At 31.8% G+C, this 72,089-nt stretch overlaps 3 long non-coding RNA genes across 3 annotated transcripts; all 3 read right to left on the reverse strand.

Moving 5' to 3' along the window:
* Positions 1-5,084: 5,084 nt before the first annotated feature.
* On the reverse strand, positions 5,085-5,725 carry LOC108906868. Its single transcript, XR_001964307.1, has 2 exons — positions 5,471-5,725; positions 5,085-5,319 (listed from the first exon to the last, which is right to left on the reverse strand). It is a non-coding gene; the product is annotated as an uncharacterized LOC108906868 (long non-coding RNA).
* Positions 5,726-8,714: 2,989 nt separating this feature from the next.
* LOC108906866 lies at positions 8,715-34,194 on the reverse strand. Its single transcript, XR_001964305.1, has 3 exons — positions 33,946-34,194; positions 9,030-9,287; positions 8,715-8,877 (listed from the first exon to the last, which is right to left on the reverse strand). It is a non-coding gene; the product is annotated as an uncharacterized LOC108906866 (long non-coding RNA).
* Positions 17,036-18,583, reverse strand: LOC108906867. The gene is made up of 2 exons (XR_001964306.1): positions 18,501-18,583; positions 17,036-17,440 (listed from the first exon to the last, which is right to left on the reverse strand). It is a non-coding gene; the product is annotated as an uncharacterized LOC108906867 (long non-coding RNA).
* Positions 34,195-72,089: the final 37,895 nt, after the last annotated feature.

Genomic DNA, 72,089 nt, shown 5'->3' on the forward strand with positions numbered 1-72,089 from the left:
TTAGGAACACTACCGGAATCTACATCTTCGCATTAGAATTTTTTGTTTGCTGGCGTTATTATCATGAAAAAGAGACACATATGAAATCACCGAAGCGCGATTCTGATAAGTGTAAAAATATAAATATGCTGTTTGAACACAATATTATGTAAACGGATGATTAATAAGAATTTACTTCGAAATTCAAAATACTATTTCGCTTCTGCATGTACACTCATAAAAATATACAGGGTGTCCGCAAATTTCACCGACAACGTTTGACTGCATATTCACGGCGATAAATAAATACGATCTACGAAAAGAGAGTTAAATAAAAACTTTTTGGTTTTTGAGCTACAGACCTTCAGAGTTGTCAAAAATAAAACTAATTTAATTAATAACTTGATAACCCTTTTGCCGATCGAGTTAAAATATGGTACAATTATTGGACTATTATGGCGTATTATTACTTAAAGCTTTAGTCAGATGGATATACTGTGTGATAGATTTCTCCGGTTACCTCTCCCTTTTAGCGGTCAAAACTTTTACAGTGGTCGTATTATTTTAGAACGAGCAGCAACATTGAAAAGGTCGTTTTATTAAAAAAAAAATATTGTCGCTTGAGAAAATCATTTAAAGAAAATCATTCTTGAGAAAAATGGCATTATTTGCAGGTCTATATGTTTCGGTTTGCGTTGCAGTGTCACGGATTTAAAACTTTGAGTTCAGTAGGCGATGAAAACGAGATGTCGATTGTTGTGGCTATCAGGAAATGTCATTATTGTCGTGTTTCTTTAGGATTCTCATCACTCCACACATGCAAATTATGAAGTGTCCGCAGTGTATCAAGACAATTAAATCTATGTAAAACTAATGTTTACAAAACTTTAAAAAAACAACTCCTGTTCAAGAACTTGAAAATTTAGATCCTAACGAACGTTTACAATTGTACCGCTGTACGAATCTTGTTTTACTAGGAATGGAGTTGTAATTTTCATAATTTGCATGTGTGAAGTGATGAGAATCCTAAAGAAACACGGCAATAATGACATTACCCGATAACCACAGCAATTAACATTTTGTTTTCATCGCCTACTGAACTCAAAGTTTTAAATCCGTGACACTGCTACGCAAACCGAAACCTGCAAGTGATGCCATTTTTCTCAAGAATGGCGATTTTCTCAAGGGACCTTTTTTTTTAAATAAAATGACCTTTTCAATGATGCTGCCCGTTTTAAAAAAAAAACGACCACTGTAAAAGTATTGACCGCTAAAACGGAGAGGTCACCGGAGAAAACTATCACCAAGTATATCGATTTGACTAAAGCTTTAAGAAATAATACGCCATAATAGTGCAAATATATGTACCAAATTTTAACGCGATCGGTAATATGGTTATGAAGTTATTAATTAAATTAGTTTTATTTTTGACAACTTTGAAGGTTTGTAAACATAAAAACCAAAAAGTTTATATTTAACTTTTTTTCGCAGATCGTATTTATTTATCGTTGTGAATATGCAGTCAAACGTTGTCGGTGAAATTTGCGGACACCCTGTATAACGGTTAGTTGTATCTAATTTGTTTGTTCTTTACGGGTATATGATTCTTAAAGACAAATAAAAAGACAAATTGATAATTTTCTATTTGAATGAAAATATTAATATGATTACAGAAAATATGTTGCATCATAGTACTAATAATACCAAAGAGCAAGGCTAAGTAGAGGATAAAATACCTATATAAAATGACCACTTACCCGATAAACCTTAGTGTTGAGACAATGCTTCCGTGGCATATTGGAAGGAGTTAAAACATATTACTACGTGCTTTTCCAAGTTTTCTTTAGTGAAATGGCGACGTTTATCACTTAATACTAACTTGTGTAGGGAAAATGACCGTTCAACGTCTACTGTTGACAACGGACAGTATAAGAAATTGTTGTGGCATGAACTATATATTAATATATTTGCTGGTAACTCCTGATATGTACCAGATAAAACTTTCAAAATGGTGTATCCTGGATTTTTTTCCAACACTACATTTTTTCTTTTATCGTACTACTGACTGGCGTATATTATTGGCATCGTTTTTTTTGTACATCATCCATTATATCAAATTGTTCATTTAGGGACTGTCCATGTGATTCCAATTTAGGGAATTACGAAACTTGGGGTTCTTTAGTTTGTTTAATGGAATACAGTCTTCAACGTTGGACATGGTTCTTCAAAACCACATTTAAAATAATTCCCGTCTGTTTCTTTTCTCTTTTGGCATTTTACTTCACTTTTCCCCCTAACTAATAGTTGTTAATGTAACTTATGTTACTATTTATAAACAGTTATTTAAATACACACGGCGAATACAATTTACTGCAGATGCAAAAAAGAAAGGTATCGATGCGACACCAACTACTACAAGGTACCTTAAATAAATGAACAGTTCAAAACGCGAGTCAGCTGTGAAGGCCATCGACCCCTGCGACGGCTCTCTTAGACTCTGCACGTGCACTAAGCCATTACACTAAAAATGCCCCACACGATTATATGTTATTAATGTGGCTACCAATTCCATAATTAAGATTTATTATTTGTTAAAATATTAATTTTATAATTTGTTAAAATATTTAGTAGAACTTGAATTTTCAATACAGTTTCCTCATGCAGAAAATTTGATTTTCAAGTTGTACTAATTTCGTTTAATCCGGGACTTCACCGAATTGAGCTAAGCCTGGAAAGGCAATGCTGTTTGCAAATCAGACGAACACGGACGGCGCAACAGGCCTGGCTCATTTTGCGCATAAGCATCATCACAGAACGGCGACATGATGTCTCGGCTTTAGAATTCATCACAAGAAAGACGTAGTGCAAATCGTAACTACTAATCCCAATTTGTTTTGAACTTTGACAGTGTAAACTAACTTAATATCCATGTTAAAATAATGTATTGATACGCAGTGACAAAATAAGTGTATTTAATTTCAGTACAGAATAGGTTGTTCATCATAACTTTAACAGTAAGTATACGCTATGTATTTTGTTAGATTTGCAAATATAGAAAAATTATAAAAAAAATCTTTTTATAGACCTTTCAATAAGCAGTTTCTAAAATATGGATACCTACGAGCAAAAACTTTTCTCACAAAACATGTCAGTTAAAAATTTGGTTGTCTGGAGACTTTTTGGCATCAAGCAATAACCTCTTTTTAATTCACGTTTTGCTTAGGATACATTATTTTGGTAAATTTCACGTATTATTAGATATAGGGTTAGTAAAAAACCCTCGTTAGCCAACTGGAGGCAATAAAAGTACGAAAGAAGAAAACGTAAACATATAAATGTTTTTTACTCATTTGTGAAGGTATTAAACTAATTCAGACAAATTTATAAAAAAATCTTATCAAAGTTAAACGATGGTCGATATCAGAAATAAAATTCCTAATTGTTACTGTTGCAGGGAACAACTACTCTATTGGCTGCATGCCCCGGCTAGCATTGAATAATACTACCAATATCGAGTAGATACCTAGTGATACCTAATTATCGAAAATAAAAACTAAAAGTGCCTAACTGTAATTAATTAAACAAACACATACCTGATGAAATTGTTAAATAATGTAATCATTCAAAGACCAACACATAAAAAAACAGCTACTATACAGGGTGTTCTGAAAATCCGTCAGGAAACGCCGGGAGCTGGTTCTACGGATTAAAATAATAGGAGTGTGTAATGAAAATTTTTCTCGAATTGTGAGGGAAGCGACGTTCCGCGCAGAGCGGCTGTGTATCTATGTACGCTTCCCCTCTTCCCCCACTACTCGCGCTCGGCCGTTTACACTGATGTTCAAATGCATGTTTCATCCATTTCGCTGCATTTTAAACTTGAAATATACGTTTTATAGTATTTTACTTCTAGTTTTGAAAACCGTATTAGAATTAAAATCCGACCATTTTTAACTCAAGCAGACTCCTGGCAAAAGAATGCATAAAAGATTTGAAATTGCATTTGCGCAAAAACTAATGGTCCGACAGCACCTACCTTTTGCACGCTTAAAGTTGATATAATTATCTACTTCTGTGCTGTTAATCTTCATAAATGACAAAGTTTTGAATTTTTTTCCGGACTTTCTCCGGTTCTAATCAACCGATCGAATCGTTTTATATCTCATATTCTTCGAAATTTAATTTCCTACAACTTTTCTATTTACGAAATTGAGATTGCTCTAGTAGTTTTGGTTTTATAAACAAAAAACTAAAAAGAAACGCATTTTTTGCACTAAAATGTTAATAACAAATTAATTAATGAGAGTTGCGAGTCGAAAACACATCAGAGTATATCTACGGACTGTCTTCTAAATGATGGCATAGGTGGTTTGCTGTAAGTATTTTTGTCACACAAAAAACCTATATTGACTAACCTGTATATAAAGTAAGTGTGGAGGGAACCCATGATTATTTTTTTAAATTCGTAACATGGCGTATCCATTACCATTCTTCATTGCTGAGTTACATTTGCTGATGATAAAATTTAATGAAAATTTGAAAATAATTGACAGACTCAAGATGGCGGCTTAAAATAGGTTAATTAAACTAATTTTAGGAACATCCTATTTACTGATTCAAAAATATATCAATTTATAGCAAGTAAAAACATTCGATGTACACTTTACTTTATTGAATAAATCAACAAATTGAACTTGGTGATAACCAATATGGTTATCATAAGGAGGTAACAAATATATTAACAAACAAGATTTTTTTTATTACCTGTTAAAATCGTATTTAAATTAAATTAAATAATTCAGACTAATTAATGTAATTACTGTTCTTCAGAAGATGTTAGCTGTGAGATTGTCAAAAGAAAGAATTCAACCATTTGAATTTCAGTAAGGTGAATTTTTGCTAGAATCTGAATTTTGAATCTCAATGAAATTGTTAAAATATCTTCGTCAAATTCGTTCGTATTTAGTTTAAAAATCCACTTTATTTCGTTTACACAAAATAAAAGGTAGATACTAATCCAACTTCAAATAGAGTCAAATTCGTATTATTACTTTTAAGAAAAATGCATTCAAATCAATAGTAACATTAATTTAATTAATTTTGCCTTGGAGTTATAAACTTTATTTTTAGTTCTTATGCAAATTGGTGTTCATACCAAATTTATTCATAAAATTACATAGATCACATACAAAAACAAACATAAAATTCTATATTATACAAATAAAATTATTTAGTTGCATACATATTTAGGTATCAAATAAAACATTTAACTGGCAGATATAGACCACCATGGCCAAAATAAACTGATTAACATTGAGAATTGTGCCACTGTCGCCAAATCTGAAAAAAAAACATTTCGTCTATTATTTATACTACAAGTTAAAATCATCTTTACTAAATCCTGTTCTCAACTTTGCGACTACCAGAATCTTTGTGTCCAAAGTTTATTACGAAATATCGTTTAATATAAATAGCAGAATGATTGTCTTACCTCATAATTATATTATTATACAAAAACAACAGTTAACTTCTGTTGGTTCTGTTGATTTGAACGGTGGGGGAGCAGGATGCTGATGATGTCGATGATGATGGCGGTGGTGGTGACCTGACGGGCCGAATTGTTGATGTCGTTGGTGGCAATGTGCTTCGTGGTGGTGAGGCCACCCGTGATGATGTTGTCCTCCGCCGAGATGATGATGGGATCATCTTAAGTTACTCTTCCTCTATTTGATAAACAGCTACTAAATTAATTTGTCAAAAATCACCTGTACTTATATTTATCAATTGTTTATTATCACCGGATATCTTATCAATAAAATAAATGTATATTAAAAATATATTTTCATGGTGTCATGTCTTTTTCTCTAAATTGCATACATATTTACAATTATATAGGAAAATGCGAGAAAAAATACGTCATCTTTGCGTATTTTTGCACTTTTTAATTTTTCCTACAAATGCACAACTTTTCCCTGCGTAAACTTATATTTTCATTGCATATGTATATTATTTTCGAGTGATTTTTACTAATATCTAATCTACGTCAAACAACAACCACACCTCGAAAGTTTTGGGCTTAATTATTCTTCTGGACTATTATTTATTTATTACAATTGTATTTACCAAGTAGCATTAGTTACACACTGAAAAAAAGTATTTGGATCAAATGAGCCCATAGTTTTAAAGGGAATTATTTGCCCTAAATGTTATTTTATTCTATTCAAATGTAATACTTTCGTCAAACTATGTGAAGTATTTGCTGTAATCTATCATTTTTCTTAGAACTTATATTATTTGTAAATATATATAATTTAATTCAAATCTTTTATAGTTTTGAACTTTTATCTCGGACTTTAGCTACAATATCTCTGACAGTTCATCATACATAGCAATAGCAAACATAAGTATTTGATTCAAAAGTATCAGTTGTAGGAATTATTCAAGATAAATGCAGCATATTATAATCAAACTTATGTTTTCTTGAAAGAAAATTGTAGAAGGTTACAGAATGACGTAGGTGGGAAGTAGCACCATAGATGGAGCCACTTACGCTCTTACGCCACATACATATCTCCTAGTGTATATTTGACACTAAAGCAGCTAGATCGTTCCAACGACATAATGATGAGGACCATCAATAAGTCCCAAACCGACCTATGTCTTAGGAACGATCCTAGGTGTTGTGAGTTTGAAACAAAATATTGTTTATTACTGAGAAATATTTATCCAAATATGTTCTTAAAATAAGTATGCACAATCATTTGACCGAGACTATTCAATTTTGTATTAAACAAACTATACATTAATATACGATACAATACATGTTTCTATAAAATCTATGTAGATCATAAAATTAAGAATAGAATTCGTTTAACCGTAAGTATAAAATATTTATTTTAAATGCTGTCTATTTTTAAAGTAAGAAATTATATTTTTGGATAGAAATTTAAAGTATTTAAATAAATAAATAATTTTCTTGAAAGAAGCAAATATGTTCTTGCGTATATATAAACGTGCGATACCTTAAATTCAAATGTTGTATATTTGAAGCAAGATTTTTTTTTGAACTTATTTAAAGAATTCTAAAAATTGATAATAGGAATATAAAACATTAACAGAAAAAATATGTCTCTGATAAATTTTATCAGTTGCTAAACAATACTTTTTAATGTTTATAGCTTATATTTAATCAGTACCTACATCTTGTTTTTCCAAGTCGATATCATAATTTCTGGAGGTTGTTATTTGGACCATTTCAGACTTAAAAGCTCAATGAATAAAGAGTCTGAATCCACTGGTTTTTATATTACCACCTGTTCAAGTTTTAAAAAATAACGTCTCAAGAAAAATGTTTTACTTATTGACAAAACTCAAAATTGTGATTTAATCAAGGCAAAAATGTCCATAAAAAATGAGTAAGTAGTTCCCGAGTTAATTTTTTTAAATTTAAGTTGAGGGTATGTACGTAATAAGTTCCCTAAATCTGAATATGTTAATTTGCAATAGTTTTTTCTAATAAAAGCAGGGTAGGTATACCAAAAACGAACCAAAAAATTTGAAAAATGTATAGTCACAAAAATAATGGCTGAAGTAATCGGCCGGCGTAAGCCATTCAATTTCCTGTCACAATACTTTACACAGCAAATAGTTGAAGTTCCGAAAAAGTTGTACTTTTTTAGAAATATTTTGCAAAGTGCTTCCTCGAAAACTTAATTGTACCATTTATACCTGGCATGGTTCACAATACGCCATATTTAGTAATAACTTATGACCTAGGGCAACAACGCGCTTTTCTTCAGTAGAAAATGTGCAGATTTTATTGATTTTTATTCTACTTTAAAGGACCCCGCAGGGTCCTTACGGAAATTGGCTTTGGGTCAAATTCGCTAAAACTTTGGGAAAACATAGAGAGTAGAACGAAAGTTCACATGGGTACAAAGTTCAAAAGTCCATAAATTTCGAGATATTTTCCCGTCATTTTGCCATTTTTAAGTGAATTTTTACCTCCTGTAGTGTTAATCAACCTTTGCCATAAAATATTTCAGTCTGAAAGCTGATTTGACCTTCATAGGGCTCCTAGGGATCAATCCAACCCAAGATCAAGTAAAATTTCTTGCTCTTTCAATTTCTAGATATAACAAATGGGATTTCTTGACCTCCAAATGACCTCTGGGTCAAAACTAAGGTCATTATCGTACGGTCCCTTTAAAACCTTACAACTTTTGTTCTGGAAGTTTTTCAGTTGGAGGTCATCATTCAAAGTTACTCGGGGTAATGGATCAAAATGGGACATCATATACATATAATGGATGTATTTTTTAACCTGAAACTTTCAAATATCTCGAGAAATAAGCATCCTACGAAAAAATTTCAAAAATCAAAATTTAATCATTCTGCGGGGGAAATATACTGAATGAGTAAATGTATGTATTGAATGTATGAATGTTGGGCGCCAAATGTGTGATATTATTTTAAAAATGTTGAATTTTGAGTCAGTTAATATGTAACAATGTAACAAACCAATATCAATGTAATAATGTATGTTTAAAGAATATTTCCAATTAATTTTGTAATTTTACTTAAAACTTCGCCCTATTCAGTTTACTTAAAATAAAAAAGATTAATACCCTTTCAAATAGTGCAAATTTGTATTATTATTTTCAAAAAAAATGGTCTTTATACTAAATTTATTAGACAAACATAAAATTGTATATTATACAAATAAAAGTTATTCATTTACACATATATGTTTTTATTTTATTTAACATTTTTTTTTGGCAGATAAAGACTTCTTCAGTAGATCGCAAAATTTATTTCCACCGCCACTATGGCCTAAATAAACAGATTCTTAATATTTCTTGCAAACGGGTACTAGGATAACATCGAGGATCGCCAAATCTGAGAAAAAAAACATTTCGTTTATTATTTATACTACAAGTTCAAATAATCTTTTTTAAATTTTGTTTTCTATTTTGCGGTTACCAAAATCTTTGTATCCAAAATCTACTATGAAATATCGTTTAATATAAATAGCAGAATTATTGCCTTACCTTATAATTATATTATTACACAAAAACAACAGTCAACTTCTGTTGGTCGACGAGGACGTTGTCCTGGCATGAATGGTGGGGGAGGAGGAGGGTGATGATGTCGGTGGTAATGGTGATGACGTGGCCCAAATTGTGGTGGTGGTGGACCGAAATGATGGTGTCCTCCCTGGTGATGATGTCCCCCGTGGTGGTGGGGTCCTCCGTGATGATGATGTCCTCCGCCGAAATGATGATGGGTCATCTTAAGTTACTCTTCCTCTGTTTTGATAAACTGCTACTAAATTAAATGATGTCATAAATCACCTGTACTTATACTAGTAAATTGTTTATTATCACCGGATATCTTATCAATGAAATAAATGATTATATTAAAAATATATTTTCATGGGAAATTAGTCATAATACGATTATTAGAAATATAATGTATCGATTACCTACTTAATTTGTATTTACCAAGTAGCATTAGCTGCATATGAAATAATTTAAAGACAATTCTGAAAACTGAAAATAGGTATATAATTTTAACAGACAAAATATATGTATTGCTAATAAATTTTATCACATGCTAAACAATATATTTTATGTTTATTAATACAGATCGTTTTCTAAATTGATTGATTGATCACAATTTCTAGGGGGTTATTTATATCATTTAAGACTAAAAAGCCTTAATGGCCACTGGTTTTCAAGTTACAAGCTGTTGAAGTTTTGAAAAAATAAAATATTTATTCAAATGTCTCAATAAATATGTTTATCCACGACTATTGTATAATGTACCCATTATACGTCTGTTTGCTCGACCTTAATGATACCCATTAATCACGGCAGTGATTAATGAGTCATTAATCACTACTGTCAGATGCTTCCTTAATTTAGCTATAATATTATATTGTTCTGCTACAAACAATCCGTTTTTAAAATTTTATCGTGTAAACCACTAAATATTTTCAATTCAGTGCTGTACATATAAAAAAAAAAATTAAAAAAGTGAATTTTCCTAGACCGGATTCGAACCCGGGACCCGCGGTTGGAAGGGAAAGAGCATCTACACTGAGACATCAGCGACTTCATTTGTGCGAGTCGTATATCTGTTTCTTAACATACCATGTTTTTCGAAACATTTCAAAAAAAACTTCAACAAAAATATTTAGTAGTCGTGGATAAAGTATAGTATTCTACTCCCGTATAATGGGTATTATTCACTCGGTGATTTAGGCAACTCGCCTGCGGCTCGTGGCCGTAAACTTTACCTCGTGAATTATACCCATCATTATACGCTCGTTGAATAATATACTATTAATAATATCGACAAAATACTTATCATTTAATCAAGGCAAATTTTTTGCTTAAATTTGAAATAGGTTAGTTTATAACAGAAAATAAGTTCATAAATTTTGAATTATATGCAGTATGTATCAAAAATAAACCAAAAAATTTCGATAATGTATATAAATCATAAAAATAACGGCTCAAGTAATGGGAACAGGTCATACAATTTTTTAAAATACTTTACTGAATATATAGAGGGCGTTAAAGTTAAAAAAATAATATATTCGAAATGTGCTTTCTCGAGAAACATGTGCCATTTATTATCTAGAGTAACATCTCGCATTTTTCAGTAGATTTTTGATTATTTTTCTGTTTTAGATTTTTGCGGTATATGAACAAAAAACATATAAATATTTACTTACTTATATCTCATAAAAAATTAGAGTAACTGGAAAATGGGAAACATTATGAGAAAATGGTAAGAATTTTCTTTTCTTCCAAATATACTGAAAAATTCAAGGGCGTAGAAACTAATTTTTTTTCGGAGATTCCCTGAACTGTATTTCCCCAACTAAACATTTTAGAACAAAAAATGTGTATGTCTAAAGCTTTGGTTTGTTAGAACTGTGCGTCGCAGACGACATACGCTCTTAGCAGAATCTGTAGCGTTCAACTTTATCGGTTTTGAAGGAAGAGTGTTTTGTTAGATTTAGTGTTTCTGATTGTATGCTGGTAAATGCAGACGAAAATATTTATTATTACTGCGGCAAAAATTATTTTTATCATGACATGGCTAAAAATTTTTTGGTGACAATACTTATTGAAGAAGAACATGAAAAAGATCTTTTGAATTTAATTAGTCGTTGTCAAAATAAAAGTGAAGATCAATGTTTTCTAATAGACATTTGGAAGGAATGGTATACAATGGGGGATGTTCTCGTACGAGATCGATTAATTTCTCGTCTTCCTCTGATGAAAACTTGTTTGCCATTTTAAAATTCGTTAAAAATAAACGCTTAAAGCTATGGTTTGTTAGAGCTGTAGGCGACGCAAAGCAGACAGTCAGTTGTGCGCGTCGGACTTACGCTGAAATCTAGAACACAAGAAGATGCGTAGCCGGTTTGTTAGATTTTGCTCAGGTGGACTCACGGTAGGCAGAAAATTTTGTGCGTCGTCAGTTCAGTCGAAATCAAATTTGATTTGATTTCAACGCAGTCGTTCAGTTGAGCTCACAGCATACAGTGCTAAAAAAGCGTTTATTTTTAACGAATTTTAAAATGGCTACAAAGTTTTCACCAGAGGAAGACGAGAAATTAATCGATCTCGTACGAGAACATCCCCCATTGTATACCGTCCCTTTTAAACGTCTGTTAGAAAACAATCGATCTTCACTTTTATTTTGACGACAACTAATTAAATTTAAAAGATCTTTTTCATGTTCTTTTTCAATAAGTATTGTCAGCAAAAAATATTCAGTCATGAAAAAAAAAAAAAAATTGCCAAAATAATAATTATTATTTTCGTCTGCACTTATCAGCATACATTCACAAGCAGTAAATCTAACAAAACACCCTCCTTCAAAATCCATAAAGTTGAAACCTACAGATTCTGCTAACTGCGTATGTCGCCTGCGACGCACAGTTCTAACAAATCAAAGCTTTGTTCCTAATTTTTGTGAGTTCTATGTACACTTGTTTGGTTCTCCATTTTTGTTACACCTTATACATATTTTTCAATAGAACATAATCTAAAAAATCGTTACACAAAAATGTTATAATTCTCTAGTGAATAGGATCAGGGAATAGCTACAAACAAAAAATTAAACTTCTGTTCTAAAAAATATATGTATAATGTATATCTTATCGTATAATTTGAGGACTACATTTATAATATGAATTTATTAAATTTTAGAAGCAAAACTATTTATTTCAACATGATGTTTTAGTGATACGTATAAGCTTTAGTAAATATTCTATTATCCCCTTCGTTTTTTTTTTAGTTGGTGAAAGTACTGGCAGTATAAACAAAAAAGTTTATTTACGGTTTCTCGTTAGAATGTAAGCTATAACATTACAAAACTGTTAAACTATGTATATGCAATTTTATCTAATTAAACGCGGATTAAAAATATCAAAAAGGGAACCTATACCTAATTCAATTAAAGAAAATACATTTTCTATCTTTTCCAATTATATGATTATTTTTTAAGTCTTTCTTCCATAAAAAAAAATAATTAAGGTTACAAAGTTGCAAAGTTAAATTAATTAATGTAATTTATTTACACGTACGACTATTAGATACAGATCTAATTCCAAGTAGGAATTTATCGAAGAAAAAATTACATGCCAAGTTTTATCGGTGTACCCAATAAACTGTTATTACTTATCAAAGATATAGACATATTACCTATTCTAAAAATAATATATAATATTTTTGTCAGTTTATGTGGACCAGATATACAGGGTGTACCAGAATAACGTGTACAACGGAGGACCACAGATTCGTGGGCTCAAAATAGGCAGATTTAGGCTAATTCACCTATATCCGAAATCGCTTCGTTTGGCCGCTAGATGGCCTCAAAATTCGTGAAAATATTTTGAATTTTGTAAATAACTCGAAACGTATTAATCGATTTTGATTATTTTTGGGGTGTGGACTTTTGATTTTGGTATTATACAGAGTGTTTTTTAAAACCCGCAACTCGTACAAAATTGATGTATGGTGATAATATCCGTTCATAACTTTTTCCTCTTTCGGGCAATAATGACAACAATTTTTTATCTGATAGGTGATACGATTTGGAAGTTTTTGGGCCTCTTGTAGAATTTTCATTAAATGAACGGTTTGGGTACAAAAAATATTTTTTAAATATCTACATTATCATGCCACCCATATTATAATAGTTAACAGTGTTAGTAGGCACTGATTTTGTAGGTTGACTGTAATTTCAGTCTGATCTTTAACTCATTGCACCTGACAATTCTTAGTGAGTGTTTACGACGAGATATACCACCTGTTACTTCATTTTTCAATATGACAGGTACATACGACGAATTAGAATTATTTACAACGTGCCTAATTTTATACAAAAAAAAACACAATAAAATACAACGCATTGATAGCATTATTATTGACCCTGTTGTGGTTTATGCATGATGGAGCTCCACCACATTTCACTGTCAATGTCCGGCAGTATCTGAACCAAAGATTCCCTCGTCGATGGATCGGTGGAGGGGATAATGTTCCTGTTAACTGGCCTGTTCGTTCACCAGACTTAACACCTTGTGACTATTATCTTTGGGGTACTTTGAAAACAGCAGTGTATGCTTTCACATCTAACACTGAAGAAGAGTTGTGGGAGACATATCCAAGTTGCCATAAATGTTTTAAAAAATTGCCCTCAAAAACTGCAAAGGGTGTCCTTTAACATTCTTCGCCGAATTAATCTTTTTTTGTTGTTGTTATTGTTTGTTGTGGTTATTTTGAATAGTTTTTATAATAAGTTGTACTAAATCTAATAACATCAACTTTGTTACTTTTATCTCCAGCATTTTTTATTGTATTTGATTATTTTTACTAATTATCTCAATAAATTTAGGCATGTTGTAAATAATTCGTCGTAACTGTGTGTGTATCCATATCGAAGTGACATGTGGTATATCTTATCGTAGTAAACACTCTTTAAGAATTGGCAGGTACAATAACTTAAAGATCAAACTGAAATCAGTCAACTTACAAAATCAGTCCTCCTAGCACTGTTAAGTATTGTAATATTGGTGGGAAGATAATGAGACATTTGAAAAATATTTTTTTGTACCCAAACCGTTCATTTAATCAAAATTCTACAAGAGGCCCAAAAACTTCTAAATGGTATCAGCTACCAAATAAAATATAGTTGTCATTATTGCCCGAAAGATGAAAATATGAATGGATATTGTTACCATACATCTATTTTGTAGGAGTTGTAAGTTTTACTCTGTATAACAAAAAATGTGTAGTCCAGACCCCAAAAATAATCGAAATCGAATAATATGTATTCGAGTTATTTACAAAATTCAAAAAAATTTCACGAACATTGAGGGCATCTAGCGGCCAAACGAAGCGATTTCGGATATAGGTGAATTAGCCTAAATCTGTCTATTTTGAGTCCATGAATCTGTGGTCTTCCGTTGCACACATTATTATGGGACACCCTGTATAAATAATTTATTTTTGGTATAAATTAATTTTAAGTGATTAATGTTTTCTATTTAGATAGAGATTTTTTTAGCAAAAAGGACAGTGCAAATTTTTTAGCATGGGAAGAGTTTTGTCTGTCTTGATTTCTCAAGAATAATATTAATTACCTACATAACAAAATAGTGAAGCAAATACAAAGACTAGTTATGTATTTTAATGTTTTCTGACTAATTAATAACTATTTATCATACGACACTATGTTTTATGTAAATATTTTTTAAATACATTTTAGTTGTAACAGTTTTTTTATATTTAAACGTGTAGTACACTATAGCTCACGATTTACTATCAATTTTGATATAAAATCTGACAATATTTATAAGCAATATGTGCTAAAATCTGTCCATTGAAATTCGAATATCTTATATTTGTTCATTTCTATAATATGTATTTTGATCTCTATCTTTCACATTTAAAACATCCTTTTTAATACTTACTCTCTTTTAACCACCTAAAACTAAGTTACCAGCAACGATGTTTTGATGGTAATTTTCTTAATTTGTAATTGTTGTTATCAGGGCTATGAAATACCAAACTTTATGTTTTTGATTAAATATACACTGCACCTGTGTAAAATTTTAAGTCATTCTTCTGAATTAATTTTAGATAGTGTAACAGACACTAAACAGTTTTTACTTAAATATACTTACATATTTTTTTACGAATTTGTAAATACAGGCTGTTACAATTTCGCTTCTCACTACAGGGATCTGGGAAACGGTAAGAAATGCGAAGTAGCTTAAATGGGAGCAACGTTGCATAACCAGGGGATCAACATTATGCCTCTAAAAAATCGAGGCTAACATGATAAGTTTTATAACGTATGATGGTAATAGTTCAAATAACTTTAGATAAATTTGGAACTAATACATTGAAGATGAATTTTTCGAGACAAAACGTCTGAATCTGGTTCGGGCTGAGGCAGTATGGGGGGTCATGAAGGCTTGCAAAAAATGTAATAAAACTTGCAGGGTCGTATTTAAAAAAATTAAATTGATGATGGTCCTGGAGAGACGAAACGTTACATATAAAAATTGATTATGCCGTTCGAAAGAGGGCAAAAAATTGCCATGAGAAAGTGTTCTTTTTTCAATATCACCCGAAACAAGGCTGAATTGAAACAAAAACGGATTTCCAAAATTTCGTTTTTTTTTCAAATATTTGGAAAACTAATCATGTTAGCCTTGATTTTTTAGACGCATAATGTTGGTTCCTTGATTATGCAACTTTGAAGTAGTCATTTAAGCTACTTCGTGTCTCTTACCGTTTCCAAGATCCCTGTAATGAGAATCGAATTTGTAACAGCCTGTATATTTAAAATTGTTCTACTTTTAGGCAAAAATAAGTTAAAAGCAATGCCTTCTTTCTCTTGGTGGGACTGTATTTTTTTATATTAAGATATATTTTCTTCGCAAGGTGTAAAACCCGGTTATATACAAAACTCCTGCGGTAAAAAAAAGTTTAGAATATATTGTAATCAATACGTACTACCTTCCATTTTAAAATTACTTTCCTCATATATAATGCTGTTATTAAAATACTTTTACTTGAATTAAAATAAACTTTCACAAAAATAGCACTATCTGCTTTTATGACGTTATTTGTTTGAATAATACTATTATTTTCTAAATATGTTTATAAAGTATAAACTTAGTTAATGAATGCGTCAATAAAATGTAGCATGAAGGTATGTATATTGTAATTAACTATTACGGATTGAGCAAAAAATTAATTATATTTTAATATCGGTTTATACAATTCTAGATATTTTGAAAAATCTTCTAAATAAATAAAGATACCTGTACATAATATGTATTTTTCATGTTTTACTCCATATCCTCCTATAAAAATGTTAATGTATTTAAAGATATCTTATCTGTAAAGATAATACGTATCTACGAATATCTACTTACGTACTTACTTACAAATAATTTTTACTTTGAAGTATGGAGAGGTACTTTTAAATACAATTATTGTTAATGTTATCTTTCAATTAAATCTTCTCATGAAATTTTTACGACTTATAAAGAAGATATAAAGTTATTTTTGGTTACTTTTGTTCAATATTTTTACACTTTCTGTCTACTAAGGTTTTGAGGTGAAACATAAGCTAGTTTGACTTTTTATAGAAGATGTTTGGTCAAACTACAAGTCTTTAAGGTGCATAACACAACTGACAGAAATGTTGTACATAATTCTTTAATTCATTAAAAAATAAAGTCACTATTTTAACAACTGCCATCTAAAAAGACAATTTAATAGTTTAGCAATAATTACTATATAGTTAAAACTTTTATAATTAATTATATTGGAACCAGTACATCTTAACAACACACATTTGTTAAAATATCTGGCAGAACGCGTTAAACTTGAAAGTATTTGTAATAAAAAAAGATAGGAGCGGTATGTTACAGAAAAAAGCAGAATTTCAATTAAATCATTTCAGTTTTTTTGTGAGTAAAAAATTCTTATCTAGAAAATGCAGCATATTCAGACACGTTTTCTTAGAATTTTATTTTATGACGTACAATACGTCATTAAAGTTTGGCCGAGTTAGTTATACACAAATACATGCATTACAACGAGACTAGAACGTACCTAATTAAGTGCCTAAATCCTTTATTGGAAAACAACACGATAAAGGAAATATATAACAGTATATGCAGCTACATCGTTTGGATAACACGGATGTTAATGTTGACGAAGGGGGACCTTCAATAGATGTCACAGTGTTGGGTAGTTCTGTAAATGGCGGAGGTATTTCGTCATAAGATGGAGCAGCTTCAGTAAATGGCGGAGGAGCATCTCCAAAAACTGTTGGTATATAGAGCTGTGTGCATCGAGGTCCTTCTAAAGTTTGTTGGATTGATGTCTCCATGTGTATTCTTTCACAACGTACTTATCTAGTATTCAAGTAATAAAATTGAAAATAATTATTCGTCTCTTCGAGTGTTTTAGCTCTTACTTTAAAGATTTGTTTTCCTTTCTTGACAATAATTTTTTTTCAATGCGGTATTATTGTAATTTCTGCCAAAATGATATTATCAGGGTGCTGCATTTGAAACATACATTTCTTTTTTATAGCTCTATTATAGAAATATTGTTCTAAACATTGAAAAAAAAATCTCACCTTTCAGCTATTAATTTTAATTTTTAGTACTCGCTATCTGACTTTAAAATGTTCCTATTCCACTTAAACCTACGGTCCTTTTTTTAAATTAACTATATCCCAGCTGCATTTCACGTTATTTTATTGTCCATAGGCGATAATTTGGTATCGGAAAATCTTTGTTCTTTGAAAGTGCCCGTAGGATTTATGTGACTTGAACGGTTTCACTGCTAAAAAAAATCTTGGTATTTTAATTAAATTTTTATAAATTTTTGCATTTTGCAAAAACGTTATTAACAATTTTGTAGGAAATTAAATTTGCTATAAAAAAGGTCCTTAGTGTCTAAGCTGTAAAGTTATTAGTTCACGAGATAAATAGAATCAGATGTGTGAAAACTTAAAATATCCTTGTCTTTATCTTTATAGAATTTCTTATAAAAATGTCAATTACATTTTTGCTGTAGTTATTTATGAGAAAAATGCAAGAATCGATAAAAATTTTAAAAATCACGATTTTTTAGCAGTGAAATCGTTAAAGTCACATAGATCCTACTATGGGCACTTTCAAAGAAGAAATGTTCCCCTATAATTATCACCTACGGGCAGTAGAATAAAGTGAAATGCAGCTGAGATATAGATAACTTAAAAAAAAACATCGTAGGTTTTCGTATTAAATGGATAGGAAAATTTTAAAATCAAATGAATGCTAAAAATTAAAATTAAGAGCAGAAATTTGGTAAGATATTTTTTCCCAATGTTTAGAACAATATTTCGTCAATGGAGCGAAAAGAAAGAAATGTACGTTTCAAATGAAGCATAGGGTATATGTTTAGCAGTTCAGTAAAAACCCTTACCTATTCCTTATATTGAAGCACTACCGAGCTTTTGTGGTATGTCATTGACTATTATGTGTATTATTTTGACAATATAAATCGTGAACACTCATTTATAAATTATTATCTGGTCGTCACTCTTTACGTAAGTTCATTACATCAATAATAATTACTATATTTACATTAGGTATTCTAGATAATTTTAAGTACGTAGTGACAAGTGAAACATGTTTTTAGTAATGTTGAATTAAACAAAAATGTATATGTCTATAAATAGTCATATGTAGACAACTTTAAGTTATTTGATAATAACATCTATTATACGAGTACATACTTTTTTTTTACAAATACACGTGTTCATATTCTTGCTGTTTTTATTACAAAAACAAATATAAAAGATAATAATGACATTTTATGGATAGATACAAGACCATTTTTAATTAGAGCTGCAATCGGCAGCATAATCAACTTATTATCTCCGTATTAAGAATTAATTTTATAATATATACTAAGCGGTTTGAACTTGACTTAATATTTGAAAGTATTAACACAATTTGCAGGTAGAACTGTTACATTTTATAATAATCATAATTAGATGTCACATGATTTTCTGGTAAATATGTACCTAAGTTTATCTATTTTTTGAGTATTTTTCCACGGAGAAAAGAATAATAATAATTAAACCTCTGGACAAACATATGAGTCAGGAATTGGTTTTTCTTAATCAAAAATGTCTCAGTGCAAGGAACAGATAGGTAAAAAATAAAAATATTGTTGTATTAGTTATGTGGTTAACATTTCGACTACCTACCCCTCGTTTGCAAATTAAAAATTTATAAGTACATTAATAATATAATATACAGGGTGTAATAAAACTAAGGTTACAAACTTTGCCAGCAGATTAGTAGGGGTACTTCGTATAAAATTATTGTCTAAAGTGCTTCCTTGTATGGATTTTGAAAAGCTGAAAAATTTTTTTTTCAAATATTTTGAAAACGGTAGAAGGGAATAATCCCAAAGGACTCCGCACAAACCTTATGGGTTTGAGTTCCCGGTCAATTCGTCGATCAAAAGTGTTCATAGGCCCAAAGTCTGGAAATAAATAGTTTTCGGGATATTGAGGACACAAAGTCTCAAAAAATTGAATATTTCCATTAACCAGAAAATGGAAACGAGCACTTTTGAAAATTATTATTATCCATTCTTGTTTATTTATGGGATTTGGATCAATTTGAGAATTCATAATATGTATCTGGAATGAAAATCAGTACACCACCCCCGAGACACCCCCAAAATAAGGGTTGAAAAACAAATATTTATATCTCAGGTTATTACGAGATTACCCACGCGTTTTTTTTTTCATTAATCATTCTATACGGCTAAGAGCAGCATATGAGTAGAAATCCTCAAGGCACTTTCAGTCCAAAATATCCCTAAAATAGGGGTAGAAAAACTAAAACATTTATATCTCAGGTTGTTATGAGATTATCCACCTATTTTTTTCCATGAATTATTCTGTACGGCTAAGAGCATGTGTTGAAAAATCGTGCGTGGGAAATTATTTGAATCATTTCCACCCTGAAATACCCCCAAAATAAGGGATATATACACGGTAATTTGTAGGGTCGAGTTTCGGAATAGGGATGCATAGTAGTGGAATATGACTAATCACGTAACAACCTGAGATATAAAGTTTTAGTTTTCAATCCCTATTTTGGGGGTGTTTCGGGGTGGAAATGACTCAGGGATATTTCTACACATGCCCTTAGCTCTATAGAATGATTTATAAAAAAACAGGTGAATAATTTCGTAAAAACCTGATATAAATATTTTAGTTTTTCTACCCCTATTTGGAGGGTGTTTCAGGGTGGAAATAGCTCGAAGATTTTCCTACACATGTTCTTAGCCGCATAAAATGATTCATAAAAAAAAGTGAATATTGTAACAACCTGAGAGACAAATATTTTAGTTTTTCAACCCTTATGTGTGTAGTCGTACTGATCTCCATTCCAGAATATTATGAATACTTAAATCGATCTAACTCCGATAAATAATAAAAAATGGATAATAATTATTTTCAAAAGCGCTCGTTTCCATGTTCAGGTTTATCGAAATATTCAATTATTTGAGACCTTGATATCTCGAAAAATGTTAATTTCTGGACTTTGGGCCTATGAACACTTTTGATCAGGAGGGTGCCAAGTACAATATATCAAAAATTCAGATGAATCGACCGGGAACCATAAGGTCTGTGCGGGGTTCATTTGTACGAATACTACATACCCCTCATAACTTGAAGCCTTCAATGATTAAGAGTGTAATCCAGGTGCGGAGATATAGAGAAACCGGAGTTAAATATTTCTATGCCACTGACTTTAAAAAAAATTTTGGTGAATTTCTAAATTGCCTGTTCCCCTTAGAGCAAAAAGTGTAACTTTATTTTTTCGGGCGAGCATTCGTTCTCCAGTTATTTGATGTACGATGAAAAGACCAGATTTTCTTCAAAATATTTCCAAGAAAAAGGTTATGTTTTATTCGTAGATTATAACATTTATGGTATTAACAGAATATCACATAATAAATTGAATCAGACACGCTAACACAAACTAATACTGTTTTGTCGACAAATGTTGTTCATCGTTCATGTACCATAAATTAGCTCGTGTCTCTAATGGTACATCTTCCAGAAGTTGGGGTAACGTATCTACTAAGAAGTTATAATACACATCTCCAGTAAGACGCTGTGGAAAATGTAAGGAACAATTAGATAATCTCCTATAATACCTACCCACACATTTATCCTATCCTATTACATGAGTGCATTGATAGATCCATTATTGAATATTTCTTGGGTATGTACGGGGACTTTTTTGGAGCTTCCAAGATGTACTGGGATATATCTAGAATATAATGGATGTACCAATGATGTACTGGAATGTACTAAGAATATATTCGAATTTACAAAGATTTACTACTCGATTAAGCGCATGCGCACTGAGGCAATTTCTTGCCACATTCTTTAAAGATGAACTCCTGAAAAAATAGTTTCCTCCAGATATCTCTGAAGTTGTTCATGATAAGTAAATTAAATTTTGTATTACTGTTACATTGCGACTTTCATATGCTAATCACTCAATATTTTATGTTAAAAATATAAGCATTCTAAAAAAATTTACAATATTAATAAAAAAAGTATTAAGTTTTTAGGGAAATACTTGAATAAAAAATACATATCTATTTATTAAAATGAAAAATGAAATATGAAAAACATAATTTAATTATGTTGATTTAACATTGTTTTCGTCTTGATGATATCATGGGAAACAACTACTATACGAGCTACAGATCTGTCTAGCATTGAATTACATCCACAATATCCACTAAACAATTAAGATCATTCGTGAACAAAATATAGGCTGGTTATTAGATCGTATCAGTATAGCATAGATGAGACAACCGACCAACGATTTAGCATTTGTATCTCTATTTTGAGTGTGAGTAGCCACATAATTTGCATTTGCAGCATGTCAATACGATTCAATGTCTAATGGGATAAAGCATTGGCTTTTGTTCATTGGCAGAGAGCGACCTACTCACCTGTAGGTACTATGGAAGCATGAGTAGCGTCGTCCTATAGGCGCTACACCTACCCAACCGAGCAGAAAGGCGCCAAAATTTTCACCACACTTTCGAAGACTTCCCACCAAGTCGCCCCGATTGCCGCCAAATGCCCAGCGCCGCCGGTATCAGACGTAGATGACGGCGCATACCCTTCAATGCCGAGAAACCACCAACAGAGCAGGACGGCACGAAAATCTTCGCCACACTTTTTAAAATCAGCTCAGTAAATCCAAAACTCATACCCCAAAACACTAACATAAATAATTTTCCCCAACTCTTTAGAAAAGGCCACCATCTACAAAGGAATTAAAGGATGGCCCAAAATAAAAAATGAGATCGAGGACCATGATGTTCAATAACCAGTGTTGGAACCTGGCCAATACACATGTACTGACAAATATACATATGCATTTATTTATAAGCAATTAGTCGTTTACGTTTATTATTCTACATAAATTACTCAATAAACCTCACAATTTTTAAAAAATTCAAATTGAGTTATTTTTACACTACTGTTACACCACCCAGGCCTTGATCGTTGATGATCCTTAGAGATACACAGTTCCTAAAGCTGCAATACATACAGCTCCTAAAGCTTCCACAAACTAGCCCTAGGAGGCAAATGAAATTAATTGAGCTCCTAAAACTCTAAGGAGGCTCACACACTCATATACTTTATGCCAGTACCACATTGTAGTGATAAAAATACACAAGAGTATCATATTCGACAGTGCTCCATAAAAGAGTGCAAACATTACATAACAAAACAAAACACACTCATAAATTAAAAACATATCATAAGTATCAGTGCATCTTTAGGTACACAAATAAGCGTAGACCATTATTACGATCTCGTCATCAATGGAGGAAGACTGACAGCTTCCCAAGCATTCGTTGAAAGAAGAAAGAGGAGATGTCCGAGCATCCTGGAAATCTTGCAGACGAGCAGACGACTAACCTCCCAACACCACAGGCAAAGATGTGGTCCTCAGGAACCGTTGCTCAATCCGATTCTGACATGAGGGTGGAATATGATAAGAGACTGTGGATAGGTCAATTCAAACAACCAATTAAAATCCGTGGCAGTATGGTATGTTTTATAATAAAAACGGATAACTTTTGAAAATAAAGTTATATGGCTTTTATCTCAATTTTTTGGTATAACCATATGGGTAACTAAATAAGAGGGTTTTATGCTGTGTCTTCTGTCGGCAGCAGCGGCAGAGTACGCCATCTCTAGCTGATGCAGCAAACGACACACTCGGAAACCACTGACCATAAAATAATCAAGGAAACTGCATGGGAAAACACAATTAATGGCGGTAAATTTAAATGTAATAAAATATACTAAGAATAAAAAGTATTTTATAAGTAGGTAATAATAGATCACAAGACAGCTACTAATGGTTTAAGTTAATAATTAAAATTAAGGTGAACCATTAACAGCTGTTCCACGACCCATTACTTATGAAACACTTTAATTATCACTTGGTTAAATCAAAAGTATAGGGAGAGTCTTGTAATTATTATTTTTTAAAGAAACCATTAAAAACTGCAAATTTTAAAGAAATTTAAAGAATATTTACCTGCCGTTATATAAACTGCATTGCACAGATAGGTACTTGCCAAAAATTATGGTTAGATACATTTGTTTCGAACTAATTGGTTCTTATCAGTACGATGTAACGTACTACACTTATAGCAGATAACAATTTTAAATATGTGCATTTTGTTTTTTTAAAAGGTGGATATGAAAATCATCTGAAATTGAAGTTTAGCAGCTCTGATAATTCTATAATTTTAACAAATTGTTTTGCTGAATGTTGGATACTATCCGAGAATATATTATTACAATTAATAGGTGAATTTGTAGTTAATCCTAAAAATAATGTCTGCACAGCATTTCTGTTGAGACTAATTCCTATTACTGTTTTTTAAAAATTTTAACTCCAAATAGTCTTCACAGAAATAATGATCTGTGTTTGTGGGAATAAAGTCTGATTTACATAATTTTCGAACTGATTATATTCACAGTAATTGTCTGTCTTTTGTAATTCTGTAATAGAACGTATAACATTCATATAGTAGGAAATGCTTTTGCAATTTGGAGCACAACATTCACGTTTAGTTCTACCAGGTAAACTCATTTTGTATAAAAAAAACGAATAAAAAAACAGTAAGGCAGTTCAGACGATTGATTCCATAAATCCCTTATTACATTAATCTAAAACGAAACAAATTTATTAATGCACAAAATGTGATAACGTTTCCGTTGATTGAAGGTTTGGAAATACAAGGCTCTTTTCGCGAGTGAAGTCGTATGTTGTATTATGTGTAGTGTGAGTGAATGAAGACAGATAGAAATAGTAACTACAAGTCAGATATTCACCAATATTCAGTCGCGAAAAAAAACCTACAGATTCGATCTGTGGTTCCGGATTTCTGTTTAACAATTTCTATAACGGGCAATGTTTTACTGCAACAACGCGAGATGGCCTCAGTGAATGCATGCTCCGTCCGCCCTATCCAATAAAATTCTCTTATTTATTTACTCATATATGTGAGACAATAAGCCTGATTCATTAGACTCAAAGGCCTTTTTAACTAATTTCTATTTTGTTATTATTATTTTTAATACATTAAACGTGTCTTCATATTTCACTGCGTTGTGGAGTAAATCATTTGGTAAAACGATACATTGGTTACAAACTAGCTTGAGTCAGTTTTTGTTATTGTTATCGAGTGTTTATTATTTAGAAGTCTGAAGGGTTCTAGCATATTATCGTAGGACAATGTTATTGAAAGTATCGAGTAACTATTTCCTTAATACATAGCATACCCAAATATAAACTATCTAAAAGTCTTTCACCTCAGTTGTTTTCATTAAGTAATCGTCGAGGAATTATGCTCTATTAATAATTTAACTAATGAGACAGATTAAGGAGGCTCCAAACACGAGTAAAATAATGAAAATAGAATATGTAAGTAACGTGAATCTTGTCGTTTGGGTGTTCAGAGCATTACAGGTGTTACTATAGTGTCCTAAAAAGAGACAAGCCTCCAGATAATCTTTCAGGATTGAGTTAAAAAAAATTGCCGATAAAAGTTCTAGGATATCAAGAAGCCAATATGCTGATGACCTTGGGTTTAATCTTGACTTTCAGTTTCAAGATCAAACCAAGATCAACTTTAAAATATTAATTGGGGCACAATTTTTGAATGTCAGCGATCGATAGAGCGCCAAATTTTATAACTGAATATGTGAACAGAAAATCTTTCCTGTATGTCTGCAGGCCAAATTCTTTTTTTTTTTTTTCTAAATAACTTGACATAATAATTATTTCAAGTAAATGTTGAATGACAAATTAGATGGTGACCTTGGGTTTGCTCTAACAGCTGATCAAATATCAATTTCCATAATCAAAGTTTAAATTATTAGCCTAACAGTGTGTTAAATTTCTGTCAAGATGATACTTATAGTTTTAGCTGAATACGTCTATTAAATTCTATTACGTTTACTTATATCTATTATTTTCTGTGAGAAATGAGGTTGACCTCCAGCGCCTGCAAGGATATCTTAGAAAAATTCTTTGACCCCAGATTCCTACATAAAATGTGGTGCTATCTCGGTTGCCGGCATACAAAATAGTGTATCCCATTTGATATTAGATTTAACTTTAGTTTGGCCTTGTAATTTATAGTAAAATCAAATCCAAGATCATCATCAAATTTGTCATTCAAAATCTTACATATACAAGATGTGTCATTTAACACTCCCGCTGCCAATATCTCCGAAATGAAGAAGTTTATTTTAGTTCCGAAAACAGGGATTGTTAAGTCCCCCAAATAGCTTCAAATTGCAGTAATAATATATGATCTAACAGGAAAAGCTATTATTTTATTTAAATTACACTGAGACAAAATATTAATTTAAAATATTGTTATAATAGTTTTATTAACACCACATACTAACTAATAATAAATTATAAAAAAAATGATCAACTACAGAAAATAAATTGTAGATCTTATATCAAATCAAAATGTTTCTTCTGTAAATGTTTGATTGGCATTTTGAATGGCTATTTAAGTGAACCATATCTTTACCACGGATCATTAAACAGGCAACCGATTTACATTTTCTAAGGCGGTTAGGTACTAACGGAGTTATAAGGTGGCTAGCTAGTTCATCAGATTTCACCCCATTAGATTTTTTCCTATGGGGTCATTTAAAAAAACACTGTATAGAAGACATGGCAGATTTGAATAATAAAATTTATGCAGCTACGGCGGCCTTAGGTCGCGACATTTTATGAAGAGCATGTAATGTCAAATTAACGAGAAGACTAACATTGTGTATTAATGCTGAAGGACGTAATTTTGAACATTTATTATAATCTTTTTTTAACTTATTTCAGTAATTACATCTACATCTCCGTTATTATTTTAAATACTTTCTGTTACTTTTTCTATAGTTAATAATTTGTTTCTTTTTATAATTTATTGTTTGTTAGTATGTGGTGAGAATAAGGTCATTATAACAATATTTTAAAAGAATATTTTGTCTCAGTGTGATTTAAATAAAATAATAAATCTTCCTGTTACATCATACATTGCATATTGAAGTCGACATGTCTCGAAAACAAGTAAATATTGTGAAAAATAAGAATTACTCAAAATTTGACGATCTTTCAGATGGACCGTAATTCCATGTTCCAGGAATCAAAAAATTTTTTAGTTCCACCACGCCGCGCCATCGCCATCTATACGGAAAGATTTAAACTAACAATTTTAACTGCAATTTGAAGCTATTGGAGGGACCTAACAATCCCAGTTTCTGTAACTAAAATAAATTTCTTCATTTCGAAGATATTGTCAACGGGAATGTTAAATGGCATACCCTGTATGTCAAGCTATTCAGAGGAAAATGAATTTTACCCCAAATGACCTGTAGGAACACCCTGTATAAATAATTCACTGTAACCCGTGGATGGTTTTTGTGTAGAACAAACACATGAACATACAAATTTCTGTGGTAGAACGATGAGTGAAGAAAAATCGTTAAAATTATTCGCGCACATGCGCAGTGAAAAATTGAAAATCGGTTGGAAATTGCATTCTGCGAACAAAGCTATTATATTAAGTATTAATGTCAGTAATAAAGATCGAGACGAAGTCGAGATCTCCAAAATGTCGGAAACCAGTAATACACTTAACGACCGTAATGTTCATGAGGTTTTGCAGGCTCAAATATTGATTAAATTTAACTAAAACTTATTTAATAAAATATTATTTTAAAAATATACAGGGTGTGGCATCTTTAATGCAAAAAATTAAAAACCTAGACTCTTGACAATAAATGAAGTAAAATAATATATGCTACCATAAGGCGATTGTGAAATTTGAGTATCAAAAATATTTTCCAAAAAATTACAAGAAGTGACAAAATGTTGATACCGGTCCTGTTTAACATAGCGCAAAAAACATTGACCTAGTTCGCACTTCGCACGGCACCTGTGGAGTGTCAGTCAGTGTCAGTAAGTTTTTGACTTGCGGGCGAATTGCTGCTAAGTTGTGCCAAAAAGATCGCGCTTCTGCTGTTTAGACGTTAAGTGTTTATTAAAGACGTTTATTTTTTATTTTTTAAGTTATTGTTTTAACTAAATTGGCAATGGATAACGAGGACAACAATAATACGTTTACTATTATCGAACGTGCTGACATGGTGATAGTGTATGGTGCGGCAGGGGAAAATGCCCTCAGGGCAAGTCGGTTATACCGGGAGCGATGGCCACAACGTCGCCATCCTCATGCAAACACTATTTTACATTGTGTTCAACGATTGCGAGATACAGGTAGTGTTAACCTTCGTGCAGAAGGACGTGGCCTGTCGGTTAATCATGCCATTGAGGACGCCCTATTAGCTACTGTTGAGGGACAACCTTAAACAGTGTTCGTCGCATTGCAGAACAAATAGGAGCCTCGCTCCGTACTGCACATCGCATTTTACGCCGTCAAATGTCATATCCGTATCATCTGCAACCTGTACAGCAGATTTTAGCAGCGGATTGTCCGCAATGAATGCGTTTCTGCAGATGGTTCTTGCAGCAATGTACACGCGAAGTAGATTTTCCTGCAATCGTGTGTGTGACAGTTGAAGCAACATTTACTCGTGATGGAGTTGTAAACTTTCATAACACTTATATTTGGGCTGATGAAAATCCTCATGGTATTCGAGAAACTCATTTTCAGCACCGCTTTTCCGTAAACGTCTGGGCAGGCATAATCGGTGATGTTCTCGTTGGTATTTATTTCTTCGAAGGCCGCTTAACAGGAGCAGTGTATGCCGACTTTTTGGAAAACCAATTGCCTCAACTTTTAGACAATATACCACTACACATACGGGCACGTATGTGGTATCTTCAGGATCCACACAGCACGCAAGGATCCTGGATCGAAATTTTTCTCAGCGATGGATAGGACGATTTGGTCCTATAGTATAGCCACCTCGAGGACCAGATCTTACCCCTATGGACTTATATTTTTAGGGTCACATGAAATCCTTAGTGTACAGTGAACCAATCAATACGGAGCAGGAATTATGGAATCGTATTTTTGTAGCGGCTGACGAGCCACTCCTGGGATTTGGGAAAATGTTCGCCGAAATTGGGTGCGCCGCTGCCAAGCGTGCATCCGCGCTAATGGGGATCATTTTCAACATTTTCTATAATAATAAGTTTGCATCTTTTTTGTTTGTCGTGATCCAACTTATCACTTGCTAAAATAATAGTAGTCTTTTCTGTAACATCATGTACTTTGTTTCTACAAACCTCTTGTCTGGGATTGCACATTATCATTTACAGTGAAATAACTAATTGAATTTTATGTTTATTTTTCCTTTTAATTAAAACAAAATTATTTATTATTGCATTAAAACATTTTATATCTTTTGTGTGTACTTCATACATTTTAATTTGGCCACACTGATTTGCGCAAAGGCTCGACTCTCTGTTAAGTTCGGTTCGGCAAGCGTGCGCTGATGTTAATCGAATGGCATGACATTTTTTGACCAGGACCGTACCGATTTATTTCTTCGCTACAAAATTGAAGTTCAATTTGCTTGACAAAACGTGGATATATGAATTTCTTATATAAGGCTTTTTTATTGCATATATTCCTAGGAATCTGCATTTTATTTTTTCTGCGCTAAAGACGCCACACCCTGTATAAAACAAACAAATCGTACATGAAATGGTTTTCGCTTTGGTTACTACGAAACCAAATATTTATTGTCAAGTATCATCTGCTGTCATTAGAAATTTCTCCAAGATATATATTTGCCACAACTTAAACTTCTTGTATGTTATGATTCAAGAAAGTGAGCATTCAGATTTAGAAAAGTTTTGTCAAGCTGGCATCATTCCCGAGAAGTCTAAAAATGCGAAAAACTTGCTAGCCTATTTTGTTTCAAGAAATAAAACCCTAAAGTCTCCAGGAAGCTTATGGGCTGAATAATCTATGCTTATACCACAATATTTTTGCATAAAGCTGTTGACATTTCAGAATATGCTCCGTTGATTGCTTTTCTTAAGAGGCAAAATATTGGACATAAAGTGAAAGAATCATGAATCTTTACCAGAGAACACATATACAAGTTATTAAATAATTTTTCTGATGAAATCTATTTAAAGATAAAAGAGGAATGATATTTGGAATATTCCCGACACTAAAACGCATTATGGAGAATTTTATAAAAACATATCTAGCAGTACGACCAAAAGAGGCAGTCACTTATTCTTGTCAATGCGAGATCGAAAGGTCACGAACCAGGTAGTGGGTAGAAATACCATGGAAGTTGGCCAAGTGAAATAGCACTCTTCTTAAAATTGTCGAATCCCTCAACTTATACACGCATTCCGAAGAAGTTCTGTCACTATTACAGCAAACTAAACAATAGATATGTTAGACCTTAAAGGGTACGATGGGTGGCGTTCGTTCTCTGTAGCTGAGGGACACATCGAAGACTCTGTGGAAAATAAAAATCGATTTTCAAACGAGATTTTATATGGAAATGGCAACTTGATTAATTACAGAAAGAATTTGATGCTTAATAACATATTTATAGCGACATCCTGGTAAACAGTTAGGTACATTTATCGGATTGAACAAAGAATACATATTTTTTTCTGATATTGTTTCTCTTTTCAATAATATAGGTAATTTCTGTGATGTCTAGCAAGAGAAAAAAGTTATGAACACAACAAATTTTGAGTTCTATATGAAGTGCCCTCTAGCGGTGCATAATTATTTAAATAGAAAAATTTTAAAAAATTAATTTTAACAAACTGTAACTTGCAAACAATTGACAATTCGAAAAACATTTTCATTACATACTACTAATATTTTAATCCGCAGAATCACCTCCCGGAGTTTTGTGACGAACTTTAAGAACACCCTGTATAGTAATATCTACCATATTTAAAATTGCTGCGCTAACGATTTTTTTTACTTTTTACTTTTTTGTGGAAGGAATAGTTTTTTTTTAGATTTCTTCAACTATCCTCGTCAGTTTATTTTAAATTTATAAGGTTAATAGGTAACTCAAAAATGTCTCGTCTTTAAATAAAAATGGAACATATCTTTTTTATTACAAATATCAACTGGAAATAATTGAACTTGTCCAATTTCTTAACTCTGTGGCATCTGAATTCTAGTTCTTAGCAAGTATCCCCACCACTGATTGATTTTGCGTACCATGTTTGTGACTTTTTATCCATAGTTAATACATAATACGTACATATTACTTAAATTACATATTATAGTTAAGATGTTAGCCCAAGCTTCAATAATCTACGTCAACCAACTTAAGAGATATTTTAATAAACCTGAATTTGTTTATTTCCAATATCTAGAAAATGAAGCGGTTTACGACATCTGTTTCTGTAAATTTCTTTCTGGGAGTAAGGTCTTCTATCGACTGTCAATGTCTACAAAAACTTGACTCATCCTATACATATATGATGTCTGGAAACATAGTATTTATCACTTTCTTAAAATATATCTGGGCTTTTAAAATCGTATGTTTTGAGTAATCAGATATCAATGAGTGTTCTGTTTTGATTATCATTTACATGGAAACTGATGTCACTAAGATTCCATGGTGTCGCCGAGTTCAGGGAATCGTAAATTCCTAAATCGCAATTAAGCTTTGCGAATTCGTATCATTATTTCTACACCATTTAGTATTTGTAGCGTTTCATATATTTTTGTATTAATATAATGGGATATATGGATAATATAATATAGGAGACAGAGTAGTATTTACGACCATATTAATTGAAACTGAACATATATTTTTAAAATTTTTCTTGTATTGAAATTTCCTTTATAAGTGGAAACCTTTATTTTATCTTATTATTTTTTATCTGAAAAGGGGACCTCAAGTTCTGAATTTTGAAATTATACTAATTTTCAAACACGATATTTATAACTAGGTATATGTCAATATATGCAACAAAAATATTTTTACACTAATTTGAAGTACCTACCGCTTTTCTTTCAGTTTTTCTCTCAATAGAAGAAAATAAAAATTTTAATAATACATAAATCCTTTTGCCGAAAAAGTGATCATGGGTTGCGTTTATATATAGGATGTTAAAGATAACTTTTGCCAAACTACAGTGGCATATTCTACCGATGAAAATAATCAACTTTCGCCCTATAAAAATTTTTGATAAGACGCTTATCTATGGAGATACAAGGTGTTAAAAGTGTCAAATATTTATATGATTTTTCCTGTAACTTCGGTGACAAAAAATAATTAGTGATGAAATTTGGGGGATGTCATTTTTTTAGTAGGGACTATTTTTTCATGGATAACTTATTCCAAAATACACTCCAGTGGCGAAGTTATTGGGGCAATAGGAGACCTTTTTTGAAAAAAAAAAAAAAATGGTACGCTACTGGTTTTTTAAATAACTTTAAATGTTTTTAAAATATACAATCAATTTGTGCCAATAAAGTATTCTTGAAAAGTATTGATAAAATTTACTAGGCTTTAGATAATTGGGAAATTAAATAAGATACTTATGTACTTACATTGCTATTTATCATTTTCTATTGATTGCTAAATGTGTAACAATAAATTCAATACCTAATATTTTTGAGAGATTTCAAAACACTATACAACGCCACTGTTTTGTGTGTTGCAAAGAATTTATTATTTTTCATTCAACTAAAAACAGATTTTAATAAACAAAAATATGGTATTCAATTATACAAATATTGAATTAGCAGATATACATTTTACATACGGTAGAGCGAATGGCAATGCTAAACAAGTTGAACGACTTTATATACAAGACTTTTCCAAGTCGACGTTGTCCAACAAGGAATAATTTTTCAAACGTTCACCGTCGAGCTCGTAAAGTAAAACTGCATGAATGTCGCTACCAAAACGTCGAGCAAGAGGAAGACCTGTTCGTACAGTTCATTTGGAAGACAGAATTTTGGAATCTGAGATGAAGACCCCAGTTCCATCCAGAATCTACCAGTTCCAGACAGACATCAACAGATTTGAGTGTATCACATGTAACAATTTGGAACGTCTTACGTGAGCTGCAATTACGCCCATATCATATCCAGAGAGTTCATTCATTAAATGAAAGTGACTATCAACCGAGGATTGAATTTTGTCAGTGGTTTTTACAACAATGCGAACAGCCTGATTTTCAGTTATTAATATTATGTACCGATGAAACGAAATTTACAAGGGAAACCATTTCGAATTGTCATCATAATAACCACTAATGGGTGGATGAAAATTCGCATATTATTCCCCAACGTCGATTCCAAGAACAGCTTTTTCTGAATATTTGGGCAGGCATTGTGGGCGATTACTTGATTGGTCCCTACTTTTTACCCAGGATCGCTGGATTGGTAGAGGAAGACCCATTGCTTGGCCGGCTCGTTCCCCCAACCTGAATCCCTTGTATAATATTTTTAGGGCTACCATAAAATTATTGTATATCATACTCCAGTTCCCAATGTAGAAGTACTTCGACAGCGCATTGTAGAGGGTTTCGCAGCCATACACAATAGGGCTGGAATTATGAGGCATGTAAGACTTGATTATTTTCATCGGTAGAATATGTCATTAAAGTTGGCAAAACTTATCATTAACACCCTGCATATTTTTTAATCTAAATACGAGTAGTTCATACAATTTGATAATTATTTAAAGACTCATCAGATCTAATAGAAAAGTAGCAACTTATTAGTATTAATGCAACTTAAAAAATGCGGTTTTTGCAAACATGAAGTTGCAATTAGAACAAGATCGTAAAATTAACTTCAAGAATGTTATAAAGCTGAAGTGGAAAATCAGAAAAGCTTTATGGAACAGAAAAGTAGGAACCAGTTGTTCCATATAGTCATATGAGAAGGGTACTGGAAACATTAAACTGATCACGCGAAATATCTTTCTTTATTTGAATATTTCGCCAAAAAAATTAAAATTTTCTAAAGCAATTTTTGCACTAAAATGCTCAGTAAAGTGCTATTTTTACGAAATTGTTTTTACTTCAAGATTTACAAAAGTTATCTGGAAAAGCCTGAAAATCCTATATTCGAAATTTAATTAAATATAAAATAGTTAAATATTCATTAAAAATTATTTATTTGAAATAAATAAAAATCTTGTTTATTTGTAATTACAGTAGTATTTACATAAGATAGTAAAATGAACTAGTAACTAAATTTTATCTGAATTTAGTAAAATTCTGTCATTTGCTCAAAATGGACAACAAACTGGTTGTTTTTACAATAAAATTAATGTAAGCTGGTTTACCTTCCTATTTCTTTCTCGTAAACACTGTTTTGTCCATATTCTGTTTTGGCACCTTTTATTTTTTAAATATTTCAGAATGTTATTCCTTGTTGAACACCAATGTTACTACTTGGGAAAATAACTTTACGAACTAGCAAGAAAACCATCGTAGAGTTAAAAACAACTCTTTCCTGAACAATCTCACTCTCAGCACAATTAAAATTTGTTCAATTTAAAAAAAATCATACTAAAATATTTTTCAACGTTGCGCAAGACTGAGTTGTACTGAGCTATATTTGTGAGTTATATTGGGAATTGTCCATGAAATATATAGTAAATTGTTTTAATTTTTTTTTCAACTATCTTTTAAAAGTAATAAATAAATGCATCTGTTGACACATTTATAACGACCGTTAATTCATATCTAGACAGAATTATTTTTACAGAATTTATTAGCTACCTATATAAACTGCCAAGATAAATTTTTAATTTGAATACCTAATAAATTCTTGTTTTCCGCTGTCAGTTTTAATTGTACAAGGTGTCATATAAAAATAAGTAGAAATATTTGGTAACTACAAAAAACATGAGTCTGGAGATTTTCTTAATGTGTTTCAGAAAAATATTTTCTATATGTGTTTCAGAAAAACATTTTCTAAAACAAATTTTGCTAATATCGTTGCTAAAATAAATTCATTTTTATCTAGATTGCAAATACAGGTTGTTAATGAACTTATGTCAAATATTTGTGCCACATGTCCGTTATGTCAAAATGAGGTAAATACACGGATTTGTGTTGAGTAAATTGTAATTTTAAAATCTGACTTACCTCAATATTACAAGGTGCCTCCTTTTCAGAACTGCTGACTTTCATAGATGTTCGATGTACCTACCGTTTGCTTGCACACAAGCTTCAGCGCGACGTATCCAATTCGCTCGCATGCGTTGCAACATTGCCACGTCCTCTCGAATCGTATTACAAGCTTCGACAATACGATGTCGCAACTGCGATGTCACGAAAAGTAATGTTTAGAATGTCGCGCACTCTCCGAAAAAAGTGAGCGGGGACTCCTCTTTTGCAGTAACCAAATATTCTGCCGAACATTTAATGGCACGTCTTTCAATAACTCCGGCAAGCGATTTTGCAAAAAATCTAGATATGAACCACCGTCTAAGCGTCTAGGCAATTCAAAAGGTCCTATTAAAGTGTCATTAACAATACCGGCCCATATGTTCACTGAAAACTTTTGCTGAAAGGCACCGCGACGTATTTCGTGTAGATTTTCGATAGTCCAGTGATGAGTGTTGTGAACGTTACGTACACCATTTCGACTGAAACATGCTTCATCTGCAACAAGTACTTGCGCTGTAAATTGAGAAATTCTTGTATGTTCCTGAAGCAAAAATCTCGACGTATGGAAAATGCTCAGGAGTAAGCGCTTGAATATGCGGATCTTCTTCGACGAGATCTAAAATCATCTCCTCGACATTTAAGATTCTTAGTGGTCACTCTCAACCATCGTCGCGACCTCGACGCGGTTGTACTTCACCGGTGTCCAAAACTCTTTGCGCTACAGCAACAAATGTTCGCGCTGCAGGAGCACGTCGTTCAGGATATCTTGCACGGTACACTTGACAAGCTTTGTGGACATTTTCGTTTGCCATAAATTATGAGCATATTATAATATTCGCTATTGCTAAATAAATGCGCCATTTTCAAAAGAAAACTTGGAAATAAGGCTATTAAATAAATGTACTCTCGAAAAACAGCACAGCAATCACTACAACAATGTATTACAAACTGACTTTCGAATACAGTCTGGCTTCATAAGAAACCTACAAACTCGTAAAAAGTGTTATAGATTATTTTTGTAAGTACTCGCCACGATAAAATATATATATTTCAGCAGTTCCAAAACAGTTTTAAACACATTTTTAATTAGCTTTTTTCTAAATTACCTTAAACTTCCGATACAAGTTTGTTACATTAGTTAACTCAGTTTTTGCTCCTCTTTCACCCCTTTAAATTTTTGACATAAGTTCATGAACACCCTGTATAATAGGAAATTAAATTAATATGATAAGGTTGAAAATGTACAGAAGGTACAATGAGAACAGGAAGAAATAAGAGATTTTTCGTGCCTATTTTTTCATTTCTTAGTTTAAATTATTTAAACATAAGGAAATAACTTATAAAAACAATGTCGATCATTTCCCGTCTCTCAATTCATTATAATATTCTTACTGTCAGTAACGATCACAGGGGTATTTTTCATTAAAGTAAAAAAAGGAAAAAAGTAAGTACAGCGAATATTCCTTTCACAAACTTGTTTTTGTCGTTGTGTATCCGCGTCATTATTATTCGCAGAGATATAAAAAACTCGTACAGAAGAGAGCACGAAACAACCCAGCAAAAGAAGGCAGTTATGAAGTAATTGTCAATTTGAGGATGCTCCATTCGCGTCATCAAACGCAATGTCTAACTGAAGTTGATTAAGTGTTTCATTCCCCATCTTTGCTTGGGATACACAGGCGTACCGGGTATAATTTAAATGTAAATTCTGGAATCACTTTAAAGTCGTCCTATTGATTGACACTCTCAGACCTATTATTATACCAAGACAGCGGCGAAATCGACTCTTTATGAACCCCCATTTGCGTTCAATTATTAGTCATATCTGTTAATGCCACCAGAATTTGTTATTCACCTCTTGCCTGAAAGGACTCCAGAACAAGGATTAGTTCTGTTGGACTGTTTACTGTCTAAATCCCTTTTTGTCCCTGTTTTCCTACAATTCGTAATTATTATTATGCTTATTCACACAACGGGAGGGATCATTTTGTAAGCATACCATTTTTCTGTCAGACGGTGGTGCAATATGACACAACGCGAATGATAAATCGGATTTCTGTTCTATTTAACATTGATGCAATTAGTAGACAGATCTGCGAGATTTTCGGAAACTTTAGTCTGGGATGGATTAAGAACAGCTGTTTTTGGATTTAAGGAAATATTTCATTATTACAACTACTTCCGACAGAATAGAGAAAATTGTTGCAAATCAAATATAAAGTTTCAAATTTGCCTGATCTTAAAGGTTTTTGTATATTTTCACCACGAAAATTCACGTTAACTTTACGGATCTGTAGTTTACTACACTTTATAGTAGTTCTGATGTGGCTTCCCGTGCATGTGCCATCTAAATTTTAAAGTTAGGTAAAACTAGTATTATTAGGAAGAGAAAGACCCAGAGTTTGATCAACTTAACAACTTCCAATAATAATCCAGGAAAGTAAGGAAATTAAGGAAACATTACAAAATATACGCAATAGCAAAAATGAAATAACATATACAGGGTGATTCATTAACAATGGGAAAATCGAAAGCTGAAGATACTACACGTAAAATGGTGACCATTGGCGTAAACATGCCTTATTCTAAAGTTGATAGTTTCGGAAATACAGGGTGTTGAAAGTTAAAATTTTAAATCGTTTTTTTTGCGATTATTCTGAAAATATGTAGGTTAGGAACTTGAAAATTTGTGGAACTATATTTTTTTAAGCGACGAATAAGATGCGTGTTGTAAATTCAGCGTTGCTCATAGAGAGCGCCACTTACGACCAATTTTACCGAAAAACAGAAACAAAAGCAATAATACCCAAATGCACATTTAGATTATGACAAAAATTAAATCCAGTAATAATAAAATAATACAACCAACTAATACAATAATTAAGTGATAGACACTTTAAGACTTTTTTTAAAACTGTGAACAGACTTGCGGGTTCTGACATTATTAGGCAAAGTATTATAATTTTTTATAGCATTGTAAGACAGCAATATCACTAAAACCGAAGTATTTTAACTTAATACAGAATATTGCATGATCCAAAGTGTTGAATGCTTTATTAAAATCGAAAAGAATAAGACAAGCATGTTTATTTTTATCAATATCACTTATCAGATCATCTGTAACTTTAAGCAGGGTAGTACAAGTAGGTACTATATTGCGCTCGAAAGCCAGACTGAGTATCAAGCAGTATATTGGCTTTATTACAATAGTTGCTCACTTGTTTAGAAACCACTTTTTCCGAGATTTTTGATAAGGTAGGAAGGTTACTAATGGGACGAAAGTTGGATATATTTGTGAGGTTATTAATTTTCACGAGAGGTATAAGGTTAGCATCTTTGCGTGAGATAAAGGGGAAGCGAGAAAAATTAAGAAAATCATTACAGCTTGCCATATTCCCAGAACTAGATGTACTGGTGTCAAATTATGCTTCTGCTTTATAAAAAATTAGTTTCAAAGGAATAATGTGTAATAAGGTGTCGAGTTAATAACAATTGTAGCTTATAAATTTGTGGCTTCTGCTTTATAAAAAATTAGTATCAATTGGGTAGGTATGGTAATTCAGTACGAAAGCAACAAGAAGGGTGTGTTTTATTTAGCACTAAATACCCAGATAGATGCATGGGGTAATCAGCGGTGAGCAAAATTGAGAAAAATATATTAAATTAAATGTTTATCTGGGTGTGAATGAGAATCCTCACAACAACGTTCACTAGCTTATGCCGATATTATGCTCTTTTGCTACAATAGACAGAGTATTACATCTAGAAAAGTGATATGCATATAAAGTGCATCTTAGGCAAGAGATGTTTGAAGATAATTCCGATGGAAAAATGGAAGTCAGCCAAATATTAGTTAATATGTACTATGATAATCCCCTTTAAGTAAAAAAAATATATTTTTTTTTTCAGACAACTGTCACATTAAATGATATTACATATTATTAGAATCCTTGATGGATGCGACAGCAGCACACATAGTATCATAAAAGGCGAATGTAGGGCGGGAATAGAACAATAATTAGTCTCTACTTTTTCGAAGGCACCATCAATGGATAAAGATTAACTTCAATTTTTATACGAATACCTAATTCCTACTTTAGTGTCATTACTTCCAATTGTAGAATTCCTGATGAGATCTTTTGGTATCAGCATGACGATATATCTTCCCAATATGCAATAGCTGCTCTTTACCAAGTATCTCCAAATAAGTAGATTGGAACTGTGGAATACACACCGAGGTCACCGATTCTTACGCTGACAAAGAAAGTGTAGCTAAAGCTGGAGAATACTTTCTTCTCAGAATTTACGGCTATAATAAAAAGGAATTTATACATCTTAACACTTATAGGCACCAATGCTTCATAAAATCAGCATACAGGAATAAATTTAACATCGCTTTATTGCCTCCTACAGAAGCAGCAACAAGACAACATTCGATTCGAATGTATCATCAGGTACAGCAATGGATTGGTAAGGAAAAATATGCAGATCAATGGGGATGGAAGAAAGATAAAAATGGTCTTGTCCCTCTGACTACACTCCAAGCAGCTGATCCAGCAGTTCTTCCTAAACTAATTTCTTGTAAATGTAAGAGAGGATGTCGGGGAGCATGTGGATGTAGGAAAGCAGGGCTCAACTCTTCTATAATTTGCTCAAATTGTGATAATAGATATGATAACATGGCTCAAACATTGGAAGATAGTGATGACGATGAAGACACTGATGTAATGAAATCGTTATAGAAATTAGAGCGCCAGAAGAATTGATCCCACACCACTGTGAGACTTCGTTGCCTTCAATTATCAAAAATATCGATAAAGCTGGTCCCTGCACGTTAAATAGCGACCTTTGTTAGTCTCCTATTGAAAACGGGTCGGTTTGATGAAAAAAATTGTTAAAATGGACTAAAGGATTAATGGTTAAATGATCGTAGGAATAGATTGCCATAACCTATATTGTACGTTACAGATACGTAAGTACGTAACATAAGTAACAGTTTAACTACCCGCTTATTTAACCAAATATTAATCGAGACTCAATATATTATTGTTTTTAATTATTATAATCAAATTACTGCATTTAAACATAATTTTCACAAAAATAACCGGATTAACGGACACTTGTCCAGCACTATACGCCATACACCACGCCACGAGATGACCTAATGAGGACGATGGAAATAGACAAAGACAACGCACAACAGCCATAGAATGGGGTGAGGTCACTCAATAATGAGGACGTTTACTCCGATTTAGCTTCAAGTGTACCAAACAGGAGCTTATCTGCAGAATTTATTTGAGTGAAATACTCAGTTTTAGTTAAAATATTATCACAAATGAGTAAAATTGTCAAGATGCTCACTATTGAGAGAAAATCTACTCAATAATTTCACTGGATGCATTCACTCTGTATTACTTTCAATCACATGGATTTTTTACAGTGAATTAGCCGTTAAGAATTATTCTGGGAAAATTTTCACCCTTTTTATTGTGAAAATTACTCCATGGAATTGGTTGCATCATCGTTGTTACATTTTGGATAATCTATTATACAGACAAAAGATATGGAATTTTGTTATTTTTGCATGTCTTTACTGATATAAAAACCGCTATGTATTATAAAAACTAAATCTGCAAGGTACATATTCATTGTAAATTGTTTTAGAAGTATACATATGTTCTATAGCTTAGGTATCATTCTATTATATAGACATTAGGGACAATATTTTACGTTTCACTCTGTACCTAAACTTGATGTGTAATATATATCGGAAGATAAGGCAAATCCGGCTTATACAATAAATGTCTATGTGCGTCTGGTATCAACAGTTTTATCAGTGCAACTGTGAACGAAATAACCACAAAACTCTCCTGTGTTATTTTTTTATAAATACATTTTGAATAAAATGAGTTACCCGTCAGCTCCACCTCCAGGTTACGGACCACCATATGGAGGACCGCCACCCATCCAGGAACAGCCACCATTTCAAGGACCTCCATATCCGGATTATTCTCAGCCTCCATACCCACCATACCAGCCACCATATCAACCACCATATCAACCACCGTACCAGCCGCCCTATGAGCCACCTCCACCAGAGCCTCAGCCTCCGCCAGCCCAGCAAAATCCCTGTGGCGATTGCTGCTGCTGCTGCCCTTTATGTTGCCTTTCTTTACTGTGCTGCTGTCTACTAACGCAGGATTAATTTTGTTAGTGCCTACAATTAGTTTTTAGTAATCAAGGTGTACAGTGATTTTATCTGGGCCCAAACAAATATGTATATGAACAAAAAAGAAATATATCATAGACAACAACAAAGGGGTTAGTAAAAACAAACGGCGGTGGGCTTCATCTAATGTTAATTTTCATAATAGTATTATCTGCAAAACGAAAAAAAGGGATGATGTACACGATTATTCTATTTGTAAAGTGATATCAACTAATATTTACGAACTATGAGATAGCAAAGTATGGTGATTAAAGATTAAAGAATTTTATGACTGCAATTCTGACTAATATTCAAGCGTGACAGAAACGTGATAGTTGTACCAAAAATGATGCAGGTAGGCTGTTTCTACGTCTACAATATGTTTAAGAAAGAAATATATGGTCAGTTGCGAAATATACTGACTTTCTCAGTAAATATTATTAACTTGATGATATGTACATGTGTTTTTAATTATATAATACTTAATCATAAATGTGAAATAAAGTTATATTATTTAACAATAGGTATTTTATTTCAATGTATGTTGTGAACAACTTATTATGTTCACGTAACTAATTTAACTAATATACGACGTACGGCAAAAATCTTTATATGTTTTTTGTTGTATATTTTGAGGCCTTGATGCTCGTAAAAACAAATTTGAGATCCATGGCCAAAGTGAATAATCATTAAAAAACCGGAAAAATAGGTACCGAAAGTTTAGGGTCGTCTAACTTTTTTATTTTAAGAGATAGAGAAAACTTATCTCCATAAAATTTCATGGCAAAATTGATATCTTTCAACTAGTGTAAATATATTTTCAAAATATCGTATGCAATTGACTGCATTATTGTTATAGTTTATATATAACTGTTGATTTAAAAATTGTTACAGTTAACTGTGATTTGAAAAACTATAATTTTGAATAATAATGATATTTTCACATATTGAGAAGTGCGTACTTGCGGATTGTAGAAAACCTTTGCTAATAAAATTAGTTATTGTTAATAAAATAGGTAATGTTAACAGAATTTTAAATTATGTAAATAGGAAAAATGAGCAAAACAGTGAGATATTGAAGTGAACTACAATTTAAAGAAGGATAGTGCAAGAAAGATATTACGAAATAATGGTTTCAAATGTTATAATGTGAAAAAAGTGTATCTCTTGAGCTTCAGGGAGGAAGATAAACCGAGGAGATTAGGATTAGGAGATTCTGTAGGTGGTGACAAGAAAGAAAGAGGGTAGATCCTTTCATATGCAGAAGAATTTTTGTAACAATGGATTTTTTAATAGGAATATTTATTTTAAATGGACTAATGATAATTTACATTGGCACGGAGAAACAGCATTTCAACAGAGGTTTTCTGTAAACATTTGGGTTAGAATTCTTGATTCTATGGTGGTCTTTTGTGTTGAAATCAATAATTTCCAATTTACACAAGAACTGTTAATTTTGGGTATAGGAAACTATAGTATCAATTTAAAGTAAATTTAATACTGCATCCATTAATGTAATAATATATAGGATGTACCATTTAACATTTTTGAGTAAATTCAACTTCAACGTCACAATATTGACTACACGTTTTTAATCACTCTGTATGAATTTTTGTAAATTTGAGATAAATTGGTTGAATTCCGTTGCTTTAAAATTATCCATGCAAAATTTCATTTATAAATTAAGTTAAATGTCGGAGTTATTTAGTTTTCAAAAATTACTTCCATACCTCAATTTTTTTCGAATATTGATAACTTGAAAACTGTCACATTTTGGCCTATAGTACCTTATATGAAATTAGTTTAGAATTTGCTGTAGAATTTAAAGATGCATAAATATACATATTGTTCCATTTGAAATAACGGAGTTGATGATGACTTCCGGTATAACCGGAAGTGCGAGAAAGTTGACACTATTTTCATTGAATAGATCTTTTTGATAAACCCCCGGAATACCAATTTTCAGATTTCAATTCTGACTTTTGAGATAATCCTATTTGGCCGTCTTCGTGATACACTTCGTATATAGGATAGGATAGGAATGATTTAACTTTTTTGTTTTAAGAGTTATAAAAAAATGTGAAATACAAAAGTTACACGATTTTTTATGTTTTTGAACATGATAGTAGAAAAAAAAATGAAGTTCAAACAAAATGGCCACGGATTTTAACTTTGTTAATTTAAATGGAACACCCTGTATATTTTTACATATTTGGATAGAACGTTCCCAGTCTAGTATAGTCATACAGGGTTTGTTGGGTCCATCTCTAACAATAATTGAGATAATATTAAAAAACCAAAAGAAGGTCTTTTATTAAGAAAATAAGACATTTTGTAATTGTTAGACATCAGGAATTTCTGCTTTTTTTCCAATGACAGATAGTAATGTTATGATAACATTGTTATTGATATACAGTATGTATTGTTATTTAATTGAAATGGGTTACACAGAAGTAGAAAATTGAAATATTATTAGGAATTAAAATAGAGTATGTAGTATAACTTATTCTAATTTTCTACTTTTGTGTAACCCATACAAACTGTCAAACAATAACAATGTTATCATGATATTACTACCTGTCACTGTTACGGCCTACCATATAACATTGCCTATGAGTAAATAGGCCTCTCATGGTCTAATTAGTGAGATTTAGTTAAAATACCTATACGCATTTTGGACTATATCTATGTCCGATATGTCAAAATATATTACAACTAAATCTAAATCCTTACGTAATTCGAAAAAAGGCAGAAATGCCCGAAAGAGGTCCAACAATTACAAAATGTCTTATTGCCTTAATAAAAAACTTTCTTTTCGTTTTTTAATATTATCTCACTTATTGTTAGACTATGCCCGATAGGAAACGTTATATCTAAATATATAAATATATACTGGGCGTTCCATTTAAATTAACAAACTTAACATCTGCTGCCGTTTTGTTTGGGCTTCATTTGTTTTTCTACTATCAATTTCAAATTCATAAAAAAATAGTGCAACTTTTGTATTTCACATTTTTGTAACTCTTAAAACAAAAAAGTTAATGGGGGGTCAAAATATAGTGAATTACCCTGTACGTCATGGTAAAGTAACATAATCTATTGGTGTTAGATCCGGTGAGCGTGGTGGCCAACCGCAGGAGCATCATTTCCTCTACCGATCCATCTATTTGAAAATGGTTACTATTTATATAGAACGGACCTGAAATATTGCACATAGACACGCAGAAATATATAATGACCAGCAACGTAAGTTCTGGTGATTAACTGATAACATTGATTTTGATTTGATTTTCTTGTAAATTACTTTTCCTTTCACAAAACTTGATTTGCATATTTAATTTGAAAATAGGGTGTCAAGTGAATAACCTCTTTGTAGTTTCTTATGTGATACCTATTTATGATAGCTTTGAAATATTTATTCAATGTTATCTATGCGCAGAAATCTCATTTATATACTCAATAACTCAAGTGTTTAAATACAAGGCAGAATATAAAAAATATAGAGTGTCCCATTAAATGCTTTGCAAAAATCAATAACATTTATAAATTCTTATGACTGAGTTATATGATACGATGGCCTTTATCAGATTTAAAAGGGGTTTATCTAGGTAATTCTTTAGCACCATCAAAGGTCACGGTCTTTATCAACTAGCTGGAGCTATATAATTAAATAATCCATAAAGTTCATTTGATAAACCTACTAATGATTTAAAATGTCTAACTCTACACGTTAATTTTTCATTAATCAATTTATAAATTATTATTATTCCATATAGAACAAAAAAATAATTCCAAATTCTTTAAGGGGATCCTAAGTATATTGTTAGTATCAACTGATTAACAACCCTTTGATAATTTGTGGAAAAGATCTGATTAGATGTATAACGTAATAGGTGTTTGCAAAAGGAGTTCAATAAAATGTATGAACTTTATGTTTTAAAAGAGGATGTAATTTTAAATTCCACATTTTATAAAGTGCAAACGTCATTTTACTATTCTGAAATAGCAAATGCATATATGTATAAGATTATTGATTATTGTTAAATGACACTTTTCCGTTACTTACTCAATTTTATGTACAAAAAAATTTTATATAAAGAAATTGAAGCTATCAACAAATATTGTTTCATTATGATATGGAATTATGTACACACATATTATGTTCTTAAAAGTGTAAGAGGAACATGTTACATACAGTTGTATGCTCTAGCAACAATATTTTCCATAGGATTAGATGTAGACCCATCAAATATAACTCAATTGTAATATAAAATAGTAAGCTGGGTGCTTTATATAAAATTATAAATTTAATTTATAGTACTCTTAATAACGTCCTGTACAAAATTCAATATCATTATAAAATACTCTAGTGGGCATCTATCACTCATCCTGCATATCTTCTTTGAAAAATTTAAAAATAAGAAAGTTAAAATGGGTAATTATTCTAACATTAAGCCCTATACAATTGTTTTCCTATTTTAGCTCTACAAATGTTATTTTTCGGAGACTACTACCTAGGTACTTAGTGGTTATTTTAAGAAACATTTTTTTGGCTTTATGTTGTTATTGGAAATAGACTCATCCAACTTATATCTTCATGACACCAACAAAATTTCTATCTATCTTTGTTAAAAATTTAGAGGATGCGTATCTAAAAACAAATGTTTAGGTATGTATTCATTCTTATATTATATAACTTTTATCATCTTCGAAAAGTAGGTGAGATATAAATTATAGGTAATATACAGGGTGATTCACAACTTATCCAAAAACAATTTGGGAATATTTGCGGCATGAGAAATGGAGTCAATATTGTAAAAAAAATTTTTGTAAAATCCTTATAGTTTCTGAGAAAAAAATTATTGAAGTTATAGCACATTAAACCACTGCATAGCTGGACAACTGTAGTCTCTAGCGTCATTCGCATTACGCGTGGAGAGCCATGTGACTCCTAATACTGAAATCCGTCGTTGCGGTAGTTTTTACATGTTATCTGTGTTATTTACATCAGTTTTTTAGTAGTTAGTGTCAAAAATGGCTTGCGTGTATAGCAACTCAGAGTTGATGGATATCGTTTTAATTTATGGTGAAGCAAGACAACATTTGTATTATGGTGAAGTATTTGTGTTATGGTGAAGCAAGATATCATTTGTGTTAGTTCGTAGAAAGTGAGTAAGACGGACCCAAATGTGTTTACACGTGAGTGGATAAAATTTTGAACAATTGCTGTTGCAGCATCGGGTATGTCAAATGATTTTATTATTTAAAAACACAAATTAATTTTATCAATTAATAACGGCTAAAGCAGTTGAATTTGCCGATATAAAATAGGTGCGATAAAATTCTATTTACATATTTCTTTCCTTGCGAAAGTTTTTGTCCGTTTTTATCACACCGCCATGACGGTCGCATTGTGCTAGGTCAGGTTTTACACTGGACCAGTTTCCAGTTCCGTGCAGAAGTGTATTTTTAAATCAATTTCGAACTGACCTTTTTAATTTTTTCTTTACAAAATTGTATTTGTAAGGGTCCTCTGTACATCCAGAATTTTTTTTTTAAGGATAAGTTCTGAATCACCCTGTATATACAATAGCTATAATTCGCAAAGTGAAAACATAAAACAATGTATGCTTAATACGAGTATTTCATTATATAAACAACTGTAATAGGAATTAAAACTTTATAAAAAAAATAATGAATTCATAAATAATGAATGAGAATTTAAACCCCAGATATTTAGAGCATGTATCATTGTAATATAATTTCTAAGCACAATTCAGAACAGGAACTCTGTAGATAATTTTTCAAACTTTGAAATATATTTAAAGATTAATAAAAATGACTTATTATTATCTACTTATTTAGGCAGTGACTAAAACTGTTATAAATATTATATATTGTAAAATTATATGTACGTATTATTTGCTGAAGCTATTTGTTTATCATTTGTTTAAGTATTGTAAACCGTAATTATATTAGGGCAATAAACATACTGTTTACATATTTACCTAAAGTCAAAGTGTTATATAGTTTAGTACGCATTTAAACGTCACGTAGGACGCACATGAGCTCTTCAAGTCAACAGTGATTTTTTTTGTGTGTAATTGAAATTTATATGAAATAAAAATGTCCTACTACTACAATAATCCAGGCCCACCACCATCAGGATTTAACGCGCCTCCTTTTCAAGGTCAACCTACTTTCGGGGGTCCGCCACCATATCCAAATCAACCTTATGGACAACCACCACCGTTTCAGCAGCCTCCGTACCAACAACCCTCTCCACCTCCACCATCGCCGCCTCAGCAAGAAACAGGGAGCCCATGTGGGTGTGACTGTGGGTGCTGTCCCCTCTGTTGCCTTTCTCTTCTTTGTTGTTGGTTCTTAACTAGAGATTAATAATTTACTTAACATGCAGCACAGATTCTATAGGAGAATTAGGTCGAGGTATTATATAAACTTTATTTTTCGCACCAGGTATTACCAACTAGCACCTCTACCAATATTTATTTGCCAATGGAAAACAGTATAACGTAGCAACAGTTCACGCAATGTTACGTGCCGCGGCTTTCGCGACTGTATTAGTAATGTGATTGCTACAGATTGTGCCTTGAATAAAAACCCAGTTTTAGTTTCATAAAGACCACCGAGCTGTTTAAGTGTTAACGATAATTGTTAGTGATAAAATATGGCATACTACGGAAATCCAGGGGCGCCTCCACAAGGGATGTACCCACCTCCCCCAGAACATCAAAACTATGGAGGTCCACCCCCGTACCAGACGCCATACTATGGGGGACAGCCGCCACCATTTCAGTCGCCCCATTATCAGCCTGGACCGCCACCACAACCATTCCAACCGCCTCCATATCAACAGCCCTATTACCCACCACCGCCACCACCTGGTCCACAGAGGCAGGATGACCAACCCTGCAAAGAGTGTTCTTGGTGCTGCCCTTTGTGTTGTTTGTCTTTATTGTGCTGCTGTTTAATGTCAAACGATTAATTTAATTACATTATAGTTCATTATATCGACTTTATTCAAGTGTACCTCTTTGTTAATATAATACTTTTATACAAGTAGAGTTTTATTTTACAAGTGCAGGATTATTCATTTATATTGTAATGTTTATAATTGGAAGTGGTGAGTAATAGTACCTATTGGCTTGTTTAGTACGTTGTTCAAGTTCGGAGAAATTCATTAACACGCACGTAAATAACCTCACTGATCAAATTTTAATTTTATTATAATAAACTTCTAAAGACAAATAATAAAAATGTAATAAAATAATGAATGTATAATAAGTTTTCCAATTATCCAAAAGTGAGTTTTCAGAATTTACCACTTTGCATTTTGAATTACAATTAAAGAAGTAGTATAATATATTCATTAACATGATGTCATTGTTAATAAAAATAAATCTAAAATAGTAAGCAATAAATCATATTCTGAATTAATTAATATCGAAGAGGTTTCTGTTTTATCTTGCCGAGGTACCTACTTCAAATGAATAAATATGAAATTTTGACTATGAATAATATTAATTAATTCCGTTCTTAATGGTATTTTTGTAACAACACAAAGGTAAGGGCACTACATTATCGTTTTTTAACTTGTTTATAACATCATCATGTTTTTAATTTGGAATAAAACTTATGACGACTCGAAAGTGTAATAAATTGTAAGAAATGTTGTGCAATGCTTTCCTAGAAAAGAGACATAATAACAATTTAAATTTCCTGTTGCTAATTTGTTTAAACTGTCAAAGCATAAAATAGGTACAGTAGAGTATATCTTATATATTTTTTAAAGGATGTTTGCGGTTTAACTTAATTTAGAAGAAATTCTTTAGGCGTGGCAAAAAATCCCATAGTACACAAAGTCATATAAAGTTTTGTAACTATCATTTCTTTTATATAATTAAGATTGGATTTTTAGTAGTAATAAAGAGCTATTTATAAGAGATAATGTAATATAGTATAATAGCTTCAATTAACTAGAACGTAAAAAATCAGGTGTAAATGATTAATTTTATGGACTGTTATTAAGCATGGATGAAAAGATTCGACTCGACGACTAAGCACTATGTTTCCAAGGTTGCGAGTTATTTACAATACAAACATTTCACCTAGAAATAGACAGCCGGCCACAGAGCCGGACTCAGTATTTGACTACAGAAAGTCAGTGTTTTCGTAGACTGCCAATTTATTTAATATTAAAAAAGGGGAAAGGGTAGTCCTGTTTTTATATTTTTATACTTTTTTGTGGGAATTAAGCATGTTTATTGAATGAAAACTTTTCCTTGGATCTTTCGCAATTATTTTTTGCTTTTTCAGTCACTATAAAATTTTAAATACAATTATATTAATTTATAAAATAATAATTATAGAACTACAAGAGACCAATCGATTATTACAAATATAATAAAAAGCATAATTTTAAATTTATATTTTTGTTGACATTGACTAATATTAAAGTGATGTATGAAATATGCATATACAGGGTGACTCAGAACTTATCCAACAAAAAAATGAATGTACATTGGACTCTCACAAAAAAAAAGTCACAAAGGACAGTTTGAAAATGATTTAAAAATACACCTACACGGCACTGGAAACTGGTTCACTGTAAAACCTGACCTTGCCCAAGGCAAAGCATGCACTCGACGACGGGCACGGCGGCAAAGTGTAATAGGCCAGGAAGTACAGAGATGGACGCGACTTTTTGTTTCGGTAAGCTGAATTTATATGATATGATGATATGATGATAGATACTAAATAGTATGTACAATAACATGCTAAATAGTATGCACAATAACATATTAGTTTCCACAGTCATAAAAATGGGGGAAGATTGTTTACATGGTGGTAATTTTTACGTAAATTCACGTTTTTCGCTTATAACTTTTTTCCGTTCATTTCCACGAGAAAACAGTAAAGTACTTTTTTTCGTCTGTAAAAGACCTACAAAACTAGCCCTCGAGCGTCAAAAATATTGATTAGATCAAAAGTTATAAACAGAAAAAGTTTATTTATGACTTTTGAATTAAACATTTATAAACTGCGTTATTATTACCAGAACGTTTTGGCATCGCATCCTCTCATTCCTTATCACTGTCTAATAACTCGCACGAAATCTGGAATCGGTAAGTTGAATAGTTTACAAGTTATGGCCTTATAAACAAATTAACTAATTATTAGTCTGGACGATCCGGAGGATCTTCCACAATCGTACCGATTTTTTTCATAGTAAATTTCATAATAATACTTTTTTCTTAATTTCAAATTTGCAACCTGAAATTTTTTTTTATTTTTTAGTTTTAGTTGCAAAATGAAACATACGACGTACGAGCCTGATATAGTTTAATATTATTACATATTACAGACTGTCAAATATATTATTCTCAAGCGAATTTCACTTATTTAACGTCATTTTCTTCGGACTCGCTGTCGGTCGCTTCCCCCACCCTTCCGTCGCGCCACAGCTCCCGAAAATCAAGCGACCCACTGACTTTGACAATATTTCTTATGCACTTAATATACTTCCACATATATCTATCTGTCTATCTGGGAAAGTACTCGGGTTGCCGGTTATGACAGTATTTTTTTTTGCCGCTACCAACCTAATTTGTTTAACAATAGACCGTTAACTTTTACAGTCTGTAACTCCGTCGTTTTTCAACGAATCATGGCGATTTTTTTAACTTAAAGCTCTTTTCATAAGCTTTCCGAATATGTACAAATATATGACTATATCATGCTAGTGCATCGTATATTTCATTTTGCAACAAAGGCTAAAAAATAAAAAAAAATCCAAGTTGCAAATTTGAAATTAAAAAAAAATTATAGATTTCAATGTATTATTATGAAATCTACCATAAAAAAAATCAGTGCTATTGTGGAAGATCCTCGGGATCGTCAAGACTAATAATTAGTTAATTTGTTTATAAGGACATATCTTGTAAACTACTTACCGATTCCAGATTTCGTGTGAGTTATTAGACAGTGATAAGGAAGGAGAGGATGCGATGCCAAAACGTTCTGGTCATAATAACGCAGTTTATAAATGTTTATTTCAAAAGTCATAAATAAATTTCTTCTGTTTATAAATTTTTACCTAATCAATATTTTTGGACGCTCGATAGCTAGTTTTGTAGGTCTTTTCTCGTGGAAATGAACAGAAAAAAGTTAGAAGCGAAAATCGTGAATTTACATAAAAATTATACAATTAACCACCCTGTAAATAATCTTCGCCCCATTTTTATGACTGTGGAAACTAATATCTTATTGTACATAATATTTAGCATCTATAGTGATAAATTAAGCTTGTCGGAACAAAAAGTCGTGAAATGGTCATTTCTCAGCTTATTTTCCTGGCCTATAATAAAAATTAACAGACAAAAAGTTGAAAAAATTTCTTTCCTAAGGAAAGAAATAAATAAAATGTTATAACACCTATTTTGTATCGGTAAATGTAACTGCTTTTGCCGCATTGTTATTATTAACTAATACAACTAATTTCAGATGTTACAACAACTGTCTACAATTTTGTCCACCGACGTGTAAACACGTTTGGGCTCGTCCTACCCAGTTTCTACGAACAATCACAAATGTCGTCTTGCTTCACCATAACATATATGTTGTCTTACTGCACCGTAACATAAATACTTCCCGATAACACAAATGTTGTCTTGCTTCACCATAAATTAAAACGATATCCGTCAACTCCTAGTTGACGTAAGCCATTTCTGACACTAATTTCTAAAAAAACTATTGTAAACACTATTGCAACTACGTTAATACTAATTGTAAAATCGTATTTCAGTGTTCAGAATCGCTGGGGCCACGTGGCTCTTACCTGCATAGCGTAGATCGCACAACGCGAATGACGCTAGAGTCGTCCAGCGAAGTAATGGTTGAAAGTACTACAACATTACTAATTTATTACTCGGAAAATAAGGATTTTACAAAACATTTTTTTGCGATATTGACTCCATTTTTCATGCCGCATATGTTTCCAAATTTTTTTGGATAAGTTGTGAATCACCCTGTATTTAATAAATATTATTTTATACTGGCCTATTAAACGTTACAATTAAAAAAAAAGTATTCCAAATATATAATTTCTTAAATGTGAACCAGTTGGTTATAAAATTTAAATTTTTATTAAAGCTATTATCAGTTCAATAGTAATAAATATTATTTAAAAATGACTCCAATCGGTGACCAACCTGTGCTCCCTCCTGACAGTCGTGTCTTTGCCATCATAGCGAGTATGTGTGTTTGGTGCTTGTAGTGTAATGCGTAGTCCAGTAGGCCAGTATGGACTATGTCAATAGATATATTGTTTCTTGTTACTGTTAGATCATATTCAAAATGTAACTTGTGCATATAGTTACAGAGTGCTGTATTCCGCTTGCTCATAATTAAAATTAATACAGAAACTGTGGAAGTTAGGGCCAAACAAGTAATAATCCTCAAAAAGTCAGTTTTAGATAAGGACGTAGTGTTGCTTTTGTTGTTTCAAAAATGTATAATAAAACCCAATTTAACAATCCGTCATTCATGTTTAATAACTCATTAAACTGTCAATAACTATGACAAATAGTTTTGAACGATATATTTATGTATATAGGGCGTTTCTAAATAAGTGCGAATTATTTTAGGGGGTGGTTGCCGAAGTTATTTTGTGAAAAAAAGTTCAGCCCTAATAGATTATAGTGTTTCTTTTTATAAGTACTTCCTAGTAATTTATTTAATTAGAAATCCCTAATATAACACCAATTAACAGTTTAAATTTATCATACATAGGTACTTAAGACAAGACAGATGATGATAAAAATACAATTAGAGCTTGTATTGCTAATGCAGTTAAAAACTATATTAAACATAGTAAAACAAAATTAAATAATACCTACTGAAAAATAATCTTAAAAGACAAACATACAACTTTCCATTTTATCAAATAAACAAAATCTACAAATTACTATCCTGAAATCTGATAACAAAACGGTCATAATTAACACTTTTAAGTAATCTCAAAAATATTAGATTTACTAAATTATGCAAAAAATCTCGAATCAAATAACACCTATTAAAATAAAAATAATATTTTAATTAAATAGAAAAGGAGAAAAGTAATTTTATAAATACTTACTCATGATTTAATTGAGAAATTGTTGATTCATAATTCATAACCCCCAACAATTTATGGTTTTTCAAAATTATACAGTGTCCTGAAATTAATGCAACAAAATTTGGTCACAGATTCTTAAGACAAATTTAGGGAACCCGTATTTTTTATTTTTGCCAAGTTGCCCCGTCTTTCAGGTTACAGCCCCCTGAAATCCGCCCCAAAGAATAGTCTTTTTTTTATATCTCAGAACCCTGTTGTACGAGAATCACTAAAATTGGTACACAGGGTTTTTATGACGTGGAATCTGTGCTACGTTTTTTGACGGGAATCTTCCCTTAAGACAATCTTTCGTGGGCCAAAGACAATGGCTTTGGAGCCAAAGAAAATTTGGTCGTATATTTAAATTTCTTAAAAATTATTAGTCCTCTAGAAAGCCATTTAATTTAGAAACTTTTTTGCCTATTGATACTTTTTTCGTAAAACGCAATGTTTTCGAGAGAATTAGTAAATAGGAATTTTTCAATACAAAAATGATTTTTATTAACAAATAGAAAGCAATGGGAGCACCAATTTCATCAACAATGGAATTTTCTTCTAGGATTCTTTACACGGTATTTTCAGATACAATTTTATTTTTTAATTAATATAATTCAGGGGGCGATATACTAATTATTTAAGTAATTAATATACTTAATTTTGTTAAATTTTACATGAAAAATTTGCATCGATCGAGTAAGTAACATAAAACCTAGTAGATACGAATAACAACTTTCTCCCAAAATACATTAGGTAACGCGGATTTGCTTATAGAAGAATTTATGTTGGCATGGCTAAAGCTTTCACTTATTTCGAAATCATTGTAGTGGTATACAGGGTATTTTAAATCCTTTAGCTAACGCTTTTACACCAAACAAATCAAGAGATTAAAGCCACTGGTTTTTGAAATACTTACGAAATTTGAAATTATTACATTTACCTGACTATAGCTGAAGCTATTTGACGTAGATTCAACAAACTAATCTATCTCCAAAATATTAAAATAAGTCTCTTTTAAAAATTTTCCATTAAATTTCCATTTTCGAATTAAATATTTATTAAAGTTAAAATAAGCTCTAATCAAACAAATTGAAGATTGGCTAAATTATTTCAAGAAAAAAATCTATAGGAATATTTTGTTTTTGCATTCTGAATCAACAAAAAGAATAGTAAAAATTTTGACTTTTCTCACAAATGTTAAGGGTCAATCGCGCGCATGAAATAAACCCATATTTAGTGGTCGACCCATAACACTTATTTGGAAAACATAATAAAAAACAATCGAAATATTAAGTTGTTTCCTAAGGCTGCTGTGTAATAATTTTTCAAAATAAATTTTTTTATTGTTTAAATTTAAAGAGTATCTAAAATGTGTAAGAAATCTCCATATTTACAATTTATTTACTTAAAAATAAAGGCTTAAATCAAAAATTGCTTACACGAGGGAGGTGGGTCTATCTTTTAGCTTTGCAATGATACCAAAATTATATCGATTTGATCAAATTACTCAAAATTCTATGCTAAATCCCCAACGAATATATTTTAAATTCTTCAGCCACATGTGTTTTACAGGTAGTAAATGAGATAGGGTTAGAGACGCAATTGCGGGTATGACCGGCGTGCAAAGAACTATCTACGAGTAGTTATAATCGTTCTCAATTGAGACAGAATCGAATTCAACGATCAAAGTTACGTTTGTTTTCACGTCGAAAAAAAGTAAATAATGTTGCTAAATATAATGCATAAGTTTTATATTGTTATACTGATAGTAAAGGACCACGCACTAATTACATTAAAAAGTGGTCTCGGTCAAAAAATTGAAAATTGCTGTAGGTACGAGTTATTTTTGGTCTCTGGAATAAAGTTCCGATCCAAAAAACCGCGGCAGATGGTTCGTTTGTCTATTTTTGGCCACTTTTACATTTTATTTTTCATATTTCAGACCGGTGTGTAGATGAAGTAAAAACGCAATGCGGTTAGAGATGTCACCCATTTGCAAGCCCATGAACTCTTCACACCACCGCACCGGCACCCTTATCTTTGAAATAAATCTTTGAACAACATAATAGGACTTAATTATTTATTAAATTTGTGATAACCATACAGGCAGTGGGAAATATATATCCCATCTCATTTTTTATACAAAACAAAAATTTATTGTCGAATTCTGCAAAAATGTCATTATTCACAGGAAAACCAAAGGATTGCCGCAAAAAAAAACAATTGAAACTTATGTCCGGATTATTTCCCCACTAACGGGTTAAAAAATGATATTGATATCCGCAGGATGTCACTCATTCAATTCAGTCAACCGACTTGGATAATTTTATCTTAATACAACTTTGCATTCTTGGTAAGGAAATTTATTTTTTACGATAACACCGACATTGTGTAACGTGAGAACTTATTTCAGTACTATATTTTGGTTAAATAATTTTGTGCAACTTATTGATACTTTATACGATAATTTAATGTTATTCTTGTTAAATTGGTTGCCGTTCTTGGTTTGAGTTAACGTACTATCATTTCCAAGTACAATTCTATTGGAGTGTGGATTAAGATCAGGCCTCTACCGCCGCCGTGTATCGCGAGTGTCCGTGGGACGCCTTTTAGTCCAGTTAACTGAGCCTTTAAATCGCAATTTGGTCAACTTGCCTGAATTTTTGATATGTTAGTTTGAGGTATATAATAACAATAAGTGACAGTAATTTTTTTTTTCAACCCCCGGCCAGGGGTGAAAAAAGATATAATAAAGTGTTTTTTCCAGATAACTCAAAAGTTTATTATAAAAGTTGTAGAGCATAAAATTCTACATAAAAATGGTCAAGAACTTTTTCTTGTACTATTAAAATGAACAGTCAGGGTGGTTAGAAGTTAAGGGATGATTTCAGAAATTTAAAAAATCATAACAAACAGAAAAATGAATGAATTTTATAATTTTTTTTTTCAATCTACTCTAAAAAATGTAAGTTTTCTTTTCAGAGAAATAGATAAATTTTTTTATTTTTAATAAAAAAGTTATAACAATTTAAATATTTTAATCGTTAATTTTTATGATTTAACACTAAAACAATTTTTTTCAATGCCATTCGATTGATTATTTAAAGTAATGAACAGTTGTTTTCGAAATTTTGTTTTACGACAAAGATAGAAGCTTTGTGAAATTGTTATATTTGTTTATTAAAAATTGAAAAATATATGTATTTATTTCTCTGAAAAGGTAGTTTACATTTTCTAGAGTAGATTGAAAAAAAATTATAAAATTTATTAATTTTTTTGCTCGTTATGATTTTTTAAATTTCTGAAAACATCCCTTAACTTCTAGTCTCCCTAACGCTGTTAATTTTAATAGAAAGAGTCAATAGATTATTTTTATGTATAATCCTATGCTCTACAACTTTTATAAGAGCTCTTTCTAGCTCTTATCTCTTTTGAGTTATTTTGAAAAAGTCCTTTATTTTATCTTTTTTCACCCCTGGACGGAGGTTGAAAAAAAATGACTGTCACTTATTATTATATACCTCAAACTAACTTATATCAAAAGTTCAGGCAAGTTGACCAAAATTGAGATTTAAATGCCCATTTAATTAGACTATTTGGTTACATCGCTTTTTTAGGGGGAAGCAGAGAGGTCATCATCTCATTGTAGGATTAAGATTTTCAACTTACGTAATATTTAGTTAGAGTAGTTACATGGAATACAAGAAGTATTTTTGTTTGAAACATCCCACAAATACCTGTGGGTATCAGGATAAAGAATATTTCATATTTCATATTTTAGTTTATATGATTTACTGCTATACATTTTTGTATAGCAGTAAATCATCGGAAATTAAGGTGCTTACGTAGTCGGCGTTGTTACTACCATCTGTCTGCAAATAAAGACGACTAGCGCATGCGCTTGAGCTCGATAGACGCTTTGACTTAAGCTTACTGGGTTCTATAGTTGGTATTTTCGTGCGTCCATACCGCTTTAACCTCCCATAACTTAATTCCTATTTTAAGAATAACAATGGGTTACTTACGCTTAATTTTGTTTTCCTCTTAGCGAGCGGATTTATAATTAATTATTTTTGTTACTTAACTGTCTATTGTCTATTAGACCTATGAAATATATTATCAGTAAAGTATCTCATATAATAAACATTTAGTATAGATTATCGTTTTATTTTGCCCGAGTTTGACAAATTTTAAGGTAATGTAAATATTGAGGTGTTCTGTGGTAGAAATTTGTCTGGCGTCCTACTAATATCATTTATTCGGCTTTATGTTTCTTCGAACCACTCCCCCTGCCACTGAGAAGTCTTTCTTTTGGCAGCAAAGTGTGATAAAAACGGACAAAAACTTTCGCAAGGAAAGAAATAAATAGAATTTTATAGCAGCAAATTCAACTGCTTTTGCCGTTATTGTTATTACTAATTAATAAAATTAATTTGTGGTTTTAAATAATAAAATAATTTGATAATTTGACATACGTAATGTTTCAACAACTGCCCAAAACTTTATCCATTGACGTGTAAACACATTTGGGTCCATCTTATTTAATTTCTACGAACTAACACCTTGTCTTGCTTCACCATTACACAAATTTTGTCTTGTTTCACCTTAATTTAAAACAATATCCATCAACTCCGAATTGCTATACACGCAAGCCATTTTTGATACTACCTACTAAAAACTATTGTAAACACCACAGATAACAGGTCAACACTAACGCAACGACGATTGCAAAATCGGATTTCAGTATTCGGAGTCGCTGAGGCCACGTGGCTCTCCACGCGTATTGCGAATGACGCTAGAGACTACAGTTGTCCAGCTATGTAATGTACTACAACTTTAATAATTTTTAAGATATTGATTCCATTTCTCATGCCGCATCTATTCCCAAATTTTTTTGGATAAGTTGTGAATCGCCCTGTATATTGAACGATCTACAATTAGAGAAGTATTTGTTTAGGTCGGTTACAATTGTTAAAGATATTTTGGTATTTTTTATTTAGTTTTTAGTATCTAAGATTAGATTCACTAAGAATAATGGACCTATTGTTTTCTTTTTTTTGATACTCTGCGCCAGATGTTTTTTAATCAAATTGTAGTAATATGAATTTTTTCAAATAATGCTAAATACATCAACGTTGTTAATTTTTACTACCTTGTATGGCCCATTAGATAAGATTTCTCCCAGAAGGATTTTGTATAGTGTTCTGCTCTCGGTTTTGCGCTTCCGATCTTAAGTATCTCGAAAATCGCAAAAAATATCTAACTTCTTTAACAAGTTGTAATTTTTAGAGTAAATGTACTCTTCATAATGTCATATAGATGGCATCTCGATTAAAAGAAATTAAATTCTGAGAATTTTTTCCAATACAAACTATTTTTGAAAAACCTTTTCAGTTATTATAACTTATTGAAATTTATTTTAGTCATGTCAGTTATTTTATTCAAAATGCTATTGGGCCGGAAGTTATTTATTTTAGATATGTTTTAACGAATAACTTTTCTAAGTTATAATATTGTTTCATATTTTGATAAATACGCACAAATGGGCAAAAAAATGCCCTCTACGCTTCCTAGCTTTAAGCAATTTAACGGTCTCTCGAGGGGTTAAAAATCTTTTTATTAAAGAGAAATTAACTGCTTGGCCGATTTATAACAAATTTATGGAACATTTTATTACAAACAGAAGCTTCAAATTGCGTGTAGATATGAGCTATGCATTTACTAAAATATATTTTGAAAATTTATTGTGATTTATTTCTTTTAGCCAATATATTTATTTAAATATTGTGAAACAACTACACGTATTCCACTGTTACAGTTATTTGACTGTATCCTTTGAAATAACGATTCTTTGTAATTTAGAGAATGAAAAATTAATATTTTATAAAAAAAATCAAAAATGTATGACTGATGAAAGCTGGACAAAATATGTTTTGACTGATGTGAATTATTATTAAGTCTGGTAATGATTTTAGCTTGACTACATATTGCAGGTTTAATTTAATGGTGGTCAGGACTGTGGTCTGCACAGTAGTTGTTTCCTATAGTATTATCAATTAAGAATAAGTTTTAATTACCTTTTTAATGAGAGCGACGTAACAAGAAAAAATCTAAGTACCTATGAACAAAGTTAAATTTGAATAATTTTTGTACCATTAAAAAATATTTATATTACCAAACTTGTTCATCTCGTCATTTATATCCCTATGAACTCAGACTTAAAGTCGTATATATGTGCAAAATACTTTTACAGAATTTAAATATACTAGTATCTTTTGGTTTTCAAGATACATACTTAGCTGAGTTTTGAATTTATACTGTTCACTGTGTACTATAGCCTCTTGGCTTGTCCACTGATATCCATCAGTTATCGTTATCTAATAAGTGATTAATAAACAATCTGTATTTGTTTCCATTGCATTAGTGGTGCTTTGAACACAGCAGAAATAGGTGCACGTGTAATTACACAATTTTTATTATTTCAACAAAAACTGTCGCGAAAAAAATTGGGATAAAGTATGACACGTTATGATGATTCAAAACCGGCTTCAAAAGAATTAGACGCTCCTTCATCACAACTGGGAGAACCACAGCCGACTTCATTACAATGGCCTATACATTATCAACAACCAATGAAATCGTCTTCTGATCCACCCATAGTCAATCCAACTCCAGCAACCTCTACTTCTGAAGCTTGCTGCCAGTTTGGTGCAGGTTGGTTGGGGTGTTGTCAAATAGTCTGTTTAATTGTACAATGCTGTTTGACAGTCTTTAATTAATTTTCCTTGTCAACGAATTCATCTTTTAATATTTTTTGTATTGGAGTTACTCAGTTTATAGTATATATTTGTATTTTTATTTTACACATTATCTGCAGTTTTATTGTGTTTTATAAAAGTTGATAACTGTATATGGCATGAGATCCAAAGCTGACTTAATTACAACTATCCCACATCATCAACAGTCATTGGAATCGCCCCTCCTGGTCCAACCCCAGCCATCTCCAGCAATCTTCACTTTTAAAGATCATTATAATATTGGTTAAGTTGTTTAGCGTGTTGTGATTTATGCTGTTTAAGTTTATAATGCTGTCGGGACGACAACCGTAATTATTTTTCTGTATTAATGAATTCATGTTTTAATTTTTCTGTATAGGAGTAGTTTATCTATATCTTTTCATTGTTGTTTACATAATTTTGTATTCTGGATGAGTTAAATAGAAAACTGCATATGGTTTGCTCGTATTATTTGTAAATCGGAAATAAGTTCCAATCCTGTTTACGTACAGACTTAAGATTTTAGGAATAGTATTTTACTAATCAGATGATTAGGTTAGTGAATAAACTATACGAAATATACATATATGTACATTCAGTCCAATTCACACTTATTAAGCGTTAACCAGTATTATTGCGTTTACTCCTATACATATACAAATAACCCAATTTTCAATTTTATCTTTTCTTTCTTATTTTTATAAAGGAACGCTCTTGCTATTTAACTGTAGTATTAAACCAGATCTGGTAGTTTGACAAATTATGACTGAGTTAAACAAAATCATAACCAATAATTTACAATAATACTGTTAGTCAAAATCAAGGTATTATTACTGTTAAGGCAGCCATTTGGTGCTCTTTATGAAATTATTATTCTTTTAATCTTAAACTATGCACTAAGTAATTTTTAATGGAATTCAGGTTAACTAATACCTTCTAATAATGACTATTGTTAGCAGACGCAGGATTTAATAGCAATTTTTTTTGGTGATGTATTTAAATAACAATATTCGAATAGTTAAATCAATGTATATTTTCTGAAAAAAAAAGAGTACAGTAGAGGAAGAGAGTAGGTATAGGTACCTAAGTTTCGACATCCTGTGACACAACTGCAGGCAGTAGGTCTGTTCCAACAAGAGTCAGGGATTGGGGTTCTAAATGTGTCTTCAGTGAATATATCGCAAGAATTAGTTGGATGCACATTTCTGACGGTTTGGAACCAATCCCTGACTCATGTTGGAACAGACCTAGTACGAACTCTGCCGATGTAATTGAAAAAAATAAAAACGAACTGATAGTGTCGCGTTAAATAAAACATTTGTGTTTCCGGAGTTTTATCCTAGAATGTATCTTTCATAAGTAAACCAAAAACCGTAGAAGTCGGAACAACTTAGGAATTTGAACAAGTTTGCAATTAATATGAATGAAAGTTAGGCAGACGGATAGATTAAACTTTTGCATAACTACGTGATTCTTATTGCTGAGGAATAGGCCCATTCAGTGATATATAATTTTAAACTTTTTCTTTCATTTTCTGATAGTATTTAACCACCTAAATATATCTTAAAAGAATTAGGTTAATAGGATTAATAATAAGTGATATATTTAATTCTGAATTTGTAAGACCCTTAAAAAGATCAACACTGCGGGAGAACAGGTAATGACGTCACGATACCGGCCACTCTGCGAACAAGTCACGAGCAGTCGGAGAGATGTGTAGATATTTGCCATACTTTTACCTATATTTTTAAGTGTATAAATAGAGAATGTAGAGAGTCTTGTTGAAATGCATTTTTCACACAAATTTATTATACGTGTAATTATTATATTACATAGAATGACTTGGAATACCTAAATACATTTTCGGAGTTTTCTACATTTTCTTTTGCGTTCTATTTTTGTACAAATGTACCCAACGTACTAGACTCGGTACTTGTAGATGTATGCGACGACGTGTATGTGCCATTAGTACTCTGACTAGTATTTGAAGCAACTCAGAACCACCCTCGTTTTTCTTTGGTTGCCCGTCTAGGGGGTTGTAAAATATTACTATTTAAATAAATTGCTTCTAGGTCCCTCTCGCCAGTTAACTTTTGTGGACGAAAACATTTAGATGGGTAGAAATTTTTCTTTTTTCGGCATAAATTTAAAAATTCTGCTCTAAATGTTTAAATAATAATATTTATAACCCCCTATACGGGCAACCAAAGAAAAACGAGGGTGATTCTGAGTTGCTTATAGGTCCCTCTCGCAGATGTATTTCGAAATTTTTGTGAACGGGTACGTTTAGATGGGGTAGAAATTTTTTTCGACATAAATTTTTAAATTCTGCTCTAAATGTTCAAATAATAATATTTATAACCCCCTAGACGGGCAACCAAAGAAAAACGAGAGTGGTTGGTTCTTAACTGCTTATAGGTCCCTCTCGCCGACGTGTTTCGAATTTTTTGTGAACACGAACATTTAAATGGGGTAGAACTTTTTTCCGGCATAAAGTTGAAAATTGTGTTCTAAATGTTCAAACAATAATATTTTACAACTCCCTAGATGTGCATTCAAAGAAAAACGAAGGTGGTTTTGAGTTGCATACCGTGGTTGAGGAAACCGTGGATAACATCACACAAACTTTTCATTTTTCGGTAATGAAATAAATATTTTATTCCAAGTCGATCCTGAGGTACTTCTGCAGCCTGGAACTATGCAATATTTGTACAATCCTCGGTTTCGACACATTTAGACATAAAAACAATGATTAACGAAACTGCCAAGCGAACCACAGACCGTATGTATTAACACATAATGGGATGAGAGCGAGCGCGAGCGCGAGCGGAGTGCTCTGCCAGTCGCCCGTACCGGTATTATGACGTCAGGCAATGGTTGCTCAACGTTTTTCCGCGCTCTGTTTTCATTAATTTATTTCACACATTTCTCGTTCAAACAAAAAATAGATTTTTGGCACACTAACTAATTAAAGGGCAAACTTTTGGAATATGCAAAAAAAAATCCACTGAATGGGCCTATTAGAGGACAATCATTAACATCTATATATGGTCTGCTGCCGATGAAGGCTTTTGGATTATAAACTGTACATTATCCAAACAAGCTTGAAAAAACAGAAATAAATTTATTGGAAATGTCCGATCCTAATCTGTAAAAGAAAATCGAGAAAGGCAGCACCTTTTTCAAATTTTACTGAGTGTAAAAGGTTCTGTACCAATTTGAATCATTTTCTTTGATTCTTGGGTAATTAATAAATACAGTGCATTTTACTTTGATCTTAGAAGAACCATAGAGCCTTTAGCGTTCTTTTTTTGTTTGTATTGACTATTAAGAATGAGCCCTGAAAGTTTATCACCAAGTCGCTGTTTCACCCTAAATAGACAAAAAGTTTCTAAATTTAGTGGCTTTCTAGTGGACTGATCATTTTTAAGAAATTTAAATATGCGACCAAATTTTTTTGGTCTAAAGGCAAGGGGGCCCAAGAAAAATTGTCTTAAGGGGGTTCCCCGCCAAAAAACGTAGCACCATCAGATTCCACATGTCATAAATCCCCTGTGTACCAAATTTAGTGATTCTCGTACAACAGGGCTCTGAGATATAAAAAAAAGATTATTTTTAGGGGCGGACTTCAGGGGGCTGTAACTCCGAAAAAGGGGGCCACTTGACAAAAATAAAAAATACGGGTCCCCTTAATTTGTCTTAAGAATCTGTGACCAAATTTTGTTGCATGAATTTCGGGACACCCTGTATTAACACAATGCCAATTTGAAGCTATGCATTAACTAATGTGATCATCTTTTTACAGATTTTAATGATCCTGTGGTGATGAATAAACGACCATGAGGTATTGAAATAATGCACTATACTTTAAATAACATAGCCACACAAGAAAAAGGTCCAAACCCAAGAGAGCCACATATCATTTCCGAAGGAATTCGATGCGCTCCTGAAGTCGAAATTCATGACAAATTTCGGAGAAAAGTGAAATTTTTGGGTGAAATTGGTCCAAGTATGGGTCAAAACTGATTTTCTGTAAATTTTGTCAAAATATATCAGTTTCGTAGTGTTTTGAGACGCTGAACACGATGTCATTAGTAAAATATATCCATGACCTATATATTTATCAAAAAATCCATTATTTCGGGTGAATACTCGCCAAAATACTACGAAAATTATACAGGGTGTTTCTAAAATAGGGTTCCAAACTTTTGCTGCGTTTATAACTCATTAAAATAAGTCAAAAAGATCCTATTGACATGTGCCCTAAAACACACCCTTAGGAAGTTATATACCCTTAAAAGGGCTCAAACAAAACTGTTTTTTTTTCTGTTATTGACAAAACGGTCGCAAATAAATAGAAAGAAATTTATGGGTCTTACATAACTTTTTACGTTAAATAACATGGGCTACTCCGTTTTTCGACATGCAAATCATATGCGTCCCATTTAGGTTGGTGAAGGGGGTTTTCGGCCCGTAATTTTTTTATTTCAATTTTTTTACAATTTTCTCTACAGATTTATAGTCTTCACAATTTTACGTAAAAAATGTTATCTTTGACCAAATCGATAATTCCAATGGTTTTCGAGTAAATTGAGTTAGAAAATTACTCTGCTCTTTCAGTAACTTAAATTGTTAAGCGTTGTGGCAACGTCAGTCTTTTATTTGCCATGGTAAACAGATTTTTGTAATTTTTGGCCTAATAACTTAAAGAGCCGAGTAATTTTCAAACTCAATTTACTCAAAAACCATTGGAAATATCGATTTGGACAAAGATAATATTTTTTACGTAAAATTGTAAAGATTTTATAAATCTGTAGAAAAAAAAAATTACGGGCCGAAAACTCCCTTCACCAACCTAAATGGGACGCATATGATTTGCGGATTAGCCCATGTTATTTAACGTAAAAAGTTATGTAAGACCCATAATTTTTTTTCTATTTATTTGCGACCGTTTTGTCAATAACAGAAAAAAATCAGTTTTGTTTGAGTCCTTTTAAGGGCATATAACTTCCTAAGGGTGCGATTTAGGGCTCATGTTAATAGGAGCTGTTTGGCTTATTTTAATGAGTTATAAACGCAGCAGAAGTTTGGAACCCTATTTTAGAAACACCCTGTATAATTGGACAAAATTTAGGAAAAAATCACCCATATTTGGATCAGTTTCATCCGAAAAACTTTCTCTGAAATTTGTTGTGAAGTCATTAATTTTGACTACAGGATCGTGCTCAGCGCATTGAATTCCTATGGAAATGATTTGTGACTCTCTTGGGTTTGGACTTTTTTTGTATGGTAAAGTGTTGAAAATTAAAATCCAGAAGCATCATTTAATTACCTGTGGTTTTAAGGCTTCCCCAGCACTTGCTAATATTTAAAGTATGATGGATTTTCCTGTTGTTATGCCGTGGCCTGTGTACCTGGTCGCTTCCAGTTACATAATTACCTTTCACTTCCTTAGCTTTAGCTAGGAATCTTTGACCTGTCCCTGTTGTTCTCGGGCTAGGGTCTGTGGGGGCCGACTGTTTGTTAGAATCTCTAGGTCTGCCCTTATGTTCATTTCGGTTCTTATTGGGCCTAAGGCTGCTATAGCCGAACCTCTCCTCAGGTAATGGTGATGCTCCATATACCGTAGAGGCGTCTGCAACTGGTCGCATCCAATACTTCCAAACGATTCGCCATTCTCTACTAATGCTTCCCCAGTCCTTATTAACTGAGGAGCGGTTCCTCTGTAGCGGGGTTCTAAAAGCTGATCTGCCCCCTCTCCCCAGAGTCTAGGTCCAGGGAACAAGGGCAGGTTAAAGATTCCTAGCTAAGACTAAGGGAGTGAAAGGTAATTCTGTAACATACAGCGACCAAGTACAGAATAATAATAACACGGCATAACCCGAAAAACATCGCAATTTAAATCTAATTACTTATTATATTTGCGTCACTTTGTAGTGATTGTAGGAAAGATTATTTTAAATTATACGTATAATAGGTACATTATTTAATGATATACCTATGTTAAAGTAATTTATTTATTCGCACTTAAACTGATAAATGATATCGCATAAATTTAGCAACACAGAAACCCTTCACTGATTTTATTTTTAATTACGAGATTTGCAACTGAATTACTTGTTAATGTTCTGTATTTTATTAACAAGAACTAAAAACCTTTAATGATGGATCACTGCAAAAAACATATTTTTTTAAATCTGATCAAAATAGCTTATAGAATCCAAACGAAACTCGGCATGCACAGGAGAGTACTCCCACAGCAAAATGCTCGTGGTGCTTTAAAAAAAATTATACATCTTTCTGAAAGACTATATCAAATGTCGCAAAAATATACTCTCATTGATAAAAATCTGCACCGATTTCGCGAATATTGTTTTCAAAATTTGCTGATGCGTTGTACCAGGAAAACTAATTTAAAATTTTAAGAGTAAACTTTTTATGCCATTCGAGATTCTGATTCAGGAAAGTGTCATAATATATTTATTTCGACACGTCTTTTCAGATAAGATAACCCTCGATTATTTCCTATTAAATGCAGCCTTAACAGATATTTTACTTTGACCACTGCGTAACTTTCTCACGCTTTCAGTATTCACACGCATTCGTTAACATAAATTGGTTGAAAGCGGTATGTGTCACTGTTTTAGTGATGTTTAGTGAACGTAATAGTATACATATAATTACTATTTGTTATTTTTACAGAGATCGTCGCTGCGTACCAAATTTAAAATTATAAGTCAAGCACAAAGATTTACGACAAAATATGGCACTTTATAATGATACACTGACCTCAGAAGAACTGGGTACTCCACCATCAAGAGAGAAGAAACATCCACAGCCAACTCCGTTACAGTTGTCTCCACAGCCACCTTCAACAGATCCAACTCCATCCTGTTGTGACCACTTTTCTGAAATTTGTTGCGAATTTTTTTGTGAAGCATGTTGTTTAGTTTTGAAGTATTTTGTGAGCTCAGATTGATGACTAATTTTTTAAATGCGTATTAATTAATTGAAACATTTTTAATGTACTCTTATATTTACAACTAAGAGGTACATGCTTTTTATACCGTATTTTTATGTATGTCCTCTATTTTTTACCGTTTTGTATGCATATGTATAGAGCTGTCATAATTGGCCGCGCACCAAAGGCGTGCGGGTCATCAACATAAAATAAAGTGAATAATGGTTATAAGATGTACGTCATTGTATCATTGTACTGTTCATTATTTAACTCTCCCAATGATCACATGCACTTGAAATAACACGTGTTGAGTGCCGTTTTGTTAGACAAATTTACTACTAATAAATTTGTGGTGCTGACCTGAGTACATAATTTATTACTCCTTTTTATTAACATTAAAAAAATTAAAAATTAAAAATCAAACCTTTATACGAAGGGAGAAGCTTAAATAGGTATTTTTAGAAACTCATTATTTTTCCCTGACTTTCTAAAAATTCTTTTCTATTCCAAAAAATATTATTAAATATTACATTTTTTAAATGGAAGACCCTATATATTTTTAAACACATGGATTTCCGAGAAAATTCTATATATGGCAACAATATAAACAATTTATCATTTTAGTGCGGTGTTGCTAAGTTATGTAGAAAATTCTTTGGAAGAACACATGACTTCGAAGAAGTTGTATTAACTTTCAACTACTAACACTTGCAGCAAAAATATTTAACAGAGTTTTACAGTATAATTACACACAATTATGCATCAAAAGACAGCTAAAATCGTAAAAGGGTAATCGGCAACTAAACCGACAGCTAGACAGCCCGCGTGGCTGACTGTCGGCGCCAATGGCTAGCGGATCGGTTGTGACAGCTCTACATAGGTATGTGTGTTTGTTTGTGTATAAAAAAGAATACTTTGAATTAAATGGTCAGTAGTTGCTTATGACACGTTTCAGTTATTGACATTAAAAAATGAATTAGTTTTAGTCATATTCACATACAGACTAAAGATTTATTGTTTATTAAAGTAACTTCACATATGTTAAGTTGAATTTTACGTTCTATTTTTAATACATATAAACTCTTGTAATTCAACTGAAAATATTTGGACAAACATTTGTAATATTAAAACTAAAACAGTAACGGTAATAAAATATTAAGATATCAAAATAAACCTGTTATTTGCTGTTTTCAATGAAAATGTTAATGATAAATTGATAAACAATAAATAAATACATAGGTAAACAAGTTAAAATAATATCAGCTCTTAAAAATCGCGAATTTCAAATATGTAGTGCTTAATTTTTAAATAAATATAATTTTTTATCTGTAATGTCTAAAACGTTTGGGTTTGACAGTGTATGACATTTTTAATCTTATTTTACTTTAGATATTTTAACACCCTGTGAATTAAAAAAAGTAAAAGAAATAGTAACTAAACCCCAGCGTTTATCATCACCTTAAATCACTATTCCATTATATATTTACATTTCGAATATACAAAGGCGGCAAAAAACGTATTGTATGTCATTACTGGCCATAAGCGGAGGGCAGTAAAGGTTTAATTTGGCATAAACGTGTTTTATCTTCATACCTTTAGATGGCGTTGTTATGCAAGGAAATTTGCTAGTCTGGATCACGGTCCGTAAAAAAGACGGTCAAGTAATAGACAGAAATTATGGGCGTGGCTTATCTCATACTACGTCACAAAATTTCTAAACTTTAGGTTTCATGTTAATCATGTTTGTTTACATTCGACTTCACTAGTAATTATGCATTTTTCCAAGTATTTAAGTAAACCTTTCATAATTGTTTGGGTATTTTGCAGTAATTAGTTAGTTATTGATAATAGTTTTTGATAAGTTGATGGTGAGGTGTTTAATATAAACTATTAATTTACCACGTAAAACTACCAGGAGTGATGTGTAGTGTTGCAATTTGCAATAATAATTTTTATAGTGCTAAACAAGAAAATTTATAAACTTTATTTAATGTGTTTCCTAAGGATAAAAACTTAGAAAGATATGGGTGGAACGGTGCAAAAGACGCGATTTGTTTAATCATATAACTGGACATATTTATTTTGTAGTACACATTTTGAAGACTCAAACTTTGAACGCGATCTTCAAGCAGAGCTGTCAAGTTTATTATCAAGAAAAAGACTTAAAGAAAACAGGTTAAATGTTAAATTTCTAGTTTAACTGATTGTATTCACTTCAAAAAAACTAAATTTATTGTTATTGTTGTATAACAAATTGACGTGATTGACTGATTGTTAGAAAAGCGATTGGAAATTTTAAGTATCTATCGAAATGTGATTTTAATATTTTTGTAAACTTGACAATTTTTCTTAAAATTAAATGTTACGTCAAAAGTTCTGTGCGATTAACTTTTCCTCTTCTTCCTTTCCTTTTATTCCTCCATAGTCCGTTTAACTCCGAACACCGAAAAAAACTCTTTCAAAGCTAAAAACTACTGTATAGGTAGTTTACTTGTAAAAACTTGAGAATTTTTTAATTCGTAACTTCAACTGTAAATCTGTAGTTGGTAAGTACAAAAATAAATTATGTTGCAGCCTATTATAAAGTACTTTGGTAAGTTGTTTGAAAGTATGTGTTTGAAATTTAACTAAAGACAGAAGCAGATACAATAACATCATATAAACTGTACACAGTTTTTATTTTGGAGCCAAGAGAATATTAAGATAGGTCTAAATTGTTTATATATTCACTTCCCCTTTTCATTTTATTAGAGTTTATGGATATTAATAGATATCTGTAATTAAATTAACACAAATTTTAGGTTAATTATGTAACCAAACGTCAAAAATGGTGACCGATCGTGATGTGTATTCAAGACAATTTCACATTTCATACTGTTATTTCCAAATTCCAATGTAATGGTTCAGTTTATCAAAGTACCTGTTAATTAACCATAATCATAACTGATTAAATTTATTATTTTATGTTAAAAGAGCGTGGTACAAGAAAAGTGACAATTTTAAATTTGCCTCTTATTTTCTTATGGGAAATGCAATGAGTTAGAAAGAGATGACGGTTGAACGAAGATAAACTGAGGTATTTGGTGACGTATTTGTTTTTTATTGGCTGATTGACTTATGCGGCGACCGTCTCTTTACGGACCGTGACTCTGGATAACCAAAAAATTGGATAAAGATAAATGTATATAATTTACGTTTTTACAAAAATGCTTCCCTTGAAGTTATAGGGTGTTCAAATAGAATAGAATGTTCTGTTTATTTTTTTATTTTTTTGGGAGAAATAGAACTTATAATATCATTATCACCCTGTATAAGATACATACAAGATGTAGCATTTTTGGAAAAATATTCACATGTCTGATCTATTTGTTCAGAGCTTCTAGGAAACGTGACATTCTAGGAAGTTGTCACAAATTTTGCACTTGTGATACCAGAATGGAAAGCGGATTTTTTTATTGGTAATCAAAGTTTGTTCCCCATATATTATTGAAATTATAAAACACGTATGACCAACTCTCATCTTGGCACGGCTTGAATGCATTTCAAGCATGATCGTATCTTATGATTACATACTTACTGTTCCCAAAATATTTTATTCCAAGGTTAACCTCAATCAAGCCCAACTACTGAGCGTCCCAATAAATTCTCACGCCTAAATTAAATATTTAAGAATAAATAGTAAAGCTGTTATCTCAACCTCAACAGGTGGTTAAACAAAACTAAGCATACATAAAAGTTTGCTCTTGAAATGAAACATTTTGACATATGGAAAAAAGATTCCTTCATCCCTGTTTGATAGACCCAAAAGGGTAGATAAGCTACTAACAATAGTCTCTTTCTTAATATTATCTGTGGAACATTCCTTACAGCAGTCTGTAAAAACTTAAGCATTTACCAAAATATTGAAGGTATATTTATTAATTTTAATAATTTTTTACAAAGAGAAAACTAATAATACCAGAATTTTTATGCCGCCGAACAAAAAGTAGTCATTCTTTATACATTTGATATAACGATCTTTTTTAAATAAAAAATATAAACATCTGATGGACTTGGTTTTGACCCATTCATCGGAAGGATAGAGTAAGCTGTGAAAATATTATTGTTATTATTATTATTATTAATAATAATAATAATAATAATAATAATAATAATAATAAATAATAATTAAATTTAAAATATATAAAATATATTATTATTGCCCCGCTGTGGTGGTGGTTTCCAAGCATCCGTGGGCTTCTAATAGCCTACGGTACAGCTCCTTGTCTGTAACAATGAGAGAGCAATTTTTAGATATAATTTTTTAAATATTGAACAAACGTTAACATACCTTTTAATATTTCCCGAAATGGGATTAGTTTTGGAGGTCCATCCTCCTCCTTCTCCTCCTNAGTATTTAAGATATTGCAAGTTGATATTTTAAAATATTTCAATTGTCGTAGTGACATAAGAAAGTTCAAAAAAATTATCCCAATTTGGACAACTTTTACTACCTCGCATGGAATTTTGAGCGTTTACGTGCACTGTGCGACGTTGTTATACAGGGTGGCCCAATTAAAACAATTCACCTGGAATATTTTCAATGCAACAGGTTTTTCCGGAAAACCCTGAAACAGGTCGATTTTGTATTCATGGGGGACATCTTTTGATAGTAAATTCATGGATGTAGGATCATCCCCTTAAACGGGCGATGATCCCCTTCAAGAGTCAACAAGAGTTCAAACAATTTTTAATTAATTCAAATTGCGACCCATTTACTACAGTAATAATACCTTTGTTCAACATTTTGTAGCATTTCCAGAGGTAGGTTTCGTTCTATAAATAACACTTCTAAATGACCCTATAAGAAAAAGTCCAATAGTGTTACATCAGGCGATCTTGGGGGTCATTCAATGAAACCCTTTCTACCAATCCAGTGTTCGAGAAAATGTTGATTCAAAAAATCACGTACAGCAGCTGCATAGTGTGGCGGAGCGCCATCCTGTTGAAAAAATACATCATTCTCTGGGATCTGATAGTCGTTTTCAAGAATCTCCAATATTCAAGGGTAGATGAAGTTTTGAAGCAAATTGCGGTAAGATTCACCCGTCAAGTTATTAGAAAAAATGGACCAACAATATTATTTCCCAAAATCCTAGCCTATACATTCTGGATACTGTAAATGCTGTTCTCTCATAACTTCAGGATTTGAATCG

This window comes from Anoplophora glabripennis, unplaced genomic scaffold (assembly GCF_000390285.2).
Source record: "Anoplophora glabripennis isolate ALB-LARVAE unplaced genomic scaffold, Agla_2.0 scaffold300, whole genome shotgun sequence".
NCBI classification, from domain to species: domain Eukaryota; kingdom Metazoa; phylum Arthropoda; class Insecta; order Coleoptera; family Cerambycidae; genus Anoplophora; species Anoplophora glabripennis.